Source organism: Solenopsis invicta, chromosome 12 (genome assembly GCF_016802725.1).
Source record: "Solenopsis invicta isolate M01_SB chromosome 12, UNIL_Sinv_3.0, whole genome shotgun sequence".
In the NCBI taxonomy this organism is placed as follows: Eukaryota; Metazoa; Arthropoda; class Insecta; order Hymenoptera; family Formicidae; genus Solenopsis; species Solenopsis invicta.
The window spans coordinates 4,818,516-4,882,648 of record NC_052675.1 but is presented as its reverse complement, the minus strand read 5'-3'; the positions used below and the strand labels follow the sequence as shown (position 1 = coordinate 4,882,648).

The 64,133-nt window shown below is 31.3% G+C and overlaps 1 protein-coding gene, 1 long non-coding RNA gene and 1 pseudogene across 7 annotated transcripts in view; all 3 read right to left on the bottom strand.

Moving 5' to 3' along the window:
* The window catches only part of LOC120359184, a 61,749-nt pseudogene extending 49,353 nt beyond the window's left edge, over positions 1 to 12,396 (bottom strand). The window contains exon 1 of the transcript XR_005576022.1: positions 12,283 to 12,396. The product of XR_005576022.1 is annotated as an ATP-binding cassette sub-family G member 4-like (transcript). The remainder of the gene's footprint in view (positions 1 to 12,282) is intronic.
* Positions 12,397 to 24,753: 12,357 nt separating this feature from the next.
* On the bottom strand, positions 24,754 to 32,026 carry LOC120359183. 5 transcript variants are annotated; one of them, XM_039455891.1, is made up of 5 exons: positions 31,765 to 32,020; positions 31,275 to 31,374; positions 28,623 to 28,982; positions 28,174 to 28,304; positions 27,088 to 27,828 (listed from the first exon to the last, which is right to left on the bottom strand). In XM_039455891.1, exons 2-4 carry the CDS (start codon positions 31,366 to 31,368, stop codon positions 28,213 to 28,215), a joined length of 546 nt encoding a protein of 181 aa, XP_039311825.1. In that variant the 5' UTR covers positions 31,369 to 31,374; positions 31,765 to 32,020; the 3' UTR covers positions 27,088 to 27,828; positions 28,174 to 28,212. The 5 variants fall into 5 exon arrangements, 4 of the variants coding, with proteins under 4 accessions (XP_039311823.1, XP_039311822.1, XP_039311825.1 ...); XM_039455890.1 differs by having other exon boundaries at positions 31,563 to 32,018; XR_005576021.1 differs by lacking the exons at positions 27,088 to 27,828; positions 28,174 to 28,304 and adding exons at positions 29,130 to 29,368; positions 29,907 to 30,148 and having other exon boundaries at positions 28,857 to 28,982; positions 31,563 to 32,026.
* Positions 32,027 to 34,049: 2,023 nt separating this feature from the next.
* Positions 34,050 to 49,980, bottom strand: LOC120359182. Its single transcript, XR_005576020.1, has 6 exons — positions 49,772 to 49,980; positions 49,416 to 49,505; positions 44,031 to 44,195; positions 43,003 to 43,223; positions 42,453 to 42,678; positions 34,050 to 34,298 (listed from the first exon to the last, which is right to left on the bottom strand). It is a non-coding gene; the product is annotated as an uncharacterized LOC120359182 (long non-coding RNA).
* Positions 49,981 to 64,133: the final 14,153 nt, after the last annotated feature.

Here is a 64,133-nt window from a genome sequence, read left to right as displayed (position 1 = left end):
TTAGAAACCCAGACAAAAGAAAAAACATTACGATAAAGAGTTGAAATAATAAGACGAGAACAAGATCTTATGAGGCGAGAATTAGAAATTTTACGTCGAGAAAGAGGAAATACCGAAAACACGCGACTCATAGCGTCGCCATCAACGATCGTGTGTCAAGGCTCGACGATCCGTCCGCAGCTGCAGCCTCTAAGCGAGCTTTTAAGCAAATTTTCAGATTCAGGGGATACATTTCCCGTTTGGAAAAGACAATTTGATTTGATCCGAGCGACGTATTAACTTGATGACGGAACGGTGCAAATTCTCATCGGAATGCATCTAACAGAAAAGGCCATGCGATGTTTCACTTGAAACCGGAGCACTTGAAGATACCGATGAATGAGTTGATCAATAAAATACAGAATTTGTTCGACTATCGTCCCACAAAGATGGAATTACGAAAACGTTTTAAGAAAAGGGTCTCGGTGCTACGACCTTCAGCGATTATTTTTACGAGAAAACGATTTTAGCTAATAAAATCCCTGTCAATGAGGACAAGCTCAGCGACTATAACATAATTGATGGCATCCTGGACAAGGTAACGCGTAACCAAGCGCGTATTCAAGGATTTAAGAAGAAGAAAGATTTACTTAAGGCATTCGAGAAAGTCATAAATCGAGCGACGCATAAAAGTTATGCACGGGACATCAGTAACAATTCTATGAATAAAAATGAGAGCAGGCACAAAACGAAGCCACTAACATCGACACTGGAAGTAGCAAGAAGCAGTATGGAAGGCAAGTACTTCAACTGCAATCAAACAGGGCACATTGCTAAAAATTGTGAAAAGCCAAAGAAGGAAAGAGGATCTTGGTACGAGTGCGGAACGACTGACCACAACAAGCTACGAGACTGTCCGCAGAGGAAAAAGACGACGGCAGGGTCAAAGACACCAGTACAGGCGGAAGTGACATCGCAAATCTCCAACTTTGAGGAACAAAAGCGAAGCGACAACGAATTCGTCAATGTCATCTAATTTAAGATAAGTTAAAACAAGTCGGAGTACATAATGGGTATAATGTAATTTTGTTAAAACTTATTCCGTTAGATTTAATTACGAATATTACGAACGGCCAATATGAGGGAATTAACGGGTCGGCGTTAGAGATTTTGGGACAGATCGAAACAAATATTGTCGGAGAAAAATTTCACGCGAGTAAAATGTTGTTACGAGTTGTTCTGGATCGAGTGATGAAATGCGACATAATACTCAGCAAAAACACTATTAAATTGTTGGGCCTTACGTTGGTCCAACGGGAAGAAAAACACAAAAATGCTATTTCTAAAATACTAAATATTAACGAAAGCAACTGGGTACCCGGGAAAAAAAGTTTATATATAATCATATATAATTATATAAAACTATGAAATTTTATTATATTATATATGAAATTTGGTCATTTATACATAATCATACATGACATCATGTATAATTATACATGATCATATGCACCTATATACAATAACATTATATATGATCTATATGATTATACTGATTATACATAATGTGACGTGACGCTCCGCGGCGCTGTCTCGGAAAGCGATAAGGCCGTGGAGGGTACCATGGGCTGCGCCTCTCTCTCCCCCCGAGAGGGAGAAGGGGACGCGAATGCCCCATTTTATTACCGCGTCTTACCGCTCTGTAATTCTAATTATCCGTGTATTTTGTTGGTGCAATGTAAAATGGACTTTATTGAGAGCGCTAGGACGTAGCAGAACCAGCGAGACCAGAGCGGACGGCAATGTTAGTTGTGTGTGCTCGAAGAGGATCCAAACGGAGGCGTCGACGAGGAAGCCGAAGAAAAGGTGGAAGTCGCACCACCGCCAAACCCGCGCCGGAAAGCTAAGTTGCGGTTCCGCCTATTTATTACTACCGCCTATCTTCCCAAACACCGCCTGTGTTAACGCCATCCTTTATTGTAGCGAATCTTGCCGGAGGAGCCTCCAAATAAAACCAGCGGACTGCAGGCCGCTGAGCCATCATCCCGGGAGAATGCCGTCAAAGGCCTGGCCAGCCCGACGACCGCAGCAAGGAATAGAATTCGAACTTGGAGCGTCAACGCCGGGAAAGATTTCGGAACATCCCGTCCGTCCCGCCGACCGCTGAGTTGAAGAGCGGCAATCGCCACACAACGTGACAACGCCGCGGAGTAACGAGGGAGAGCGAGAGGGCAAAATCGCGAGTACCGGAGCAAGGGAGAAGGACGCACTACCGACCGCTCAAGAAAGAATACCGCCAGGAGCGAGAAGAATGCGCGTGGGAACGCGGACCAATCATCGGCGAAAATCGGCGAAGAGGGACGTTGTGACGTCACGAGAAAATTCGGCCGAGCCCGACGAGCCGGAAAGCGCGGATCGGCTCATCACTGTCGTGTGTGCTACAGCGACAAGAGGTACAGTCCAGGAGCCGCCGATCATCGCCTACCGATCTATCATTGTAAGTCGCCGCTCCGGTAATCGTAAGTCAAGTCCTTGAGTGAGGGTCGATCTCCGTGCATTTCCCGTAATCATACCGTATACCGCACTTATGAAAGCGGAGCATCCCGCGGGTAATTAACTGAGCCGGAGTGGCGACACTTCGAGAGAGATCGACCGCAGCTCAAGAATCGTTAAGTCCCTCTCGGGGTGCGGACACCGACAGTCGCGCGTATCGTCTAGTTTTTAAGTTAACGTCACACGTCGTTTCGTATTACGTCGAGTAATTGTGAATTGTCGTCTCGTATCGAGCCGTATTATTAGGGATTATCGTACCGTATCGAACCGTACCGGGGTGATATCGGAGCAGTGTTGCACTCTTACCGAACCCGTCGTAAAGATTTTCGCGATAGTCGGATCGCTCGGTGGGTGGAATTCGCGCGGCCCGATCTCGGCGAGACTCGATTCTGGTCGGTCTCCGCAAGATTTGCGACGCCGTGGAATTGCCGCCGGAAGCACCGGCTTTCGAGATTCTGAGAGGTGATACCGAAATTAGTGACCGCGAGTAAGTCCTACCGCCAGGGGCGTGACGCCCGTTCGGATTTTTTTTACGTGCGAGAATAGTGCTATCCGTACCGTGCGAGTCCACGTGATGGTCATTGTCGTACCGCGTGTCTTTGTATCGTAATGGTTATCGTACCGCGCCGTTTGTAATTCGTTCCGTCCTGCCGTGATCTTCGATGTAGTAATTTCTCGAATCGTTTGAAACTTTTCCGAGTAACGAGAGTACGCCTCCGTTAGTTGTGCATACCAATAGCGTTAATCTGTCCCCCCCGTGAAGTTGCTATCTTTCAGATTATTCCAACATTACTTACTGCCGCTTGTAATCGCGTACCGTTTGTAAACTCCTTGTATTCGTCATACCGTGTCTCCGATTACTCTCAAATATATTGTCTTTTATTTTTTAAATTGTCTCTAGAGTTGTGATTGCGTTTCCCTCCCCTTTTCCCGCTACACCTAAGAACTACGCCCCTCTGCCAAAATTCGGAGCAAGCCACGGGCAGAGATATAAGCCTTTTCGTGTTGCGCATTTCCCGATCTTTTTGAAGCGGCGCGAGAGATTGCGCCTGGCGCCCAAACACTAATTAAGCTTGAAGAATTCCCGCTTCCGCCCCCCTACCCCTTTTTATATTGGGCATGCTCTCCTGCGCCTGGCGAGTGCAGGAAAAGTACGTTGCAATAAATATATATAGTTATATATAATTATACATGTCATCATATACGATCGTATATATAAATGGCCAAATTCCATATATAATTATATATATTTTTATATAATTTTATATGATTATATATAAACATTTTTTTTTGAGTAGGCGATGAGCTTGACAAATTAGATGTAAATCCCGGAATAACGAGCAAGACGCGAAATAGATTTATGTAGAATATTTGTGAGGCATATGTATTATACAGACGGAAAGAATGACCGAACCAAAGCTCAAAGCTAAAATTAAATTGTATTTAAAGGAGAAACAATGTTTCCATTTTACCGCTAAATTGCCATATGCAGAGAAAAGTAGGTTACGCGGAATATTAAACGATTTGTTAGTGCAGAAAGTCATACATACGGGAAGTTCGGAATACGCATCCAGGATAGTGTTGGCTAAAAAGAAAAATGGAAAACGCGATTATGTGTCAACTATCGGACTTTAAATAAAATGGGTGAGAGACAATTACACCGCTTCCGGTGATTGAGAACTAAATTAACGTGTTGCGTGGTAAACGATTCTTCACGTCGTTAGATCTTAAGAGGATACTATAGTGACCAAAGAACTTCCCCGACGTCGGCATTGCAGATTATTTTTCGAGGGAGACCAGGCTATCGCTCTTTGTCCAACGCATAGATCTGTCTTTGTTTTTCGATTATTTCGCCATCTCCAAAAAGACGTATCAACTACAGTCACTATTCTGCTTGCCATTGTTTACGTGCGCTAAGCAAAATTTGTACACGTACAGCTGTTTACACGTTAAACTTTTTTGTTAGACTTTTGACTGGAATGACACACAGTCAGTGTAGTTCATTAGAGTTTTCTAAAGTGCGGCCTGGTCTCATTTCATACATACGAGCTACAGAACGTTAGCAAATGACAAAAGTTAACCTCGGTTGACAGATCCACGAGCCAAAAATAAATAAATTTTTAACTTTTTGTTCGATTTTCTCGTAAAATTTACCAGCCCGCACTTTGTTTTGGTGCGTACTTTTATTCTGTAAAAGGATTTTGTGATCTGTAGAGCCAATTCAAAAATTAATGAACACTGTAATGTGTCGGTAATTCCCGTCACTATAGCATCCTCTTAAGGACGGTTTCTATCATGTTTATGTAGCCGAAGACAGTATTAAGTACACCGCGTTCATAACGCCGTTATAAATATGAATATTTAAAAATACTATTTGGGTTGATAAATGCGCCTGCGAGATTTCAGCGTTACGTCAACAAAATTTTGAGCGATTTGATAAAGAACGAGAACGTAGTTGTATACATGGATCATTTTCTGATAGTGACGAATATTTTGGAAAAATATGTCGAGGTCCTTAATGAAGTTTTTCGAACACTAATCCAAAACTGTCTTGAATTGCGTTTAGAAAAATGTCGGTTTTGTTACAAACAAGTAAAATTTTTGGGTTACATCATTTCGAAAGAACGTGTATGACCGAGCGAAAGAGGAATCGGTGAAGTGCAAAATTTTCCGATGCCCAAAAACGTACACGACATGCAGGTTTCTCGGATTAAGCTCGTATTTTAGAAAATTTATCGAAAATTACGCGTCGATATCCAAAGTTTTGTATAAGCTTCTGAAGAAGAGTGTGACATTCGAGTTTGGTTAACGATAGATTGATGCGTTTAAAGCGCTCAAAAGAAAATTAATTAAAGCTCCGATTTTGTCAATTTATAGTCCCGATGATTCGACTGAGTTACATTGCGATGCGAGCTCACAAGAATTTGGCGCGGTGTTTTTACAACAAAAGGCGGACAATCGTTTTCATTCAACCTTTTATTTTTCTAAAAAAACGACCGAAGTAGAGGCGCGTTATCATAGTTATGAGTTTGAGACTCTAACGATCATTTACGTGTTAAAGCGATTTAGAATCTATCTGCAAACCATACTCTTTAAGATAGTCATAGATTGTAACGCTGTTGGAATGACTTTAAATAAAAATGACATAAACCCACGAATTGCGAGGTGGGCGTTTAGAATTATAGAATTTCGATTACAATAGCGAACACAGGCCTAGAAAGAAAATGACACATGTTGATGCGTTCAGCCGAACAAATAGCGTTTTAGTAGTCGAAGATAACACTTTCGAATTTAATTTATCGGTATGTCAAGCGCAAGACCCAAAGATTAAGGAGTTAAGAACACGACTTGAAAGGGAGCAAGATGGTCTATTTAAAATGCGAAACGGAATCTATCAAACAGAATTTATCGAAAAGAAAAAAAACAAGCTTTTGTTTTACGTGTCTCACTCGATGGAGCAGGAATTATTACAAAAGTATCATAACGAGTTAGGTTATTTCGGTGTAAATAAGACGTACGCGATACTTTAGGAAAGTTACTAGTTTCCCGAGATGAAAGCAAATATTTGAGAGCACATTCAGAATTGTATAAAATGTATTTCGAAAAATTTGGGTAAAGTAAAGGGGTTTATTCCAAAGGAAAATATGCCATTTGAAACGATTCATGTAGACCATTTTGGCCCCGTTAACCAAACCGATACGACGAAGAAATATATACTGTTAATTGTTGACGCATTTACAAAATATGTAAAAATTACAATAAAAGACACCGAAGTGTAATACTCTTAAACTGTCAAGTAATCATCTATTAATAGACTAATAAGAGTAACCGCAGTTGTTAGTGCGTATAATTAACAATGTTCAGGCATGATCAAATTTATCAATTGTGGGAATCGATAAGTCGAGTCATATCGCCGTCTCGAAGCGGCGCCAACCCCTCGACACGCGACTAAAACTGCGATCGAGATCGATACTCGACCACCGTAGTGCTACCTGCTTCGAAAAGGAGAGCAGATTCGTAAGACACGCCAAAACGACAAGCCGCTAGACTATTCGCTCTCGCATTCTCAAAATCGTAATAGTGCTCCGGCATTTTTGCTATCACCGTTTTCTCGTTCAATCTCGCTCGACACGCTTCTCTCCTGTGCACGGATCATCAGGACCAAAATCTCCCCTGTTTAACGCGCACGCCAGGACGCAATTCAAAGGCCTGAGCAGCGGCATCGGCGAAAATTACTCCGAGCAGTCACGTGCTCTTTACATCCGACGAGGTGGACATCGACGGAGCGATAACGACTCCGGTTACACGCTTGCACTATAAAGACATTTGCAGTGCCCTGTCATTTGTAAAGTGATCGCCAAAATTAATAAAAACGATTTGTGTAATTTATTTGATACGAGAAATGATACATTTCTATTCCCACACTCTCAAACGTTTTCTGACACTAGGCATTCCGATCGGAATGCGAGCCAGCCGTATTTAAGGTTGAATAACAAACAAACAATTTTAATTTAAAAACGGACGTTTCGACTTAGCTTCGAGTCGTCTTCAGCTACAATTTCTTCTCTCTTGAGCGCAGTACATACGTTTGCTTTTGTGAGATGCTCTCCGACTGAGCAATTCACCGGTTAAGATTCACGAACAATTTTCATGGGGAGATTAATTTCCGATCACTGTATAGAACATTAACTTACAAACCTACGGAGGTGTCACTTACCGATTTTAATGAAACTTTGCATACGTGTAGGATTTTGAAAAATATTTGAGACGTATTTTTTTTATTGGCAATGGTCTACTTTGAAGGGTGAAAACTACCTCTTAAAGGTAAGAGATAGATTTAGCATATTAGATGTATTAAGTTGAAAATTTTAAAAAGTAAAATGTGTTAGGAGGTTTTTAGGGTCGCTGAAACTAAATCTCATGTCAAAAGTATGAAATTCAAAATGACCGATTCAATATGGCGTCCAGATACTTATTTCGTAGCACTCCAAAAGGTGAGAAACAAGGGGACTCCCTGTAAAAAAGCACCCCGAAAGGTGAGAATCTTGTATCAACACATATTTTGCAAAAATTATAAATTTTAACATGTATAGCTGTTATATTGAAACCGCCATTTTGAATTTTATATCTTTAACACCATATTTAAAATCATTGACTCAAAAATTGGAAATTTTAATTTTGTAATGACAAGAATTTTTAAAATTTACTCATTCTGACAAAAAATAATAAAAATTTTAATGTATCTGGACGCCATATTGGATCGGCCATTTTGAATTTCATACTTTTGACATAAGATTTAGTTGCTGCGACCCCAAAAACCTCCTAACACATTTTACTTTTTAAAATTTTCAACTTAATACACCTAATACATTAAATCTATCCTTTACCTTTAAACGTTAGTTTTCATTCAGAGTTGGCCATTACTAATAACAAAAATATGTGTCAAATATTTTTCTAAGTTCTACACACATGCAAAGTTTCAAAATTGATGAGTGACACCTCCGTGGGTTTACTTGTTAAACTTTTAGTCTTTTGTTAAAAAATTTTTTTGAAATCAATCTTTTTACGCTCGTATCAATAAATAATGAATAATATAAGGCCGACAACGAGCTATTCTTTGGGTTTTCAGATTACAATTTATTTTAATCTTTACAACCAAGATACAGTTAGTAGAACGTTTCGAACGTAATTATCCTTCTTCAGCCGCATTAATTTACATTTCTAACGTCGAATTACTATACTTAAGTATAAATTTCTACGTGAGCGCATAACTATTTGTCATGTCGTCTACATATTTTTTCATTCAACAACACAATTTACAAGCAAACACATGGCACACCCATGGGATCGTCACTATCCCCGATCATTGCAGACATTGTCATACAAGATTTAGAATCCTATGCAATGAATATGTTAAAACTAGATATACCATTCTGTAATAAATATGTAGACGACATAATTATGGCAGCACCACAAGATCGAGTGAGGGATATTCTTAACATATTCAACAAATATCATTTTCGGTTGCAATTTACTATTGAGTATGAGAATAACAATTGTCTCAACTTTTGGGATATAAAATTGATAAGAATTAAAAACTTTTTAATTCTTAACTAGTATCCAAATGGGTAGAACAGCAATGGCCCAACTGACTAAAGTATGGAAAAATCCTAGCATCACAAGACACACCAAAGTCAATCTAGTCAGGGCCCTAGTATTCTCGGTATTTCTGTATGCTTCCGAAACATGGACGCTGCGAGCGGCTGATAGGAAACGCGTGGAGGCCTTCGAGATGTGGTGCTGGCGAAGGATGCTGCGAATTCCTTGGACAGCGAGAAGAACAAATGCGTCCATTTTGGCAGAGATAAATCCACCACAAAGACTGTCGAGTGTGGTGTACAGCCAAATCCTCAAGTTTTTTGGGCATGTAAATCGCAGTAACAACATCGAACGCCTGATAGTTCAGGGAAAGCCAGAAGGAAAGAGGCGAAGGGGCCGCTCACCAACACGCTGGACTGATACAGTTACGCAACTGCTTGATACCACCATGGAAAAGGCGGTGAGAGCCACCACTAGTAGAGACGGGTGGCGCACCACCATCAAGAGAGTCATTAGAACCATGGAAGCACAAGCATAGTCACCACGCATCTGCCAAGATGTAAAGGACTTAGATGATGATGATCACACTTTCCAATCCCATATTTCAACAAAAAAATACAATTAGTCATACAGTTGCTAAAAGAAAATGGTTACCTACTGAATTTAATTTTCAACAAAATCAACCTCAGATAAAAAAAACTCATTAATACAAAACTTACAAACAAAAAAAAAACAATACTCAGGATGATTGCGAGCCGGAAAATGATAAAAAATACATAACAATCCTATACATAAGAGACATGTCCAAAGTAGTAACATCAGTTATAGACAAGAACAAATTGACGATAGGTTACAGATGTTTAAACCGACTGAACAAGATTGTCAAAGCATAAAAAGATAGAGACATCATTACTGCCACAAATAACGTGGTATACAAAATAAAATGTAATGACTACGATGCCTCCTACGTAGGCCAGACTAAAAGAAAATTGAATACTAGAATAAAAGAACACACCAATAACATCAAATTAGATTCGTCAAAGCACTCTGTCATCTCAAAACATATCACATGCTACAATATCTCAATAGATTGAAACAACACATTAATTTTAGATACAGAACCAAAATATGACAAAAGATATATATTTAAAATGATACACATAAAAGAGCAGAACAACGAACTCAATTTTCAGAAAGACACAAAGCTTTTAAACGAATCTTATTTTGATTTGCTCGACAGATTGACCGATAGAGATTAGAAGCATAATATAATATACAAAGACAATAAATAGTTTATCCGCTCCACGTTCTTTTTGATTAGCGTTTTACACTCACAAAGAACACTAGGCAACCCGAAAATTCAAAAAAATCTGAAACTTTGGGTACAAATAGAGGAGTTCATCCATAACACAAAAATATTTTTTGCCGTGCCCAATCTCACTTTTAGGGGCTGAGACGCTTCAATGAAGAAAATTGGTTTTTTTCTTTCGAAGCGTATATTGTCGAAACTATTGGAGATAGAAAAAAATATTTTTATTAAAAGTTAAATGTCTTGAGGAGTACTTTATAACAATGATAAAAAACATTAAAAAAATTTTTATACTTTTCTCTTCTATTTACCTGTTGTTTTTAATTTTTATTTTTGTTATAAGCAAAATCAATTAGAACATATTTTTCTGTCTCTTAAAATTTTGACGCTATATGCTTCGATAAAGAAAACTGATTTTCTTCAAAAAGATGTTACACCCCCTAAAATTGAAATTAAGCACGTATAAAAAAAAATACGTGTATCCCTGATTTTAATCAGTACTACAACATATTAAAGGTTCGTCAAAGTCGGAGAGGAATACTTTCGTAGCGCATGGACGAGTGCACGAACCAGCCTATAAAAACGTTTTTAATTATATTTTGAAAATGTTGGAACAAAACTTTATCCATACATCGTTGAATTTGTAATAAAATAAGCTTTATTTTGCTAATAAAAAGAAATAAAAAGTTTGAAAAAACAGGTAAGTGGTAGAAAAAAGTATAAAAAATTTTTTTTATTATTTTTATGAAATACTCTTTAAGCTATTTAACTTTTAATCAAGAATATTTTTTTCTATCTCTTATAGTTTCGACAATATACGCTTTAAAAGAAAAAAACCGATTTTCTTAAAAGGGATGTTACATCCCCTAAAAGTGGGATTGGACACGTATAAAAAAATACGTGTCTTTTATTTTGATCTGTACTACAACGTATTAAATGCTAGTCAAAGTCGAAGGTAGACACTTGTATAGTACACGGACGGGTGCACGTACCATAAGATATGAAGTGGTTTTTAATTACTTTTGGAAAATGGAAATGTCGCAATATAACTTTGTCATATACCATTAAATTTGTTATAAAATAAGCTTTATTTTGCTTATAAAAGAAAATAAAAATTTTGAAAAAAAAATAGGTTGGTTGTGGGAAAATGTATTAAAAATTTTTTTTAATTTTTTATCACTGTTATAATGTCTTGCAGCTATTCAACTTTTATTCAGAACATTTTTTTCTATCTCTTATAATTTCGACGATATACGCTTCGAAAGAAAAAAACCGATTTTTTTCAAAGGGATGTTTTATCCCCTAAAAATTCAAATAAGCACATGTAGAAAAAAAACGTGTTCCTTATTTTTATCCGTACTATAACATATTAGAAGCTCGTTTTAATCTGAGGCGGACACTTCCGTCCCTTTCCTTTTAAGTATAATAATTCGACATTAGAAATGTAAATTAATGCGGCTGAAGAAAAACAAGTACGTCCGCAACGTTCCGCTAATTGTATCTTGGTTGTTAAGATTAAAATAAATTATAATCCGAAAACCTAAAGAATAGCTCGTTCTCGGCCTTATATTATTCATTATTTTTTTAAAAATCGTGTCCACCGCTCCCTCACCGTAGGATTACCCACCAGAGAAGCCCGCAAATTGACAAAACTAGTCACATTCATTTCACTTGAATTATACAAATTATTGAGCTTGTAACGAAAAAGTAGTAATACAAGTTATATTGTGAAAGATTTTTATGCTTATTTTACGATAAAGATATGCGATATTATAATAAGGAATATGCGATTAAACTTACGCGTAGTTGTATTCATAAAATATAACATAAGCGTCCATCACAGCGGTTTTTAATGTAAATAACAATTTTTAAATTTTACAATCCTAATAACTAGATCACTAATAACTAAAAAAATATTTATAAGACTTAAAAGTTGCAATATCAGCGACATTATCATTACCCAAGACGTCGCGTTACGAAGAAATTGTACAATCGGATTTACATTGCCTGTATGTGTCTGTGTATATACTGTATTATGGCAATTGCACGCGCGCGTGCGTGCAATTATAAATAATAGACAATAATATGGATAAATAAATAATGCGAATAATAAACAATTTCTCACAATTTCGGTACGATAAATTTTTCACAATTTTGGTACGATACACGTGACTGTCGATGCCCGCGTTTCCCGATAGGGACTCACGATCATGTCCGGGCTACGGTTGATCTCTCGGTAAGAGTCATTATATCGGTTCTGCTTCTCAATCGCGGTATAACTCCCAGATATAATTATGGTAACGCGGAATTATTTGATGGAATCAGAAGAGATCGACTCTCACCCGAATGCTTGATACTAAGGTTACTAGAGCAGCGGTTTATAGAGATCAGTAGGCGGCAATCGTCGGCTCCCGGTTTGGACCTTCCTCTGAGATAGCACACACAACAGTGATGAGCCGATCCGTTCGCCGGGTTCCGCCGAATATCCGCGCGCCCTCGTGATATCGCAGACTTTCTCCGGTGATAAGCTCGGTATTCGGTTAGGTGCGTCTTTCTTTCTCGTCGCTATTTGCAGTAATTTATCTTTCCGCGAGACTCCGCGCCGTTGCCACGTTGCCGGTAGCAGCTTCGCCCGTCTCACAGCGGGTAGGCTTGCAAAAACAAGTTTGTCAAAATTATTCTGGTGATAAGTATCCGATCTCAAGTGGCATCCGCGCAGAAGGTCGTCGGACTGACCAGGCTTCAACGAATCTTGATCGTGGTTGTAGTTCCGCGGCTTGCAGTCCGCTGGCTCGATCGTAGATGCTCCTTTAACGCGATGGCACTTTCTGAAATAGAAACGGTGGTAGCACTTAAAGCGTTCAAGAAGGGAAATAGACAAGCGGAATAGGCAGAACCGTGACTTAACTTTCTGGCGCGTTGTCGACGTCGGTACGGCTCCTCTGGCTGTTCTTTCGATGTCTTGTCTCCGGATGGTCACCTTTGATACATAATTACCGGTACTGACCGCTCGGACTAAATCAGGACTTCCACCCTTCCACTCTCTCGATAGATTTACATAAGATACGTAGAACGGTAATATAAAATAATTATTTTTAAGAGATGATTAAGATCAGGTATACCCGTCTTCCATCTCTCTCCAGGGGAGAGGGAGGCGCAACCCAGGGTACTCTCCTCGGCCTTATCGCTCTTCGGCCTTATCGCTCTCTGTAACGGCGCTTATGAAAGCGTCACGTTATAACTTATATAATATGAATAACATAAATATAAAGATTAGATCAGAGAAACGAGCTAAATGATTTGGATGCCAATTAAAAACATATATTATATTAATACGCGAATTGCAATAAATAAGGAACGTTTCGGTTATACTTAGCCTTCATCAGCCGAAAAAAATAATTTGAATAAAGAAGTTACAGGTTTTTTTTTTCCAACGAAAGACAAAAGAAAAAACGAAGAAAACAAGTTACAGACGCTCATTTCGCAGTTCTATGTTTGTTACGTTGCAGCTCACAAGTGCTATTATAGATGGAAAGTCGGTGACAGCTCCAGACGAAGCTTTCCATAATGTACAAAATTCACCAGTTCGGTCACTTCATTAATTGGCGATGTAAGAATGACATCGAGATCCGAGATCGTCAAATGATTACATGATGAAACGCCGTAACGGACACAAATTCATATGTAATACCCGATGATAATAATTGACGAAAATTATCTGCGCGATAAAGGAACATAAAATTATAAATGGAATAATATGATTTGCTACCGCACAAGAATTCAAAACTCACTGTGATGTACATTTTGAACGAATATAAACGGCTAACGATTCTTGTTTAGATTTCTATGTTACGTGAACGGTCGAATATTTTTCTATTTTATTTATTGTGTTGGTTCTATTTTCTGCGTCGATAAAAATTTTTCTTTCCCCCTTGGACGTCTTCACGATTGTTTCAGATAAGTTTTATTAATTGTTTTTATTTATGGTTGTAATAATTATCATTATAAAAAATTAATATTCCCTGTACAACTTAATTCGTTCCGTTTTCTTTTTTTGCTTGAAAAACGCATTTATTTGAACGATAAAATGAATTAATACCTTATTTAAAGTATTGTCCATCGCTAGTCACTACTTTTTCCCATCTTTCTGGCAATTTATGACAATATATTCCGTCGCGAAAGAAGCGTTCATCTTTTGAAGTCAAAAATGAATCGAGCTAATTTTTGATACCTTATTCTGAAGTGAAGCGTGTTCCAGTCAAAGCGTTCTGTATCAATCGAAACAAATGGTAGTCGGAAGGGACAAGGTCTGGGCTATAAGGCGAGTGAGCCAGAATTTCCCATCCGCTATTTTCCAAATAATTTTTAACCGGAACAGCAATATGAGGCCGAGCGTTGTCATGGTGAAAGATTATAGACTCGTGTCTGGTCGCATATTCTGGATGTTTTTCGACTATAACTCGCTTTAAACGGATCAATTGTTGCCTGTAGAAGTCTCCCGTGATGGTTTGACCAGGTTTTAGCAGCTTATAGTGGGTCACACCCTTCTAATCCCACCAAATACAGAGCATTATTATACCTTGGCACCATGGATATTCAGCTTCAGCGTTGATGTTCCTGGTTGGCCGGGCTTTACTACGATTTTTCACGTTTCAGGTTGTCGTAGTGAATCCATTTTTCGTCCCCGGTAATAATTCGATGCAGAAAAGACTTCTTTTTGTACCGTTCAAGCAACATTTTGGGCATGCAAAATCGTCGTCTGATATCTCTCGGTTTCAATTCGTATGGGACCAAATTTCCTTGCTTTTGGATGTATCCCGCGGCTTTGTGTCGTTTCGAAATAGCTTGTTGAGTAACTTCCAATGTTTTTGCGAGCTTTTCTTGCGTTTAACACGAATCTTGATCGAGTAATGTTTCTAATTCTTCATCTTCAAACTTTTTTGATTGACCCAAATGCTCTTTGTCTTCAACACTAAAATCATCACTTTTAAATTGTCGAAACCATTCTCTGCAAGATTTATCCGATGCTGCAGATTCACCATACACTTCCACAAGCATTCGATGCGCTTCAGCTGCACTTTTCTTCCAATTAAAACAGAAAATCAAAACTTCCCGCAAATGGAGCTTATTTGGAACAAAACTCGACATTTTCAACGCAGTAAAAATTAAATTTGTTGTGCAAAACTCAAAGGCTTGTAAACAATATTTGATTGACAGATGTTGACACTTCACGATACAGCAAAAATTAGCTGTCGCCGTCAGACATTTATAGCACTTAGAGTCTTTTGATAACGGACCGAACTAAGTTGTACACCCAATACTTTGTGTTCTAATTTATTTCCAATTTCGTTTAACATTATTATAATATTGTTATTAAAATGCTCTTTTGTATACAAACATGATTATTGTGGGATTGGATTAGATAAAGAATATAAGAATGAATTAACGATAGAAGGAAGGAGTAAGAAAGAGTCAAAATTCTCAATCAAAGAACAATAAATAATTAAAAAAAAACTCCCGACTGCTGCCAAAAGTTGGTTGAATAATAAGAATGAAAAAGTACAGAATAAAAATTAAAAAGTTAAAAACTTAAACAAATTGAAATAAAAAAAATAATAAAATGTAAAAAATTAAAAAAACAATACTTAAAAAAACAATACTTAGAAAAACAGAATTTAAATATATTATGAACAAAACTTAAACAAATTTAAAAAAAACACAAAAAATTATAAAACATTGCTTTGAAAAGTTTAAAATAAGAATTAAAAAATATAATAAAACAAGTAAGAAAAATAAAAATTATACGTAGCAATATTAAAAAACAAAACTTAACAAAAAGTTTGAAATAAAAGCTAAAAAATAATAATTAAAATTGAAAACTGCAGATTGCCTTAGAAATTTTAAAATAAAAAACAATTAACCAATATAAAATATAAATACAAAAGAATCGAAAAAGATAGTTTTTTAAAAAATTAAAGTAAAATAAAAAGGTCAAAAAGGAGCGACAATATATAGATGGTCTGTATAAAAATATATAATTAAGTAAATTATATCATTCATTCAATAAACATTTATTCCAACATGTACGAGCTCATTTGCTCTTTTTCAACATGTAATAAAATAGTTTACAATATGATTAAAAAATCTATGAAAGAGATAGCGCAATTAAAATACGAAAGAATTACAATCGGAATACAAAAAGGTCTGCTTGGGACGCATACAGACATTTCTTATAAAAGATATTGCGATTGTCCATCAAGCTGTAGAATGATATCGATGACAAAGATACTCGTCCTGCCGTCAGAGATGTGAATATTCTCCATGAAAACGTTACAGCGTTCTGTCTGTTTAGCGATCTAAAAAACATAGTGAGTCACAATAGTAGAGTTATCTTGAATAAATTATATGTGTCAGAAAACTATGTTTCAGAATAACAATAAATTTTAAAGAGTACAACACATAGGCAACACTAAGGTGAATGTCCCAATTAGTAACCATGTCCTAGTTAGTGACCAGGTACGTATATTTATTTGAATCGCAAGAAAATTCTGCAATACAAATCGCCAATATTAACTTATTAACGTCCTAATATCAAAATAGTACATGTTTATATACATGTTTATCAGTTTTCTCTTTTATTTTATTATTTTAATCAGATTAAAATTGGTGCGCGTTATTATTTCAAGCAGATGGTACGTGTATTGGCCATTGGCTTGTAAGATACATTAAATTCATGACGAACTTGTGTTAGTCAATGTATATATTTAATTCACATAATTGATAAGAAATAGTGATCACATTATATTATTTGGACATAGAAAAAATTAACAGTAAGTACAAAATATACAAATGTACTGCAAGGCTAATTGTAAATAAAATAATCGTGGGGTCACTAATATGTACCAAAAAACGTACGTGTCAAAATAGTGACCGACTAGATAAAATAACTAGAAATAATGTGGTTTTTTTATTTGCATTCACAAAATTATTTGTTCTTATCGAGAATTGCATTTTTTTCATATCTAGATCAATTTTTGCATAAAAGTTGCAAATTTATTCATTTTAACCTGTAAATACTTGACACTTCGCTTGAAGTTCACTAATCGAGACAAACATTCGTTAATAATTGAAACAAAGAAAAATCGTATGGTCACTAATAGATACATTTACATGTAGCAATATATTTGTTATTTACAGTCTGTTAAGAGCGTGGTCGACCTTATTCACAACTGGTAAAAGTATCGCTCTCAATTTTTTGTGAGCCGATAGAGGAAACTTCTGTCTTCGATGCACTTTGAATAAAGATTTAGTAGTTGTTGATCTTTTGTTAGAAAAATACAAATGCCATGAGTGCCAAATACGCGACGCGCTACGAGGCTGTGTTTCCGTGCAGCTATCCGTAAGGTCCGAAAATGTCTCGAGATATTATATGCTTGTTGAGATTGACCAAATTTGTTTGAAACTACTTTATGCTCGTATAGAACATTCGTAAAAATTACAATTCATTAAAGTCTCGATTGATGTTCTAGCTCGTGCGCACAAGCGAGTTACTTTTTCACATGTTTTTCACTTAACAGAAGTTTCTTTATTGTACTACGGCATTTCATGCCATGAGCATGGATATGAGTTCGAATAGTTATACATATATGATATATCTAAACCTTTTGGCTTCTATTTCGCTTGTTCTTGACGCCGTATTAGGCCAGGATTCCGCAAAAACAAATTTGCGATTATTTTATCGTTTTTTTTATTCAATTTTCCTATTGATCCACGTTCCGGCAAATCATCGACAATTTTTGTGATGATTATATCGCTGAACCCACTTCTGCACGAATTGTTTTGACTTTCCCATATATTTAATAATCGCTGATTGCGATATTTTCGGACCTTACGGATGGCTGTACAGAAACACAGCCTCGTGGCGTGTCGCGTATTTGGCACTCATGGCGCTTAATATGTTTTTCTTACAAAATATCAACAGCAACTGAATCTTTCTTCAAAGTGCATCGAAGACGTAGATTTCCTCTATAGGCTCACAAAAAATTGAGAGCGATACTTTTACCAGTTGTGAATAAGGCCGATCACGTTCTTACTTAACAGACTGTATTAAATATGTATAGCATTATAAAATTATTAGCGAAAGTTTCTGTTGATAAATAATCTAGCTTTCCAAGAATGAAAAGGATTTTAATTAAAAACAAAGTTTTATTTATTTAAATCTCATCCAAATTTAATAATCTTACTTGTTCATTAATTGGGACATTCACCTTATCAACTTAAAATATAACAAGAGCGTGAAATAGTTATAGTTAGAGCTTGTGTTTCTCGCATGGTACCATCAACTTGTTTCCGAGATAGGATTCAAAAGACTGACATTTCAAATAATTGTTTCGTTGTCTTATATTGAGTTGTGTTCATATTATTGACATTTGAGTTAATTTATATTTGAAGGTTTGTTATCACTATTTTGTAAACTTTTCGATGATATTAAGATATGATTTATCTAATAGCTCGGTGTCTTTTATAGGTTGATACTTCAATTTTGCTCGTTAATATAAATCATTTCGGAAACCAGCCGTTTGTGATAATTGGTCTAAGTGATGATTACATTTTCCCAATCGAAATTATGGTCACATTGAATGATGTGATCGGAAATAACTGAATGTTTATCGAGAGCTAATTTAATGTTATTGCAATGTTCTTTGATTCTCGTTTTTAGCCGTCTTTTTGATTGATCAACATATGAGGCATCACAATTTTTGCATGTCAATCTATAAACAGTATTATTATTTTCAAAATGTAGAATGCTATCCTTCTGTATTTTCACAATTCTATTTAATTTATTAAGACAACGATATCCCAAAGAGTAATTATAATCTAATTTTTTAGTTATGGTTTCTGTGACACCCTGTATGTGCGCCATTATCAAGCGAACAGACATGTTTCTTTCTTTAAAAATAAAGAGGTTGTTATGGATTAATTTTTTAAATCTACGATTGATTTCGGTGAATATAATGTCAAGGATATCCATTATTTCTAAGTCTTTTGATACACAATTCAATATTTTTTTTTTATATGTGGAGTGAGATAAAAGTAACGCGTAATCTATTAAGTTATAGATTATCCCCACTTTTTGACACCGGAAGTGGTTTGAGAGATAGGAAAGTGTGCGTCCCAAAAATGTCTCTTTCCGATACCAGTCAATTCTAATGTGATTATTATCAACTATTACTAACAGATCTAGGAAATTTAACGATCGGTTCCTTTCTTTTTCTATTTGTGAATTTTTTCCGTTCATGTTGAGAATTAAATCTCTCAAGGATTGTGTCAATTTTATTTTCCAGAGCTATAAGAAAAATGTCATCAACGTATCTAAAGTATGTCTTTATGTTAAAATCAAAGAAATTCAGTATATCATTCTCCAAGTTCTGCATAACAATGTCCACAATGACGGATGATAATGGTGCCCATCGGGATGCCAAATACTATAGTTGTTTATATGTGACTCCATCGAACGTGAAAAAAGTAGATGTGAGTGTGAATTTTATCGCATCTATGAGATCTTCTTTGAGAATTCTTGTATTCAACTTGATAAAATTCCATCTCTTATTAACCCCTTTGATGGCTGACTCAATAGGGATGTTCGTAAAAAGAGAACTGATATCTAATAAGAAGAGGACCTTCGAATTATTGATGTAATTTTCATTAATAATTTTGTATAAGTCGAATTGTTAATATGATTTCTAGTTTTATGGATGCTATTTATGATTATGTCTTGAAGGAAAAGAATGTAACGCTGTATTTACTGAAGAAACTATGATTTGAAAGAGATAATTTTCTTTGTGTATCTTTGGAAGTCCGTATGCTCTCGGTAGTGAGGTGTCATTTGTCCGTAATCCATAAAAAACACGTTTAGAAATAAATTCGTTCTCAGTCTACTTTATTAGTATCACATTGAGTTGTTTTTCTATCAATTTTGTTGGATTTTTTTTCACTATTGAGTATGTGTTAGGGTCACTTAGGAGCTCTTATATTTTAATACGATATGCGTTTTTATCTAAAACGACCATGACGTTGCCTTTGTCAGCTCTTGTGGTTGTATATAAGGTTTATAAATCAATTCTAATTCGTATAATGCAACGGATTTACCTCTGATAAATTCAAAATTTTTTAGTCAATGTTGACATGACTCTCGGTGATAAACTTATTAATATAGGTTGCGAAATTATTACTATTTTCATGAACCGTTACTGTGTAGTCTATGAGCGTGATATTATTAATCTAACCTGACTTCTTTTTGTTATATAGCCCATCAAATTTGTTTTGATAACGTTCAGACACTCGTTTTCTGAAATTATTAAAAGAGCTAGTGTGGCGCTTAAATAAAGCGTTCCAAATATAAGCTGATAATCCATTGGATAGTACGTAAGAAGTGTGTAATAATATTTTGTGAGAAGAGTTAATTTGTCTGTGGAGGTCAAAAATCTCTATGTTTAGAGTGTTAGCAATAAAATGTTGTGTATTACTTTCTAATTTGTTTTTAGATTTATAATAAAAAAGAAGATAATCCTTTTTAAGACATTTGAGATGGGCAGGAATCACGTAAAATCGTTTGCACAGTTTCAGAAATTGTAGTTTTGATTTCCCTCAAATTATTTTGTAATAAATATCTCGACGCCTGAGCCGTAGAAGGTGCTATAGTAAATCGAGAAAAACATGAAGAACGGTCTATGTCAGAAAAATAACGGTCTATTTTGCGCGAGGCGTGAAGACGGGTCTATGTAGGAATGCTTACGAAGTACGGTTTACGTCAAGAAAAGCGTGAAGAACGGTCTATGTCGCATGAATTTGCAGAAACGTCTATGTACCACAACATTTATTTCTCATAAATTTTGTAGTGGTATGGCTGACAATAAGTGAAGGAAATGAAGAAAATTATGAAGAAAATTTTCGTACTTGTGTAATTGAATCAAACAAATGTTCGAAGAAGAACTACCCTCTGAATAAATTGCACGAAGCAATTGAGAGTTGATTGAGAGTTTCGACTCATTCTTACTCCATCCGTTTTTTGCCCAGCGGAAAAACATTTTACGACCGACTGTTGCCAACCAAAGATTGGCAACAGTCGGTCGTAAAATGTTTCATGATCAAAGAACACGCCGGTCGTGCCATTTGATTGATAGTACACAGATATTCGACAGAAATTGAACTTTGTACTAAAACGAGACTCAAATATCGATTGGGAGATACGGGACAAATGCACATCAGTAGCGATTATCTCTTATCTGAAAAAATCCATGTTAAATCGATAGTCGCATCTCTTGAAGTATATTGTTGACGCTTTTCTGTAATACAGATTGGTTCTCCCGCTGTGCTTACTTCATGAGCTATTGTCATCGTGGAGATCGTGTTTTGATAGTTATCAAGAATTATGTTTGTATCGAGTAAATTTATAATTTATAATATCAAAAACTGTTGAGGCGTAGCGCGCGCCTGTTTTGCAAGTTACTACAAGAAACTGAAGATTAAGGTCAATATTGTTGAGAGTGATTTTTATAATTACGTCCGTTTCGAATATTTGTTTAAGATAACATCAACTTATCACAAAATCGCATTCTTATATCAACGCGATTGCTAACAGATCTGACAAATCGATTAAAAATATCGACCTAAGAGTTCTTAATTAATATTTAGTGCCTTTAAGTTTATATTAAATGATGCCAGAGATAACTATTGAACGTTTCTAAATCGTTTTTTTATAGAATTACATTTGTTATCATTAGGAGTGGGTACTATTATTAGATATTGTTACTAGATATAAATAGAATTATCAGTTCCAGAGGAATGTATTATAATTTTAAAGAAAGAAGAGAAATAAACTAAATACAAAGATCTTTTCTGTATAAAACGTGTTAAACCTGAATTAGTTCAAAATTCTAATCAATCGTTGTTGATATGCCATTTGACTCTGGCCTGTTGAAAATCTGTGATATCCTTCGGTTCTATGCAAACAAAAGCTGCGATCTTTGAATTCTGTGTACTTAGGAAAACGAAAGAAAGTGAAAGCATTAATTATGATTAAACACGATTATTTATTAATACGGTTTATAATTCTATCACGGTTAATTTATGTGAAAAGCACAATGTAAATTAAAAGAATAAAACTTAAATAATAGTAGCATTGTTATAATAGTTGTAATAATTGTTGAACAAATGCGATAAAAGTTTGCTGCAATGTAGAATCTAATGTAACAATAAATAATCTAGTGGGAAATGTTACAGTGGAATAAATCCATTTAAAAAATGGAGATTGTATTTTATTTCCTTAACTATATAATTTTAAGCAATATAAATTCTTTAAACTTTTTTTATATCGTATATTGTATCAATGCGAGTTACATAATTCGATAATACATCATAATGCAACCATTGAAAACATTAACCAGTTCAGATAATGCTACTCTTGAAATTTCAAGATTTTAATTGATAAGATTATATTCAAGGTTATTTAAACTTGGCACCGTTATTTATATATAATTTCGATAAAAGAGTTTATTGCAATAATAATTTTATTTTTATAATTTTATTTATAAAAAGCTTGTTTCAAGACGCTACTTTTATCTCCATCATATCAAAATAAATCCTCTCATAAGTTGGCAGGACCAAATCAGCAGAATCGAATGCGACCTATCAGAAAATTTAGTACTTATTTATTACAGAATAAAAGTAAATAAATAGCTAAATTAGAAAATATTCATAAGCTTACATTTACGTTAAAAAGTTTTGTGATATAAATAATAATTGTACCTATACAATGCTATTTGTGTTGAATTACTGTGCATAATTTTAATGCATCTTTAATGCTATAAATTACGAGTTACTCCACGCTATGATCTTTTCGTACCGCAAGTAGATAAAATGGTAAAGGGAGATAAAGTGGTAAATAAGAATTCAATTATTCCTAAATTTATATTAATTATTTAAAATGTCTGAAAGAACAGTTACAATTCTGTCAACTTATACTGGTTAATTTTTAACGTAATTACTTGACTTAACAGAATTCTCGCCTCCGACCGAAGAATGATGTTATGAAACAAATTTGTTATCTTTTGTACGAATTTGACTACTCTCGAAAACCCGGGCTACAGTTAGGTACACTGAGAAAAAAAATTACTTGAAAGAAAAAAATTTTATTTGCTTCAAGAAAAGTATTTCTTTGAGGGGTCCTAGGAACATAATTACTAATTTCAAGAAGCAGTATTTGCTTTCTGGAAGTAATTATTTTCGAGAATGAAGGAAACATTTACTTGCATCTATGCAGATATTTAATAGAGTTAACAAAATATTCGTTTAGACGCGCAGAATGGGTCTCGGCTCCAAAATAAATATTTTGTTCGAAAAGACATATTTAGTTGAAGCAAGAAAACATTAACTTGCATCAACGCAGATATTTAATAGGATTCACAAAATATTTATTTAGTTACGGACAATGAGGCTTCACCGAGAGAAAAATTATGATTAAAATTAAGAAATTTTTTCTTTAAACATATTTTTTCAAGTTGAAGTAAAAATACTTTTAAGAAAAATAAAAATTTATTTGATTTTAAGAAATGACGTTATTAGCTTTTACTAAAGTAAATAAATTATTTGTTCAAATTATTTATTTAATTTAAATAAATAACTTTTTAATTCAAAGAAATACTGATGGAATTATAAGAAATAATTTCTTTGTTTTTTATTTAAAAATATATTTCTTTCATTTAAAAAAGGATTTTCGTTGCCCAGCCAAATTATTTCTTTGATTCTAACGAAAAGAAATAACCAAGAAATTTCTTTACCTCAAAGAAACTTTTGCTTGACCGTATAGCAATGCACAAATTTGTTTTATACAAACAAATTTTCTTTGATTCAAAGAATCTTTTCTCTGGGTGTTAGGTGTAAAAGAAATATTATGTTGATAACCACAAATATTCAGTATTCAGTATTCATAAAAGGAAAAAAATTTATTTATATCAATGCAGATATTTATGAGAGTCAACAAAATGTTTATTTAAATGCGCATAAGTAGTATCCGCCACGGAAAAAATTTTTAGTTGAGAAAAAGACATATTTAGTTGAAGCAAGAAAACATTAACTTGCATCAACGCAGATATTTAGTAAAATTCACGAAATATTTATTTAGTTACGGACAATGAGTCTTCGATTTAAAAGAAATATTTTCTTGGAAACCAGAAATATTCAGTTAAAGCGAAAAAAAATTTATTTATATCAATGCAGATATTTAGGAAAGTCTACAAAATGTTTATTTAAATGCGCATAATTAGTATCAACTACGGAAAAAATTTTTAGTTGAGAAAAAGAAATATCTAGTAAAAGCAAGGAAACATTAATTCGAATAAACGCAGATATTTACTAGGATAAAAGAATTATTTTTTTGAATATGTAGAATGGGTTTTCGTTACTCAAGAAATATTTAATTGAGGAAAACAAACATTTCAAGGAAAAATGAAAGAAATATTTATTATAGAGCGCACATACATATATAAATATATTTACTATATTTATTATAAAACAATATTTTATGATTCGCCAAATAAAAATCTCAGCTAAAAAGTATCTACTACATATACAAAAAATGTTACATAAAAAGAAGAAATAAGTATCTTTTTTTACTGGAACCTAAAATGAAAAAATTATGTTCTTTATGCTGAAAATAAAACTCTGTTTGAAAATATCTGTCAAATAAAAATACATAATCAGATACCATTAAAAAACGTTTATAAACATTATTACATATATTATTAATATATGAATTAAGAGATCAATACTAGAATATAAATTAAATATTAGAAAATTTCTTATCACAGAATAAACCCTCACATTATTTTACTTACTCTATAAAACAATACATTAATACAGTCATATATCTTAAAAGTATACAGGCATATAATGTTTCCCATTCGACATAACTTTAATATAATAATCAGTACAATCTAAGAGATCTTTTCGAGAAACAAAACCCCATTTCTGTGTCTCATTTACTTCAAACGCACAAAAATGTCGATTGTAACAGACTGTAATCATTATAGTATATAAAAAGAAAACATGTTTTGACGGACTTATAATAATATATTTAATTTTTGCAAACGTAGATTCATTGTCGTTACTTCGTATACATATTACAGAATTTAAATCATATTTATTCCCATTTATTATTATCCATGTTATACAATCATAATCATTAAAACTGTCGTGGGGTAAAAGATTTTGTAAACGGCCATAGTTACTTATTAAATGCAATTTCGAAACGATAGTTCCAATAGAAATATCATCTGTAAGACCTTGATTGCAAAGAAATCTGTAGCATAGTTGGAGTTGATGTTTTACAGCTAGTGTAAACGAAGAATTTACTCGTGTTTTACATATCTTACTATTTTCTTTTATTTGCATATGCTTAGCTTCAAATCGTGTACATGTCATGCTCTTTAAAGGTCCATACGTGCGCATAATTCTTGGGTAATGCAATAAATTATGATGTTTATATTTTATTGCATTTGTAAATAATTTTATATGTAAAGAAAAATATTCAGAAATAAGTACTTCCAACAAATCAATAGTTTGTCTATTTATAGTGTGTAAGAAAACAATACTAACAATTTGTCTTAAAATTAAGTACAATTTCCAGATAGCATTATCAACTGGGATAAGATCTCCAATAATTAAACAAAGATTTAGAACGAGATATTTCATTTCGGAAGCTAATATAATCAAATATTCTTTTTTTATTAAATTTTGCTGTATTACAGGAATATTTTCACCAAATGAGGTATTCTTAAAATATCGAAGCCTTTCATTAAAAACTTGTAATGTTAATAGTTTATTTGTTATAATAAAATTTTTTAATATTTTCCCAATATCGTAACGACACACATCTTCTAAGAGATCGTGCATGGGATCAACAGAAAAATTTTCTGCGACATGAAAACTGGGAATATTATTAAAGATACACTCTTTGTCTGTTCCAAAAATCTTTTCCTTACAGTGATTTATGTAAGTGGTAATCGTTCGTATTAGATCCGTGTTTTCTCGTAATTGTTTCTGAATATCTTGTTTAGAAATGAAACAAATTCTGCAACAATATGATGAATTAAAACTTCTGGAAAATCCTAATATAGTATTCAATCCTAAATTATCTCCCGCAATAAAGCACAATTTGAAAAGTATTGTTTTCACTTCCCCGTTAATTTGAATCTGTATACCATTTACTTCCAAATCTGTTATAATTTCAATAACTTTTTTAAATATCGTCTTATTTCCCAAACGCTTTTGATCAACGGAATGATGGAGTTGAAATAGAAAAATATTTTCTAGTCTACTGGAATATTCTTCAGGAATACATGGAATTGTACAGTACATTGCACCAAGCTTATGTATACCCTTATGCGAACCTAAAGGATTATTAATTTCAATATCATCTGAAAATAAAATTAATGGTAATACAGTTGTACAGTCCAAATCTTTTACAGTAGACTTCCAAAACGCACTTTGAATTATTGAAGTAATTATATTGTTTTCATTTTTACATTTTTCAATGTATGCAGTTATTGTGGAGAAAACGTTTGGAATTTCCAGAAATTTTTCAAATACAATTTTTAAAAGTACAATACTAATCTTCGTATATGTTAATGACTTTTTCTTTTTGTTAAGTTGACTAAATATTATTGATGTATCTATTGTTATAGTTGAGGGCATTATTAAACTACCAATATTCTGTAAATATTGAAAAGTAGAATGTTCAGTTTTAAAATTATTAAACGCGTTTTCTATCACCTGCAATATGTCTTCCAAACCATCAATATTGTTATATTTAATTCTCAGTATTGATAAGCAAATGCTATTATAAAATAATGAAATAGTTTTAATGATATCGTTAACAACTTTACGGCTTAACGTTCCATAAGCATATAATTTTGCTACAATAAGAGTAGCAGCTTTACTAATTTTTTCTTGTACTTGTAATATATTCATGTCATTGCTTTCGTTACAAGTACTTGATATAATGTCAATAATACTACTACTCTCTTGCACCAAATAATCATTAATCGAGTGTATAGTGAATTGTAAAATAGATTTTTTTTTTTTTCGTGTACTTTTAACCGTACTAACGTATTGCACATGCTTCGAATTATTGATATGATTAGACAGAATATGCCTTTTTAAGAAGTATATGTTGTTATAAATTTGTGAACAATTTTCAAAATTGCATTTTACTGCATTGCACATAAGTGGCTTATGTCTTAATTTTATATGGCACATTAAATAATCTATGGATAATAATGAATGGGAACAAAAGAAACAACGCAACATCTTACATATAATGAAATAAGTGGAAAATGCAACAAAATTTTAAAATTTTACTACTTGCAAACTCAAAATAATTGGAACAATAATAATTAGAAATAAAATTGCATTCAAGTGGAATAACTAGTGTAGTACTCGAAAGGTGTAATATGCATGACGGAATCTACTGTCTACATTAATTGTTTCTTATAACTCATTGTCGTTATTTAACATCTTTATAATGTGTTCAGTACTAGGTATTATTGTATCTCACTTGATTGTTAACTTATAAATACATTTTTGTATAACTAACCATAAGTGTTCACTTGCCGTGGGATACTGTAACTGAAGCACGTGGAACGTCTTGAAGCAAGCGTCGACAGCTTCCACAGTTGAAGGTGTACTGTACAACACGTCGTTAATGCATAAATAAGAAGTGCTGATTTCGTGCAATGTGTGTCCAACAACGATAATGTACGGTTGAATAGTTTCAATTCCTTACACTTCTTGACGTAATCTTCTCTAAGTTTAGTAACATCACCAGGAATCTAAAGTACGATTTATAACTTGTATTAAAGTTTTCAAAATAATTTGTAATTACAAATATTAGTAATATTAGATAAAAAGGAACGGATGCAAAAACACGGATGGAGCAATATGTATCCCATTTGACAATGACTGCAAAACATATTCTTATATTGGATATTACAAGGATTGAGAAATGCATTGAGAAATATATTAGTGTTAATATTTAAATAAATGTAGATTGTTTTTGTTATTATCTGACCGTGCGATACCCGAGACAATACAAACGCGAAACGAAGCATGCTAATTTCTTCCAACCAGGATATATGTCTACACAACTTAATACTATTAATGTTTTAAATACTAACCACTGCATGTTTAATAATACTATCTTTTGCATCATAAATTTATGGTTTCCAAAATTTGTTGTTACATCGAGTCATTTTCTTTGGAGGCAGCAAATGAAGCAATATCATCATTTGTAAAGCGACCTTGAAATCTAAGACAATGAAAACATTACAATACGTACATCTTCTTGGGAAAATGTGGAAAAATTTGTACTGAAATCTATATATATATATATATATTGACCACTTCTTTTATGAAAAGTAGAAATAAATTATTGAAATTGTTTAAACAAGAAATAAAAATAACTGAAAATTTTATTGTTGAAAACATTATTGAAATTCGAAACAAAATTATTGAAAATCATAGAAAAGCAATGAAAAGTACTAAAAAGGCAAAAAAGAGAAATATGCATGACAACTATTGAAAAAAATTTTTTAAAAGAAGGTACAATATATTCAAAAAAGTTTACCTTCGTTAATGTTCGTATCTTGCAATGTTTCCATCAGAAATTGTAACTGATCATCTTTCTGGTTTGGTTTTACACAGTTTGTAAGACGATGGAAAAATGTATTCCATTTATCTATTGTTAATGTTTCTTCATTTAAAGCCATACGTTTAAAGTCATCAATTATTAATGAATAACCATGTGGATGTTTTAAAATGGACCATGTAGTAAAAATATCATATAACGTGTTTTCTTTCGACTGTTCAATATTTACTTGACGAATGTTAAACGTATTATGCCAATGTTGGAGCACAAGTTCCCACGGCATTTGGTTATTTTGCAACCAAAGTATGCTATCTTGTGCCTCGGGATCCTCTATCATATCTATGAAAGAATAATTTACACACGCAAGAAACAAAATATAAACAAATTGAAGAATAAATTGTATCAATATATGTACAAATATTTTAATAATATATGTACATAATACATGTATAAAATATGAATACACAACATTTTGAGTTATCTTACTATTTTCATCAGAATTACTTGTTGAATGTGTTAAATTCATTGTATTTTCTAATTTTTTTGTGGCCAATCTGCGATTTCTCCACAAGTTTAATATTTTACCACGTGCTGGTATTGATTTTTTTTAAAAGCTTTAAAAGGAATCCTTTTTAATAGGCGGTACATAATAAGTACTTGATACTTCCGTTGGAAAATCAGCAACGATTAGATTCGCTATCTTATCAGCACTTTCATTACTTAGGCTAAATAAATAAAAATAGACTATATATATAAATTTAATAAGAGACAAATTATAGGCTCATAATTTTAAAAATTATAAATTGATGGAACATGAAAACCAAAACAAGGTCTTTGCGTTAATTTGTATATATATACATTTTAATAATCAATTCTAAATAATAACAGTGTCAACCGTAAGATCAAACCTTGAGAACCAAGAACAAAAACCTCACATCACATACCGTATTACAATATTTGCAATAATTATTGAAAATTATAAATATTATAACAATTGTTGAAATCAATATAATTATAAGAAATTAATATAATTGTAAGAATTATTGAAATTAATTGTAACTATACTATTTATATTGTAATATAAGCTCGAACAGCAATATAAGGTTTCTTCTTGGCAGATGCTTTGATCCGAATATATCATTAATTATATCTCAATAATTGTAATAAATATCGAAAAACAGTACAAGATAGTTTTTCATCTCAGATTTACATCTGCAGCGGGTGCCGGTAAAATGTAAAAAGATATTTAAGTAAATTTTGTACCGTCCAAGACGATTCTCTACGTCTGTGACAACCATGTCACAAATCTTATTTCTTGTTTTTTTGGATAATTCTTTTTGTCTTGCGTACGCTTTCATTATTCGCTGGCCTGCAACGCATTCTTGTAAAATATCTTTCACTGGTCGTAAACGAAATTCATTTGATATCAAATTTGCATATGCATTTTCTTCAACAAGTTCATTTGCAAGTACATGATCATCACTTTCTTCATTATCATTTATTTTCTATAAATATACAGAAACGATTTTTTTTCACATATAATGAATATTTTAAATATGAATATTTTAAATGAATAGGAAAAATCAGTGTTATCTGTCTAAGGAAACAGGCATTGCAAAATACATAAAAATAGCAATAAATAATAAATAGTCGCCTGATGAGCCCAATGCTGTTCTTATAATGATCAATAATATATATTCAATAATAATATGCAATCAATAATACAAGTATATGCAATCAATAATATTCAAGTTAAGCACAAAAAATAAAAATATATAAAACAACAAATAAACATTTCGTTGAAATACTTCTCTTTAACATATTTAATTAAATATAAATTTAATTGATTTAAACAAAGTAATTTTGTGAATTATAAAAGCAAATGTCGAAATAAAAAATTCATAGCTTTGAATTTAAGGTGTCTAACATAATAAGTGTAGGAAATAGTTAAAGTAAATTAGTTTAGAGAGAGATATTCAAGGAAAATTTGATATCCAAGATAGAGAGAGATATCCAAGGAAAATTTGATTGTGGTTTGAACACATAATCATCATTAAAAAATACACAAATATAATAAAAATATTATAAACAAATATTAACTTAAGGTTTTTTTTTGTTTTGGTACATCGTCATTATCTACGGGATGCAACGGATTTTTTTTAAAAGTTTTTCGCCAGTAAGACAAAAAAATTGCCCTTGGCCCAATAAGTGGAATTAGTTCCGCAATCATTTCTTCCGACAATGCTTGTAAAATATTTGTTGTGATTTTTTGTTCTGTTAAATAAACGTGTATATGTATGTACTGTTTATATAAATATCAACTTCACCTTACAGGCTGCTTGGTTTAATTGTTTATATTATTAAAGATTCCAAACGTATTTTACGAAAAATCTTTTCTTATAAATATGTACACATATGTGCATACATATACGTACGTGCAGATGTGTGAACATAAATAGCACTCATAAATAAGCTGTACAATGCTTTTTGCTTACATTAGTTTATTACTTACTATAATAGATATATATATCATAAAAAATCATTAAAAAATTGCAAGAAAACTTTATGTTTTACAAGAACATTGTCAAAATACTTTTGAGTGCTATTGTATACGCATCATTGAATACTTACTTTCAAAGACGGGAATCAATTCTTGTAATTGTAGACTATGTAATATCTCATTCATGTTCTCATCTGGCATGGTGTTTGGCAAAGTATCTAGCATAGATATCTAAAATTTTAATCTTATAAGTTGCACAATATTCTCAGAAACTGTGCGTAGATGCGTATATTTGTGTGTGTGTGTGTGTAGGAACGTGCGATATGAACATTGAGATTCTTATACGAAAAAAATATAATAGAAACAAAGAAGTATTATAAAAAGAATCTTAGCATTATGTAATATTGCACATTACATACCTTTGAGTTTGGTAAATGCAATAATTGTTTAATACAAATTGCAATAATTGTTCTGCACACCGTATACACTAACACGTATATATATTTATATAAGAGAGTAACACTGACTTTTTCGCAAGAGTACGTTGCGACTCACTGAAGATATAACGCAATGTGACAACTGCGGATCGCGACTAGCAACAGAGATAATCAGCAATCTCACCTGACTCGAGCGCCTTCGTGTATCATTTGTTATTCGTGCCTAGTAACAAAGACGTTTGGAATCAGAGAGCCTTCATGTATTATATACATTTTTTGATCACAGTATATGTCTGCTTTGATCCTAGTAAATGTGGTCTTAATCTTTGCACATATTTCATTCTCTCAACGAAATATTTCCACTGAGCGCGTTCACGCGTCGCGTCAGTCCGAATTAACCAATCAAAGCATTTAATTTATCCCATCTTATTGCCGTACAATAAAATGGGATGCTTTGATTGGTTAATGCGATTGATGCAACGCGATGCGCTCAGTGGAAATTTGCCATTAGAAATCGGCCAAAGATCTCGAAGAGAGACAGAATTGACAATCACATTAGTCAGTCGGCCGAATTCTCATCGCAGATACTAATGCTTTGACATTGAGCGTTGATTGAGAAATAGATAGTGGATAGCAATGATGCTATTTATTCTATCACATTTATTATTGCAAACAAATTATTTCTTTTGTTCAACAAAATATTTCTGTATTTCCGAAAGTTTCTCACTGCAAATACATGATTTCTTACGTTCAACAAAAAATTTATATATGATAGCATTGTATTCTAAATCAATAGATTTCATATTGCAAATAAATAACTAATTTCATTCAATAAAATATTAAATAGTTAAAAGAATTGATACATTCCAAGAAATCAAGTTTCTTTTTAAAAATAAATAATTTCCTTTGTTCTACAAAATATGTTTTTAAGTATAAGTATTTAAAAATACATTCAAGAATATCAGGTCTCTTATTGTAAGTGAATGATTTTTGGCGATCAACTGAAAAATTAGAAAGGTTTCTCACTGCAAATAAATAATTTTTTATGTTAAATAAAATATTTATTTAATAGTATGTATTCTAGCATACAAAATTTTACACTGCAAGTTAATGATTCATTTCGTTCAATAAAATATTTAAATGAAAATATTTATTTATTTCAAAAATTTGAGATTTTAGTATAAGTAAATGACTTATTTCGTTCAACAAAATGATTATTTGAACATATTTATTTATTACAAAACATAAAATTTCTTATTGCAAAATAAATATTTTTTTCATGATACAAAATATTTATTTAAAAGTACTTTAATTCATTCAAGAACATCTGGTTTTTTATTGCAAGAAAATTGTTTCTTTTGTTTAATGAAATATTTGTTACAATGTGATGCTATTTATTTAGAAACTCTGATTTCTTATTGTAATAAAATCATTTACTTTATTTTAGTGAAGATATTATTTATGTCCTAGAATCATTACTTACAAGAACGAAATCGAAAAGTATAAAATAAATTACTTAAAAAAATGAAATATTGATTTACAAGTGTACATAATTTGTTTTTGTGAAAGAAATATGTACTTATATCTAAGAAATTTCTTTCAAGAAAATGCGTTTTCTTGTTTCAAGAATATTTTTTCTCAGTGTACTGTCGCATATGCTCTTGCGTATTAGTATGTACGATATTACGGCAAAAATTCTGTTATTAAATCATGCGGTAAGAACTTTTCAAAACACTATAAATAAGTTTATTTTCGTTAAATATTTTGTTTTTATTTTTAGTAGTTTTACGTGAAAAGTACGTGCTTGGGCGGGGGAGAGATTCGGCCCCTCTCCCGCACCCTTTCCGTATTTTTTCTGACCTAACCCATCCGTCTCAGTCGGGCCATTAACGACGGGTCCATTAACGATGGATCCGGAAGAGGATGGGTCATAATTTCAAATCTAATATCGCAACATGGTCAATTGGATACCTTTGGCAATTACAACTAAAATAGGGTTGGGTTGGATTAGAAAAAATAAACTCGTGGAAATGCATCATTTACAAAAGTTTGGAATTCGAAGTTATCCGACTGATTATCTGACATACACTAAACCGTAAATGAAATCAAAACAACGCATATTTTCCTATTTATAGACTTTTCACGCTTGTACTAAATGGTCACACAGAGCAAGGTCTATCCCCCCCCCCGCTCTCTCCCATGCCTCGGGAGCGAAATAAGTACACACACACTTGACAGCCCACACTCTTCCGCACTCATCCCATCATTAGTGAACAGACTGAAACGAGGTGGGTTAGGTTAAAAAAAATTCGGGGAGAGAGTGCGGGGGAGGGGCGGAGCCCCTCGATTTTGAAAACTTCAAAACACTATAAATAAGTTTATTTTTGTTAAATTTTTTCTGAGTAATAATGCTTGAAAGTTACAGTTCACTGTAGCTTTCAAACCTCACAACTCGGAAAGTACTCAATGAAAATAAACTTTCTTATAGAGTTTTGGAAAGCTCTTGACACCAGCTATTAGAGTTTGGAATCAAAAACAGTATGTTCCATTTAAAAAAATTGATGTGACTTTGACCTGAGCTTGACGACGCCATTCGAGCTCAAACTAATAGTACTGTCTTATGTCCCCCTTGAAACAATACAACTGTTGTCTGAAATATTTTCTTTGAAAATCACTTCCTTCGAAATTATTCGAGGTGCCCTCTTAAAATAAGACACCCTGTAAAATAATAATTTTATTACTATTTTTTGTCATTTATATTTTTTTAATTATTTACTCTCATAACATCCCAGATAACATTTCTTGCTGGCAAGTTTTGCGCGCGATGTGTATGCAAACTTTGTAACAGATTTGCATGCGTTTTGTTCGTAGAACGTGTTACATCGTGTATATTGCTTACAAGTGGCTAGCTCATGTATTGTCCCATGTACTGGCAAATTACATGCAGATGGCTAACATATTGCTAGCCGTTTGCTCCCCAGATAACATTTTTTGCGCGCAAACTTTGCGCGTTTTATGCATGTGAACTGTGCACGCGGTTTGCGTGAGTTTTGCCCGCAAATTAGTTAAGCTCATGTATTGTCCGATACACCAGCATATCACATGCAAATGGATTTTGCATGTGATTTACTGGTGTATTGGATAATTATATTTGCTCGTAAGTTGCTTGCACCCAGATAACATTTTTTGCGCGCAAAGTTTGCGCGTCTTATGCATGTAAACTGTGTACGCGGTTTGCGTGAGTTTTGCCAGCAAGATGAAATTCTGTAATTTCAGATTGAAATGGGTTTAACAAGTGAGTGCTAACGCCAGGCGGCCACGCCGCAGATTTTCTCTTGAATTGAGTGCGGCTACAGGTGTTATTTCTAGGCACCACCGCCGCCAACTCGTCAGCTCATACTTTAGTGATACTTTTAGGAGCTGCTTTTTGTAACCTCGAGACAAATATTCGCTCTCATTCTTTTCAAACATAGCGTGTGTGTGAAACGCTGTTCCACATAAAATTTTATATTTTTACATGTAAATAACAATTTGTATTGTTATTTAATCTTGTACATAAATTAAATGTTTAATTCAAATTTTTTCTTTTTTTAAATCTTTTTTAACGAAAAGAATACAAGAAATATTTTTTTTGTAAACTAAACATTTATTACGTTTACATTAATGTATTCTGTTTTAATAAATCTATCTGGGTTTGGATCTTATTTTTCAATCAGTCTTAATACCGTATTTTCGTTGCAGAAATTTCGATCAATTCAAATTAACTTTTTTTAAATCGATTTTAATAGCACATTTTCGGCAGGGTATAGCTTATTGAGATCGCGCGCAAAGTGTGCTAGCGTTTTGCGTGCATATCGTTTATTGAAATTGCGCACAAAGTATGCTAGTGTTTTGCTAGCGCTATGATGACGCAGTTGAATAAGGTTTTGCTTGCGTTGTAGGAATCCCTTTTGCGCGTGATTTGCTGGACGTTTACCCGCAAAATGTTTTCTGGGATATTAATATTTTATAGATTATACATGTATATGGGTCGAAAGTTGAAAAATCAAAACTAGCAGAGTTTAACCAAAAAATGTTATCGTACAAATTGACAATTGACAATTAACAAATACATAGTAAACAGTCTTGGGTCTTTCAATATCAAAACAAAAATAAATAAGATATAACCTCAAATTGTTACTTTCTTGTAAATCCCAGATTACTTAAATTCATTCATTACTAAGTATTAATGCAATATTTAAGAAAACTTGTTTTGAAAATTATAAAGAAAAGAGAAGGGAGAATATCGTAAAATAATTAAATAAATACAGGACGTGACATAATTTATAATTTGCCGCAGAGGAAAAAAAGTAGCATTCGTGAGATAGAAATCAAAGTATATAAACAACAAATATCATAAAAGCCCCTAAATGATAAAAGAATCACAAATTAATAGTATTTTGTAGACCTTACACATTAATAAATGCAACAAGATTTGATAAACATTTAACAAAGTTTATTTAAAAAAAAAAAGATTTTTCTAAATAATTTCTTTAGTTTAAAAAATAACGTTGTAATATAGTTTCTTTGCTGCTAGTAAATTTTATATAAAGAAAGCTCACAAAGCTTGCAACATTCGTAATACAATTAGCTCACAATTATTTCCCGTACATAACTTAATTTATACATATAGTGAATTTATACACATTACATTACATACTAAGTTCAATTACATTATTTAAAAGCAATTACATTCCAGGCTTTCATAAGCTAAACTAAAATTAAAAAATTAATATCTAACATATACATTAGGCAACATAATTATCGCAACACTTATTTATACCAAAATTTTGCAACTTTAAATTATCATAACTTCGTTAAAATCTATCGTACTTGAAAGTTTTTTTTTCCCCCATTTTAAAGCTCAAAGTCTTTACTTTAAAGTGCATTTGGTTAATTTTGAATACTAGCAAAATAGGCGCGCGGTACGCGCGCGATACAACTTTTGATATTATAAATTTACTCGATACACACATAAATCTTGATAACTGTCAAAACGTGATCTTCACAATAACAATAGCTCACGAAGTAAGCACAGCGTGAGAGCCAATCATGATTACGGTAAAGAGTCAACAATAAACTTTGAGGAATGCGACTATCGATTTAACATGGACTTTTTCAGATAGGATCGACTTTCTTCCTTCCGCCGTTTTTTTAAAAATAAGGACTTGTTTTGTTTCCAAACATTTACATAGTTTAACGCACTCCACGGGGAAGGATACATTTTTTTCGCAAATGTCACGGTAGCCGTTGTAAAATTTGGAGTTTTCCCTGCACATTAAAAAAAAATCAAGTTTGTACGATTTTTGTTTCGAGGAGTTAGAATGTATCAAAGTTATGTATGCATTTCTGTCAGTTAACGCCGGTACAACGCCTGGATTTTGATTCGTCTTATTAATGATGAGGCGATCTTCTCTAACTGACTTTATTCGTCTTTGACCTTGTCCTCTTCTTCGAATCCAAATCCACCTGTTTCTTGATAACGAGCCCAAACTCGAGAGATAGAGGATCGATGAACACTTATTCTTCTTGCAACATAACTTTGATTCAATGCTTTCAAAGAGTAATGATTTGCGTACATTGAATTTTGTTCAAACTAAGCATTGTTACAACTCTATCGTTTGCTTCTTAAGTGATACAGTAAAGAATAAGTTTACGCTTATAGAGTTTTGGTTTTTACAGTTTCTATGAGAATCAATATAAATTGCTACATTTCACAGCGTTTCTTTGAATTATGCAAAAATGTTATCAAGAAACAGGCGGATTTCGTTTAAGAAAAGGACAAGGTCAAAGACAAATAACGTCAGCTAAAGAAGATCGTCTCATCATCAATGAGACGAATCGAAATCCGGGTAATGCTGGCGATAACTGACAAAAATGCATACATAACTTTAATACATCCTAACTCCTTGAAAAAAAAATTGTACATACTTAACCTTTTTTTTAATTTACAGAGAAAACTCCAAATTTTACGACGACTGTCGTGACATTTGCGAAAGAATTCATCCTCTCCCGTGGAGTGCATCAAACTATGCAAATGTTTGGAAACAAAACACGTCCTTACTTTTAAAGAAAAGGCGGAAGAAAGAAAGTAGATATTTAAAATTGACCAAATGCACCTTAAAGTAGAGACTTTAAGCTTCATACGACGGATTTGTCAAACCGTTGGCGACTTGGATGCTTCCCGTTTTCCATGACTGATGACGGCTTCTATTTCTATTGTCTGTACTATTTTTTGTTGCGCTGAAGATGACTCCTAAGCGAGTTGAAACAGTCGTTTTGTAATTTTGAATTGAATAAATGATTCAATATCAATACTTGCGATTGCGCTCTTTGACCCATGCTGATTAGACTATTTTCCATTCATTAATTGTACTTAAATTTAGAGAGTCCAAAATTAATTAATTGTTTAATTTTTAACAAAGTTATGATTATTTGAAGTTGTGCAAAATTTTGATATAAATGAGTGTTGCGATAATTTTGTTGCCTAGTGTATTTCAAAATTACATATAAATCTATAAAATAAATCTTAACTATCTGCTGATATTCAGCTTCTATAAAAAGGTAATAAAAACTAATAACATATGACCTCCTGCAATGTCTAAATACACTATAACAAAGTAATTTTAACAATTGTTCTTAGAATTCAAAACGAGTTATATGAAAATTTATATCTCATTCATATTATTTCACAATCTTTTCACTTTTATTATTAATTAAATAATATTATATTATAATTTAAATATTATTAACTTGGACTTCTGTACACGAAACGCTTGTCACGTGACAAAAGTTAACGCAGTAACCAATTAATTTATTATTCTTTTATTAAAGTGAAAGAATGATTTGTTATTGCATCAATTTTCTTTGCACCACAAACCGCATCCTTTATGCAAGAGCCATATAAGACTCCTATTTAGGCTGTGTTCCACTGTTCACTACGAGTATTGAAAATCTGTAGAATTTATAGGGTGTTTCAAAAATACCTAACACTAAATACGCTATGAGATTTCTACATAAAAATAAGTAATAAAAGTTCTTAGAAGAAAAATCAATACATCAATAGTTTTTGAATGGTGAGCTGTTGAAGTTGATCAATTACGGAGCGTAATCGTCCGGCACTCAGGTACGGCGCACTCGAACAGTCTTATGTCTTTTATGTCTTAACTTTTAAGTATTAACTAAACTAAAAAAATAAAGATATTAAACATTTCGTTGAGTTATTACTTATAATTTAAGAAATAATGGTTCGAGTCTGCTTTATGTCTTTAACCATTTGTTTATTGGCTATTTTTAGGAATAATTTATGTCATATGCGATATTGATAAAACTAACAAATTGAAGGGATTTCGAGTTTTTTGGATAGAGAAAACGTACTGCTGCAGCTCGTAGAATTCGAAGACCGCGGGCGCGTTTGTTCGAGTGCGCCGGATGGTTACGCTCCGTAATTGGTAAACTGCTGCTCACGATGCAAAAACTATTGATGTCTCGACTTTTCTTCTAAGAACTTTTATTACTGATTTTTATGTAAGGAATCTCGTAGCGTATTCAATGTTATGCATTCTTGAAACACTCTGTATAACAAAAATTATATATTTTCAATGTTCACTGTAAACAATAATACACAACTATAGTCACAATTATATCATAACGTTAGATGGAAAATAACACGTTAAAATTTTTTTTAGTTTATGTTGCGTCGTGTGCAAATTGTGAAAGTTTGCAACTTGTAATCACATCGTGCATACTAATCAATACGTATAATTGCTGGTGTCGCTGTCAGTGAATATATCTCATTGTTAGTCACATAACCAATTCGCAAAGTAAAGAGAAATAAAGTCGATTTACTTTATGACATAGAAGCGGCTATTTTTATAATAAAAATGAAAAATTTTAAGGAAAACGCTCTATTAAACGAAGAAAAAATAAAATTGACTGAAATTACAGGACATGCCATGTTAACAATAGGAAAAGTCTATGCGACCATTATCCTAAAATAAAAGATCGTGAAGTAACACACCCGTATTATGTAACACGAGATGACTTATCGTACAAATACGACATTTTAGGAGCCAATTTTATTTAAATATATAGTACGTAGATGCATGCGATTATCGCTGTAAACAAACTAAGATCGAGAATACTTATTTTAAACTGCATCTGTAAATAAAAATAATTTTGCAACCAAAAAGCGAAACAATTGTGCAAGGTCACTGTCGAACGAAACATAGGTGTGATGCAATCCGAAGAACCGTCACGCGGTGTCGTTATCGGGAGCTGTCTTGTAAAGTCCCGTGAATTTCAATGCCCTGTGAGCATACTAAATACGACAGAAAGTGAAATATAAATCAACTTTCTACATATAGAAATTGAAAAGCTAAGAAAACTCATAAGGATACCTATAAACGCGCTAACAAAAGATGACAAAATTAAAGTCTGTCATCAAGAGAAAATTCGAAACGTTTTACGAGTTAACTCATCTCAATTACGAAGAAGAAAAAGCTTTAATTTCTTTATGCGAAGAATATAGCGATATATTCCATCTCGACGGAGAACCACTATCATACATTAATGGAATAGCACATGAGATAACGATACGCAAACTGATACCTCAAGTATAAACGTGTGCCCGTATCAACTCCCCAAGGAACTTAAACAAGAAGTAAATAAACAAATTAGCGAGATTTTAAAACAAAAAATTATACGTCCAAACATCAGTCAATGGAATACACCCCTATTGGTGATACCTAAAAAAGCAGACGTATCCAGTAGATCAAAATTTTGAATTGTCGTGGATTTTAAATAATTAAATGATCGAACGATAGGAGACTCGTTTTCTATCCCAAATATAACAGATATACTAGATCAACTAAGAAATGCAAAATATTTTACTACGTTAGACTTTACATCCGGTTATCACCAGATAGCAATAGCCGAGAAAGATAAACATAAAACTGCTTTCTCTAGATCTTACGCAGATACGAGTTTAACCGTATGCTGTTTGGACCTAAAAACGCGCCAGCAACGTTTCAATGATTAATGAATACGATATTAACCGGAATGCAAGGTTTAGTATATTTGGATGATATCGTAATTTACGCATCCAGTTTAGAAAAACATAATAAAAGATTTAAAAAAATATTCAATAAATTACACAAAATAAATTAAAACTACAATCCAAAAAATGCGAGTTCTTACGCAAAAAAGTAATGTTTTAGGGCATATTATTAACAAAAATAGAATTTTACTCAAACCAACAAAATTAAACATTGTGGACAAATTTTCTGTGCCAAAAATATTAAAGACATACAATCTTTTATAGGTTTAGTCGGATATTACCCAAAATTTATTAACGACTTTCTAAAGATTGCAGGACCCCTAACAAAATAAGTAGAAAAGGAAGAAAAATTTACATGGACAAATGAACAACAAAACGCGTTCGATACATTAAAAGCTAAATTAACTACGGCGCCCGTTTTGAAATATCCCGATTTCGAGCAGAAATTCATAGTGACGATAACGCCATTGAAGCAGTGTTATCAAGCGTCCGGTAGATCAAGAGCGCCCGATCGCGTACGCAAGCTGCGTACTATTACGCGCTGATAAAAATCACAGTGATAATTCAAGCAAGAATTGGTATAATAAGAAATATATATTATAGTACTAAATATTTATTGTGAAACGCGAAAATCTTTAGAAAACCGCTGTGTTTCCAAGTGTTTCAACAATGTTTAAAATACGTTCAGTAATCTTCTTTGACTTCAAGAAAGAAAACTGTGAATACAGTTACCAGTTAAATGCTTTGAGGCCATAATGGAACTTTTAAAAGACGTAACAAAGAATTAATACTTTTATATACAGAATAACTAGAAGAATTATTGATTTTATGATTGTATAAAATAATTATATAATTTTATTTAAAGTAATGGTCTTTAAGGAACTTGAAAAATCAATTTTTCCAAGAATTAATTTATCATTATTTGTCTCTTTTTAAACTATACAATTTTTGTTTAAGACATTCTTTCTTCTGCTTTTCTTAATTTCGATATTTGTCGTTATAGGCTTCCTTCTATGTATTAAGATATTTTAGCGGAAAGTCATATCAAAGACATATTTGAATCATTCTGAATCATTTATAATTCATTTATGAAGTTAACCGATGTATTAAATTTATTTTTTCAGGATTAATTCAACTTTTGGGATTTAATTAATTTGAACTGCACCGAAAGACATTAGCAGGTTTCTTCCATCATATGATCACCAGTTTCATTATCGTCGTCACCAATGGTAAAGTAAATTGCAAGTTGTCTATCGTTGCTATCATGTCACCCCAAGTTCTCAGCGAATGCAATACTGGAATCATACCAACGAAGACGAGCAGAAACAGTGAAAACATCGCACACAAGTTTGATAAGAATCTGTTAGAGGCACTTTCGTGAATATTCGGCTATAAGCCGGTGTAACAACGCAAAATTCGTATCGCGTACGAACACGCTGATGCAATGCATGCATCATAAAGAATAGGCGATGGTCGGACGGCACGATACAATAAGACGCAAAACAGGGAGAATAAAAAACGGAAAAGAAAAATTTTCGGACATTAAGAAGACCTCGAGCATTTCCTGTTGACGCACGACATTATCCGACGACGAAACATCATTCGGACAATGCGGCGCCGATATTACAATTGTAAACACAATAAGCAGATTTATGAAGATTTCCAACATTTCTTAATTTTAATAGTGTTATATTTATATTAATATTTAAAACTTAATTGGTATCATTGATTAAAAATAGACAATTTTATGCAGATATAAATGGAAAATATCTTACCTTTTGATTCTGTAATACTATTTTCTGCATTAATCTCGTGCGTATGATATCTACTAATTCTGTTAGTCTACATTAGATCCTTGTTCATGACATACATTAGACGTAAAAAATTTTGAACTATTACTAGGTCCTTGTTCATGAAATATATTAGACGTAAGAAATTTTGAACTATTACATAGCGTCTGTTCGGAAACTTCAAAAGAATTTACATTGGAAGAATCTGTTTCTAGAAAAAAATTTGATAATGTTAAAATTAAATGGTTTCATAAAATAATATGGATGAAAAATATTAATATAGTTCAAAAAATTATTATAGAAAATTAATATTTACTTATTTTAACATTTATTATTACTTAAAAACATTTACATTTACAATTATAAAAAAAATTATACAAACATTTATAATTATATAAATAGTATAAATATGCTACAATTACTTGATAAATAATTTTTGTCATAATAAAAAGTAAAATATTAATATTACTGTAGTGAGATACACTCACGCGTGCGCAAATACACGCACACACAATCTTTTAAAACTATAATTTACCATTTCTAAAAATTGGAGTTTTTTCTTGAGGTTGAATCGAATTTAGAAATTTGGTTTTTAATTTTGATGGCCAAACATGGATCTCACCACTTTCTTTTTATTGCTTAAACTAATTTGACGAGGCACTCTTTTCCTTTTGAAAGTTTTATTGTCTTGATCTATTTGTAAATCAGATGTTTCTTCTAACAATTTACATTTTTGTCGAGCTTTTTGTAAATCATCTAAAATAATTTAGCAAATATATATCTATAGAACTTCAAATTAAAATGATGATATACATGAGGACAAATTATAAGTTTTCTTACAAAATATATATTATAAAAAAATATTTAATTTTAACAAAAGCGCTATTTTACATAAATTCCGTACTAAAACACTTAAAAGTTTATTAAATTTTTTCCAACATAAGCTTAGTAGGTCTATGTCAGTCACAGAAGTACTTAGTATTAAATAATAATTTTTACAGTTTCTAACTAATATGAATTGCGTGCCGCATTTTCATTGGACGTAAAATGCAGTTGTTAAATGTTACAAATTAAATTGCTAAGCAATTCAAGTTTTTGATGCTAAAAAGTATGTACAAGATTCTTCCTCTAAAAACTGTTAAGAATTTATTATAAAAAAACATTTTACTCAAGATTTGAACCTGGAATAAATTCTGTTATTCAGTACAAAGTACCATTGCCTGACATAGGCCTACTAAACTTATATTTAAATTTTCGTCAGTTCAAATTCTTGTATTACAAATTTTTTAACTTAATTTTGCAGTAATTTTATTTTTCATATTTCCAGCGTACAAAATAATTTAATAATTTTCTTAAAACTGATTTTTGAACAAAAATATAAAAAATTTTAGATTGTAGATTAATTTATTTTAATTCTTTGATTTTATTTTAATTTATATTTATGAAATTCAAAAACATATATAATATTTTGAAATGATTTAAATCATAATTTTTTCATTTTTTGCTCATGAAAAAATAAAACTTTATTTTTATATAATAATTATAAATATATTTTATACTTACCAGTTTCATATAAGCATCGTACTACTGAATAAAGTTTCCAATTTTGATCCGCAACGTCAGTATTTTATAAAATTTTATCAAATTTCTTTCGATCCTTTATAGGTGGCCAAAACACTTCTTTTTTTCAAGGTGTTAACCAAGTACTTCTAACGATTGCAACACCACCTCCATCATCAAATTCAATTATCACATAAGACATAATTATTACTAATTACTCGTATTTAATTGTAGTTAAAAAGTTTGGAAATTCTACACAAAAATCTTTATAAAAAATTATAAAATACATATACAAATATAAAATTAATTTTTAATTAGATCATGATACGTTTTAAATATTTTAATAAAAACATTAAGATTAAAAAGATATAATATACTTAATCTTATTTATTTTTTGTTTCAATTTATAAAATTATTTAATTCTATATGTGCAAAGTTATACATAAATAATATATATTTATCATTATTATTCTATTAATATTATTTAGTAATATTACAATATTTTACTCTATTTTAATTACAAAATAGTTTAATTTAGAATAGAAAATATATTCACATAAATATCTAAAACTAATATTTTTAACATACATATATTTATGAGATTTTATAAAACCTACAATTCTCATTATAACTTCACATGTGATCAGAATTTTTATTAAACAAAAAATAAATTAGTGCTTAGTCAGCTAAATCAATGTTTTTAAATAAAGTTTTATATAGATAACATTGTAGTCCACTTCAATATTCAAAAACATTGCGTCTGAGTGTTTCCATGTATCCTTGTTTAACTTCGGTGAGTAACAAAGAATAAAATAAAATAATGCATGAAAATACTTGAATGGTGTTTCCATACCATAGCCTTAATGTTTCTGATGCTTTAGGCTCTTTTTCATGCATATGAAAAAATGCTTTTCAATAAAAAATAAAAAGCTTTATTTCAGAGCACTAAATGGACTACATTTATCTTTTCTAACCTAATCTATTTTTGCACATTTTTATTTTAAGAAAATTGATTAAATAAAGGTAAATTATAGTTTAAACAAAACTACTTTCAACTACCGTATTATATATCTCTTTTTGTCGTTGAGAATTCTGTCTCTAATAGCTAATCTGTATATAAACTGAATCTCATTTTCATTCCGCATTTCAAAATCCAACGAATAAATGTCGAATCCATAAACTTCCTGTATGAATATATATATATATATATAATTAGATTATTATATTATATTATATTATATTATTAGATATTATTAGATATTATTATATATATTATATTATTAGACTTTTCTGCTCAGTTTTACTTGATCTATTAATCCACGAAACCACGGATGGTAGTTACCTGACACCCTGTATATACGAGTATATATAATATGTATACAGGGTGTCCCAAAAACGTTGGGACACCTAAATATCTCGGGAAAGATAAGTTTTACAGAAAAATGTTTCAGACAAAAGTTGCATGGTTTCAAGGGAGACATAAGATGATGTCATTAATTTGACCTTGAATAGTTGCTTAAAGGTCACGTAAAACACACCTTTAATTTTTTTAATGGGACTGCAAACGTTTTATTACATATTCTTGTAACTTATCTCGAGACCTTTCTAAAACACTACAAGAAAGTTTATTTTCGTTAAGTACTTTCCGAGTTGTGACGCTTGAAAGTTACAGTACACTGTAGCTTTCAAGCCTTACAACTCGGAAAGTACTCAACGAAAATAAACTCTTTTGTAGTGTTTTGGAAAGGTCTCGAGATAAACTCAAGACAAGAATATGTAATAAAAAGTTGGCAATCCCATTTGAAAACTTGAAAGTGTCCTTCACGTAATATTCAAGCAACTATTTAAGAGGATACTATAGTGACCAAAGAACTTCCTCGACGTCGGCATTGCAGATTATTTTTCGAGGGAGACCAGGCTATCGCTTTTTGTCCAACGCATAGATCTGTCTTTGTTTTTCGATTATTTCGCCATCTCCAAAAAGACCTATCAACTACAGTCACTATTCTGCTTGCCATCCCTGCCGAAAATATGCGATTAAAACCGATTTAAGAAAAAGTAATCCAAATCGATCGGGATTTCTGCACCGAAAATACGGTATTAAGACCGATTAAAAATTAGATCGGAATTAGTATAATTCGGACAGATTAATATTGGGATAAATCCATTTCAATCCGAAATTACATGATTTCATAAATTATAATTAAATCGAATTTTAATGCGATATGACACGCTGAGACGCTAACAAATCTTGTGTGCCATTTTTAAATAAAGAGATATTTTGATGATAACACTATAAATCACGTTAAAAAATTTGTAAAATTGTCCAAAAACTATGATTTTTTGGCAGTTCATAAACCGTCAAGAAAAAAATAGTTTTAGAACAATTTTACAAATTTGTTAAAATAATTTACAATGTTATTTTATCAAAATAGCTTTTTATTTGAAAATAGCACGCAAGAATTCTCAGCGTCTCAGCGCATCATTTCTCGCTACTAGTGTCAGGATTCCTAAATGTGATGGTCACTGAGAGTATTTAGGAGTCTTGATGCAACTACATTAAAATTTGTAAAAATTTTTATATTATGCATTACACTTAAACAATTTATAAAATTAAAAACAGAAATATATATAGAATAGGTGTCGTATTTCACAGTCAGAAATATCGTAAAGCACAAAAGACGAGCGATACAATGGTTCAGTTGCATTCAGGTGAATATGAACAAATATTACACATCACTCTCTTAAATAATAAATGTCACATTCAAATATCAAAAATTACAATCAGTTCCAACAAACCGTTCGTACATGTATCGTACATGGATAAGATAGAATCAGAAGATTATGTACATAGCTCAATAGTTCCAATAAGTGATGTAAAAAGCAAGATTATTCATGTAGATGTAGGATATTCTAGATATTTATGCAAACCTCCGAATGTATATGAGATTCAATAATATGGTAATAAATACAATGCTGTTTATAAAAAAATGTTATTGTACATTTTATTTAAAAAAATGTTAATGCAAATGTTATGCAAACCTCAATATAGTTAAAATTATTAATAAGAAATATTATTGTAATAAACAACTCTTTTTATATTTAAAAAATCTACAATTTATGTCCAGGTATACTAACGTGGTTGAAATTTAATTGTTGGTTAATTTACAGAATGACAATGTCAAAATTTCTAATATAATTATTGCATATAATATAGTAGAAATGCTTAAATTTCGGAGTTGCCAGCATCCTAAAAGTTAACCAATGATTAAATTTAAACCTTTGATGGGCATTAAGCGGATTATTTTGGATTATATATCCATTCGATTATTCAAATTTATTTGGATTGATAACAGTATGGATTAGAATGTAATTATTTCGGATTAGAAATAATTCACGAAAGCGATATTAAAATCAATTACGGTTTGTATAGAATTAAAACCGATTATTTTTTAATCCGCTCGTGGATTGAATCGATTAAAACATGCTTAAAACCGATTAAAAAAGATTCCGTTTTAATCGGTTTTAATCGCACATTTTCGGCAGGGATTGTTTACGTGCGCTAAGCAAAATTTGTACACGTACAGCTGTTTACACGTTAAACTTTTTTGTTAGACTTTTGACTGGAATGACACACAGTCAGTGTTGTTCATTAGAGTTTTCTAAAGTGCGGCCTGGTCTCATTTCATACATACGAGCTACAGAACGTTAGCAAATGACAAAAGTTAACCTCGGTTGACAGATCCACGAGCCAAAAATAAATAAATTTTTAACTTTTTGTTCGATTTTCTCGTAAAATTTACCAGCCCGCACTTTGTTTTGGTGCGTACTTTTATTCTGTAAAAGGATTTTGTGATCTGTAGAGCCAATTCAAAAATTAATGAACACTTACTATTACAGTGTTCATTAATTTTTGAATTGGCTTTACAGATCACAAAATCCTTTTGCAAAATAAAAGTACGCACCAAAACAAAGTCTGCTCTGGTAAATTTTATGAGAAAATCGATCAAAAAGTTAAAAATTCATTTATTTTCGACTCGTGGATCTGTCAACCAAGGTTAATTTTTGTTATTTACTGACGTTCTGCAGCTCGTATGTATAAAATGAGACCAGGGCGAACTTCAGAAAACTCTAACACACAACACTGACTGTGTATCGTTTCAGTCAACAACCTAACAAAAAAGTTTAATAGGTGAACAGCTGTACGTGTCCAAATTTCGCTTAGCGCACGTAAACGATGGCAAGAAGAGCAGTGGCTGTAGTTGATAGGTCTTTTCGCAGATGGCGAAATAATCGAAAAACAAAGACAGATCTATGCGTTGGACAAAGAGCGATAGCCTGGTCTCCCTCGAAAAATAATCTGCAATGCCGACGTCGAGGAAGTTCTTCGGTCACTATAGCATCCTCTTAAGATCAAATTAAGAGGATGCTATAGTGACGGAAATTACCGACACATTACAGTGTTCATTAATTTTCGAATTGGCTCTACAGATCACAAAATCCTTTTACAGAATAAAAGTACGCACCAAAACAAAGTGCGGGCTGGTAAATTTTACGAGAAAATCGAACAAAAAGTTAAAAATTTATTATTTTTGGCTCGTGGTGTGGCATAACTGTAACGCGTGAGCGCGACTCGTCCGCCTTCCACACGTGCCACCGAAAAGATTGCTGTCGGGAGCGATGTGGAAGAGGTAAATGCTTATCCACCTCAGTTTGTACTTATGTATTTACTAAACTCATTACCGGTACAATGCTCACAGAGTCGCACAGAACAGATCGCACGATTTGTCGTCTCCGCTCGGCAGGGGCTCACACCATTCTATCTTTCATTACATATACATTACATATACAATATATATATATATATATATTTTTTTTTTTATGTGTGTATATATATACATATTTTTAGGGCAATAGATATAGATCTGAGTACGTGTAAAAGGATTCAAGAGTGTATTATTTTTGGCAATCAACATTTCATTGAAGTTTTAAATATACAAATTTTTAAAAACGTGAATTGAAAAGAATAATATATATTATATACAAAAATTAAAATATTTACAAAGTATGAAAAACGAGTTTGATAATTTTACAAGTATTATATCATTTCATCGTTATAGTTAACATTACAATAAACTGTATTACGAAATTAAATTCTTTTTTCACACTCGATTCATATGAATAATAAAAGTCAATGTAAAATTAATAAAAAAAATTAACGAATAGAAATGGCTTCATCGATTTTATTACAATTGCTTTAAATAGTCTTGTAATACAGGGTGGGCTTTAAGTCAGTTGTCAAAACTAAGGATTAAGGATTGCTAGTGACAACTCTGACTTATGGCCCACACTGTATTATTGAAAACATAAATATTTTTAATTATTTACCTTTATATACTATATGACCTTTATGTACTGTTGCCGTTCAACCATTATACAAAAATTCTAATTTTCCAATGATGTTCTACGTTAACTTTCCTAGAAACAAAGAAAATTAATTAGCTCTTACAAAAATTTAATGAAGTTTACTAATAATAGTAGTAATAATAATAATAAAAAGTAAAAAATTCGTAATAATAAAAAATTAGTATTTATAAACTATTTTGAGAAGAAAGCGTTTAAAAGTTATTGAAATAGAAATGCAAATAGAATAGTTAGGTTATGTAAAATATATACACTTATATCGAGTAATAAATATACTACACATGAAAGCAAATTCAAAAACTCAGATTTTAATGAATTACCTGCAGTTTCTTTCATCCGCCGAGATGATTCGATATGAGGCAAACTACTGATTCAATTTAATATTAAAATTAGAATACGAGGCACTTGCAAGGCACTATACTGTTACGATGATGACCGGTTCGGCGACAACGAAGAACATATACCGTCGAAGTGCATGCGCAGAATCTCTTTGCTGCGATTTGCTGGCGGAAATCGCGCGACTTTATTGACAATTTAAAATTAATGAATGCAAATAAAAATAAAAAAATATCAGAAAAAAGTCATAATATCTCAGATAACATGTCATATTTACTCAATTTATTTCCTCACATTTTTATATTCGCTTACAAAAAGAGATTAGATTTTTTCATCCAGTTCTGTGATTTCACGGTTTTTAAGACTTGCAGATCTTAAAAATCTCGTAAAATTACGATAAGTTACAAATAAAAATTAAAAAAAATATAATTTGGAAAATTAAAATGAGAAAACCAAAAAACATGGTATAAATTTTTTTTTTGTATATTTATTTTCCAAACTATTTTTTTTTTTTGTTTCCATCTATAATTTATCGTAATTTTACAAGATTTTGAATTTTCAAACCTTATAATCAAATTACAGAGCTAGATAAAATATTAGTGTTTTTTAAATAAAATAAAAAAATTCGAGGATTGTGAAATAAATTGTATGAGATATTTTAATTAAACAAATTATAAGACATTTTTTAAAAAATTATGAAAAAATTTTTTATCAGAGTTACGCTTGTACATACGCGTGCCCCCATCACATCGTGAGGGCAGTGTGATATGTTCTTGTGCGCACGGCGGGACTATCACGTTACCCTCACGCCGTGAGGGTAACATGAATCTCATATTGTCACGTGTGATTGCACTATGCGGCCTTTTACGCGTACACGCGTGCACCCATCACATTGTGAGGGCACTGTGATGCAATGTTGCACGCACAGCGTGATTATCACGCCGTGAGAAAAACGTGAACTCACGAATTGTTATACTTTGTCTCTCTACATATCGGCAAGTCTGTTCAAAACAGAGCTGTAATAATCGTCTAGAAGTTTTAGTTTTTTGATTTAGCCCGTTTTTCTGTTTATTAATATGTATTTTTTCGGAAATCAATCGTTTATGGTAATTGGGCTCAAAGGATCTTAACATTATCCCAATTAAAAGAATGATTTTGTTGTGATCTATGTTCACTAACGACGGAAATTTGGATGATTTAAGTTTTATGTTATTCATGTGTTCTTTAATTCTTGTTTTTAATTTCCTTTTTGTTTGTCCTACATATGAAGCATTACAGTCATTACAATTTAATTTATAAACAACATTGTTACACTCTGTTTTGTGGCTCCAGTTTTTGTGAACTTTGACACGTACATACATCTGGACTTGGTTTGTTTCGCAGATTGGGAATGACGAAGCAATTAACGAAATTGGCTCATGAACTTTGGCCTAGTTTACACCGAGTACTTGATACACGTACTAACTAGTAATTTTCTATTAAATTATCTTAATTTCGGCAATAAATTTAAAGAATAATATACTAAGCTGGTACAATATAAATCGAGATAATTAAATATATGTATCATGTATACATGCATCGTCGAAAGTAAGATAATTTAATAGAAAGTTACGAGTTAGTACGCGTATCAAGTGCTCGGTGTAAACTAGGTCTTTAACTACTGTATCATATTCGAACTCTAAGCCGCGTTGAAAAAAGTTGTTAGCATTGTAATGTAAAAGTCATATACACATTGAAGAAGACTCCGTAGAGTCGAAACGTCTGTGACAAAAACTTGTTATTAAATACAAACTACACTTTATACGAACATACTGAATTTTTGCTCGTTTATTGGCCTCTATCATTATTGTTAAGATTTATTTTTTTTTTAATAATTTTTGTCACAAGTAAATATATATTAGATCCGTTTTTTTCGAACGACACACACGCGCGCGCGCACACACACACACACACACACACACACACGCACGCACGCACGCACGCACGCACGCACGCACGCCCCCCATAATATGTGCATTGCATACGAAATGTACAAAATATTCAAAATATTCATTTATTATTTCTTTCAGTATTACAATAATTTCCGTTGCTGATATAAACTTTTTTATCTTGTCAAATATAAAAAAAAAGTTTACTTGTGATCGTCATCTATGTAGGCACAAAATTTTTTCGTGTGAGGCTTTATTGAATTTGTAGTTTTCACATTATTTCAAATTGAATATATTGAAAGTAATGGCATAAATTTTAAACAGAAAAAGTTACGAGTTTATATTAAAATTGCAGGACTCTGCATGACAGTGGTATAAAAAATAAAATTTTTAGCGATAAAGAAAATGTTAATGTCAAAAAAAAGGAATAATGGAAAAAAAACATCAACGATACAGTAGAAAAATCTTTTGTTAAAAACTGTAACTCTCTACTACCGGAAAATAACATAACAAGAAAAACGAGTAAAAAAAATAAGTTTGATGTGGAGTGCAAGTATGATGAAGAACATGTTTGTACACTAATCTGAATTAATTTCAATTCTTCTTTAAATATATATACCCACATAGCAAATTTCCCTCATGTTGCTATCAATTTGATAAAAATGCGTTGCTAAGTTGTAATCTTTTTTGAGGAAAGTGGCTTCCGATTCTGCTTAAAATATTGCTGGCAACGCGTGCCGCGTATGCGACTTTATAACAAGTTATGAGAACTTTTATAATAATAAATTATATTACACGTCTTGTTCTCGATGATGAAAAAATGTAGTAATGCTTGCCATGACTTATATTGATTGGCTTTCATCCATATCCAGAGGAAACTGCATGTATCCTAGTATTGACTTTTTCCAAGTAGCACAAATTATGAATAACAAATTCGAAAACTTCCATGGCAATTTTTTTGATCGAGAAAGTAACATTTTTGATAGATTAACAGATATTGTTTGCAGGAAATTAAATAATAACTTTCCTAGGAAAGTGATTGCATCTCTTGTGCGTACTCGTACATATATTAGATTGAGAAAAATGAACAAAAATATTACTGAAAACAACTATTTAAAGAAAAAATCCAAAAAATTGCACAAAATTTGTAATATAAAGATAAAGTAGTCCACAATGCCAAAAATCCGAGATCTTGATTTAATTTTTTTGATGACTAGCGTTATAATAGAATTTACTAAAACTTAAGAAATACCAATATCTCAGTTTTAATTTTTTTAGTCATAATGTGAGTTATATAATTTTTTAATTTTTTAAATTGTATTACGTTTAATTTTTATTGCGTTGATGTTTAGTTTTTATTTGTTTTGAATTTAAAGAGGAATAATAGTTTCTGTTAGATTAAATTATTTGCAAAAATTTTTAACAAATAAAGATTTAGAAATAAAAATATGTGGTTTTATATCCCGTTTTCTATTCTGCTTAATTTACCTACATAAATTATATAATTTTATCTATATAAATTTATGTATATAAATTTATGTATATAAATTTATCTATATAAATATTTTTATTTGTATATATTATAATTTAATCATCTTTATCTTGTCTAAGATTCATATGTAATTTATTTTAGCTTTATCTACATTATTTTAAGTTTTCTAAACGCTATATATAAATAAAGACATTTTTGCATTTTGTATTATTTCAAGTATTTTTACATTTTTATATTTATTTTTCTTAACAATATCTACATTTTAAGTACATACGTGTGACCACATATGATTGTTTCGTATTCAAATTGCGCGGATATATTTGGATTCAAATTTCATTGGCTCACCACATCGAGCCACGCCTCTTACCTAGAGTCCTATATAAAGAGAGAAGCGACATCGAACCCCCACCACAATCTTCAGTATCCAATTGAGTCCTCCACCGCCATTTTGGGACCGCTCTAACGTCATCAAACACCTTTCGTATCATTCTGTAAACAGCTGTGTTCACAATATGGCTGCTCGCTTAGCCAATCAAGTATTAATCAGATTACCAATCAAAGCTTTGGACATCAATGTCGCTTCTCTCTTTATATAGGACTCTACTCTTACCACGCATCGAGCTGCCGACGATGCGCGTTGTTTCACCTTGGGTGTTTACGATAACTAATCGGATCTCGGATTGGATTGAACAATGGTACTCAACGTAAGTATAGAAAATTTTCTTAGGCTAATCGGATTAACGATCTCTGTCTCAAATGTGATCCGATTGATGACGAAAGCGTGGAGACGCAGAAGCATGCTTGAAATGTAAGTTTCTTTATTTTTTTAAATAATAAAACAAAAAATCAAAAATGAAATTAAAAAGAATGATTTGAATTTAGATTTATTGTAATATTTTTTGTCTAAACACTGGATTTCGTTTAAATTTCTGTTTGTAAAAATTAATTAATCTATTCTAAAGTTTGTGGTTATATCGGAAATAAATCAAAATTAATAAAACAATTATTAATTGTTAGGTACATATTAAAGCATATAAAATTTCAAGCATATCATCTAGAATTCCTGTTTATTATAAACTTAGTAAAAATAACTTTGAAATCATTCAACTACATTATACATTAATCAATATTAATTTGGATATTAAAAATCAATAATGTCTTTGAAAATGTTCTTTTTATTCTTTTTCAGATCGTAAATAAACTTCAACACCAAGAACAAATAAAAATTACTGGAAAATGAATTTACATGAAAAGGGCATTATTGAACAACATCAATTTGTGCTAACTTAAAGTTTGTAAAATCTGCTATTTTTTGTTAGTTGTTCATTAGAGAGTAATAATATAAGAACGAAATATACATAAATAAAATTCAAATAATTGTATGCATACATGACTTTTATTAAGTAATAAAATATAGTAATAAAATGTACATATCTGTCATCCATAGCAAAAATAAAAATTTTTTCGTGATAAAATCACACAAACAAGCACGAAGATCTAGCTACGACTGTTGAAGACATTTTTGTTCAATTTGTATTGATACAGTAACGGTCAAAATATCTCTCTATTACTTAAAAAATATTTTGTAAATTTTAACATAATCTTTGGATTTTAATGTGACATGAATCGTAATATGCAACAAATTATACTACTTTATAATAATAAAGTTTCGATCAGCAAAAACTAGAAAAAAATTTCTTATATGGCAACTCAGGCAGCACAGAGAATTCAAAAAGAATTTTTAAAGAATTAAAGTCTATGTCATCAATTCTGAGTTTATTTTAAGATTAAAAAAAAATTTATTTTTTAAAAAGTCAGAGAAAGAATTCTTTTTACTTCCCAAAATAAATTCAGAATTGATGACATAAATCTGAATTTTTTTAAATTTTGTGTTTTATAATAAAATCAATTTATTAACAGCAAAAACTAAAAAATATTTATTTATATGACTTAGATCTGATGCAGAGAAATACAAAAAAATTTTCCAAAAATTCATGTTTATGTCATCAATTCTGAGTTTATTATAAGTTTAGCATATTACGATTCATGATAAAATCCAAAGATTATGTTAAAATTTACAAAAAATTTTTATTTTTGTTATGAATGACTGATATGTACCTTTGATTACAATAAAAGTCATATATGCATACAATTATTTAAATTTTATTTATATATATTCCGTTTTTATATTATTACTCTCTAATAAACAACTAACAAAAAAAGCAGATTTTACAAATTTTAAGTTAGCACAAATTGATATTGTTCAATAATGCCTTCTTCGTATAAATACATTTTTCAGTAATTTTTATTTAATCATGGAATTGAGGTTTATTTACGATCTGCAAAAGAATAAAAAGAACATTTTCAGAAACATTGATTTTTAACATATAAATTAATATTGATTAATGTGTAGTTGAATTAATATTAATTAATGTAGTTGAATGATTTCAAAGTTATTTTTACTAAGTTTACCTTTACGAAAAAGACGCACGGGTTAGAAATTGTAATCTCTGTGATTATTGTAATATTTTCCTGTGATCCATTTATAGACCCGTGTGAAGTTAGCACCCCAAAGTAAAAAAAATAATATTTTTTTTTAGAGTGCCAGCTTCTTTGCTAATAGTTCTATAGTGTTTGATAATTTTTAGAAATAGTTCTAGCGATTAAACCCTAAAAAAACAAGTTTTAAAAATAAGGTGCCAACTTCACGTTGGCACCCCATTTTCAAAAAAATTATATTTTTTTTAGAGTTTCCAGTAGTTTTTGAATAGTTCTATAGTTTTCTATACTTTTTTTCAATAGTTCCGTTTTATTTTCAAAATTATGGAACTTAGAAAATTCATAACTCGGCTTCTACAAAGTACGTAAAACTTTTGTAATTTTTACTTTACAGAAAAAAATTATTTAACTTTTTCGAGCAATCAGGGAGTGCTATTCAGCACACTCAAGAAAAAAACCAAAACTCCAAATTTTTAATTTTTTGGTACTTTGAAATTTTTTGTGGCGGACTTTTTAAGAGCACTTAGGGAGTACTTTAATTGAAGAAGTAATAACGTTAATGTAAATGTGATAACTTAACACTACACTGAGATAGAATTTGATTGTTATTTGCTACTAAAAATTTTAACTTAGATTTCTAATTTTTTTTTTTAGTTCTATTTAGTCCTCCTTGAGTGCTCTTAAAAAGTTAAATAACTTTTATCTGTCAAGTAAAAATTACAAAAGTTTTACGTACTTAGTAGAGTTCACCGCAAAAAAAAATAAAAAATACAGAGTTTCGGTTTTTTTCTTGAGTGTGCTGACTAGCACTCCCTAAGTGCTCAAAAAAGTTAAATAACTTTTTTCTGTAAAGCAAAAATTACAAAAGTTTTACGTACTTTGTAGGAGCCGAGTTAGGAATTTCTAAAGTTCCATAATTTTGAAAATAAAACGGAACTATTAAAAAAAAGTATAGGAAATTATAGAATTATTCAAAAACTACTGGGAACTCTAAGAAAAATATAATTTTTTTGAAAATGGGATGCCAACGTGAAGTTGGCACCCCATTTTTAAAACTTGTTTTTTTGGGATTTAATCGCTGGAATTAAAAATTATCAAGCATTATAGAAAAGCACTATAAGAAAAGAAGCCGGCACTCTAAAAAAAAATATTATTTTTTTTACTTCTTGTGCTAACTTCACACGGGTCATTTATAGTACAAAAAAACTACACAAGTTTATTGTAATATTTACACGTTATTGTAATATTTGTGTGTGGTTATTGTAGTATTTTTTTGTAGTTATTGTAATATAAGATTACAATTTCCAGCCCGTGCGTCTTTCGTAAGAGTAAACAGGAATTCCATCCCTGCTAAAAATTCCAGGCATGTCCAGATATAAAATTATATACGGTCGTATTAGGACATACCTGGACAAATCAAATCTCTACTGGTACAAAATCCATCCGAGTAAAAATTAAATCTGATTATGTACGCAATTCCAAGTTCATAATATTTAGTTGACATTCCATATATTATCTGTTTATACCCATAATTCCAAGTGTATTTAAACATGTAGGAAATTTACGACGATTTAAAGTTTACCAGTTTTTACATGGAAAATCGGTAATCTGGTTTATGTAAGGATTTCTGTATTTAAATAGTATAAAAATTTAGTATAAGTTTTCTGATGAAAGATTGGTCTGTAATTGCATGTATATTTGTATTCAATTGAACATGAACAACATATGGAATTCCAAAGAGCGTTATACGTATACGCTTTTATACGCAAAACCAGTGCCGATAGAGATTGGATGCAATATGCAATTCCGTACAATACTTCTACGCAGTTGTATTTGGAAATGCTCTCTGGTAGGTAATCCAGTATACCTTTTCCAAATTATGCGAAAGTGATTGAAATTGGAAATTCACTTATGTTAAAAACGGTTTTAAAACGGATTTCCATAGTGGGTTATATTTAGAAATCTAAAATTTGTTTGCTGCTGGACGGCAACTAAACATCCAATTTTGTTTTTCGAAATTATATGTACATAGTGAAAGTCGGAAATCCGTGACTTGTGTAATGAAAAGCTTTAATGTTTAAAAGCTACACGGTTATATTGGAATATCTAAGACTTTCTCTTATTCAATATTAAGTGGAAACTGTCAATCCAAACTTTCAATCCATTTTACCGTTTAAAATTTCTTGATATATGTACAAGGTGTTTCTTAAAAAGGGTTCACCAATTATATAGTGTTATTCCTTGTTAAAGACTGAGTTGAAAAGTCCTAAACCATTTTTTTCTGTAAATGCTTAATAAAGCAGTAATTACTGAATAAAGCTAATGCAATCAACGCTATCCTTTAAACAGACATATGTCGGTAAACCACGCGCCTAGGGCCCTATTCTTGAAAACATACTAATTAATAACTTGCTAGTTGCCTCTACAATTTCGCGCGGTTCACCGACGTATGTCTGATTGAATTAGCTTTATTTAATACTTATTGCTCTTATTAAGCATTTTAGGAAAAAATGGCTTAGGATTTTTTGATTCAGTTTTTATTTGAAACATCCTGTATATGTCAAAAAACAACAAAAGAAGGAAGGAAGCGTCGATCTCAGCTATTCTACCGGTAATTTTAGACAGAACCTACGCAAATCGCAGGAATTTTCCGAGCTATCATTTCATTGTTTCTCTGTGAACAATAAATTAAATCCGTTTTTATTTATTCTCTGTCTCGCTCTATCGAGACAGCGCACACGACTGAGGGAGTTCGAGCTAGCTTTTGCGAGCCCGCGACAGGCCTCTAGCACATTCGAGCTACACACGAGTATATTTCCGCTAAACATAGTTAACACAATTATTCTCAAATATACAATTAATTTTTGCGCTGTTTTTGCGAATTGATTATTTGCATTGCCGCGATTGTGATTTTATACATATACGCCGCGTTTAACACGAGTAATTGTAACATGTTTGTGTGTCTCAAATTAATCAGTGGAGAAAAAACGATAGTTTCTTCGAAAGACATTTATAATTTTGATGAAAAAAAAATAATAAAGACAAAACTATACCGAATTAAGTCCGCGCAAGGTGAAAAAATATCCAAGCAGGGCTCTGTGGTGGCTTATCATGGTAAGTTTTTTGTCTTATTTACAACATATTTCTTACATTTAATTTTAGAGATAGTTGAAGAGATGTATTTTGGTTAATCGGATTTAAAAATCGTTATTAAATCTATCTACATATCTCAGTAAGCAAAAAAATCACAAAAGCACGCTCGACTACGTCGGTAGCGGTATAATGAATGTCTTAATGCGCTTTTATATTATTACAGAAAATTGAAATATTTTAAAGAAACAGATTCTCAGAAAGCGTCTTGCAGCTGTTCCAACTGTTTATTTGGCTTCCGCCTCTGATCCAGAAATCCAAACTTGAAAAGTAAGTTTTTTATTTACTTACAAAAATTCAAAACTTATAAAAATCCAATTAAAAAAAAATATTTTCTGTAATATACAATCTCTTAATAATCTTTTACAAATGTTATAGTGGAATAAAATAATTCAATTATTAATATTTAAAAAAATGTAATTTTATTAAATTGTGCTAAATATAAGTATGTAGGATTCTACGCCAAATAACACATTATATCTGACCCACAGTCCTATTTTTCTTCTTTTATAGCGATTTTAATTTGTCGACATTGACTGCAATTTTTGGACGTTGATCGAATAAGGTAAGTGCACCTATTATCGTGGCGTTTTATGAAAATCCCAACTTCAATGCATCTTAAAAAAAAATAAATAAATGAAAAGTTTAAACTTTTTTTCTTAACGTTTATAAAAAAACTAAAAGAATATATAAATCCATCTTTTATTAACAAAATGCAATTTTAGTAATATTAAAATTAATAAAAACGGAATGCGCTTGTCACCGTGGTCATGTACAAATTAACATAATTTAAACGTGTATATATATATATATATATATATATATATATAACCTTTTCAAAAAAAGGTAAAAAAAGCGCCTATGTGTGTTGCGCGCAACTTATATTGAAATTGTGTAATCTAATAAAAATGATAGACGTTTATTAAAAAAAATGTGTGAAATCTTTTAAAGTGCGCTTATTATAAAGTAAATATACTTTTTCTACAAAATTAAAGTAGTAGTATTTGTATTTTTTTTTAAAAACTTCTATTCTAACCCAACTGGTAGTATCTTCAACTTTTATATAAATCTCACGTGGTACTATCTCTGTATTGTCATTGAAAAATTTTTGTATTTTAAAAATTCAAGTGATAGCATTTTTAATTCTCATGAAAAAATTTATTCCAAGTAGTATTTCCTTAAATATTATGTAATTTAATTCAACCTAAACGCATTTTTCCAAAAAATCTTTTAAACAATCAAAGTGTACTATTTTTGTATTTCCATTGAAAAATCTTTCAATTTTAACCCAAGTGGTTGTATTTAATTTTAATAAGTTTCAATGGAATATATAACATTTAATTTAAAAGATTAAAGAGAAAACGGTACAAAATAAGAAAATTTTATTGAAATAAAAAATTTTTGATGTACAAAAACATGGCGCTGCTAGATATAAAAAGCAATGAGAAGAATTGAATAATTTCTGTACAAAACCTAATTGCTACTATCTCTGTATTGTCATTGAAAATCTTCCAAACCAAGTGGTATTTAATTGAAAATAAATAATATATTAAAATTTTGTAATCTAATTTAATCTAAATAATTTATATTTTAAGAATCTTTATTTTTTTAAATAAAATTTAAGTGGCATCTTAAGTTTAACTTACGATTAGAATTACTTAAAAGTTAAAAAAACTAAAACTTATTTCGCAAATTTCTTTTATAACGCATATCTTATAAGTGTTACATTTATTGCATTTTTTCTTATGTCTTTTCTGCTTTTTCTATCTAGCAGCGCTATGTTTTTGTACATCAAAAATTTTTTATTTCAATAAAATTTTCTTATTTTGTACCGTTTTCTCTTTAATCTTTTAAATTAAATGTTATATATTCCATTAAAACTTATTAAAATTAAATACAACCACTTGGGTTAAAATTGAAAGATTTTTCAATGGAAATACAAAAATAGTTCACTTTGATTGTTTAAAAAATTTTTTGGAAAAATGCGTTTAGGTTGAATTAAATTACATAATATTTAAGGAAATATTACTTGGGTTAGAATAAAATTTTTCAATGAGAATTAAAAATGCTATTACTTGAATTTTTAAAATACAAAGATTTTTCAATGACAATACAGAGATAGTACCACGTGGGATTTATATAAAAGTTGAAGATACTACCAGTTGGGTTAGAATAGAAGTTTTTCAAAGAAAATACAAATACTACTACTTTAATTTTGTAGAAAAAGTATATTCTCTTTATAATAAGCACACTTTAAAGGATTTCACACATTTTTTTTTAATAAACGTATATCATTTTTATTAGATTACACAATTTCAATATAAGTTGCGCGCAACACACATAGGCGCTTTTTTTTACCTTTTCTTTGAAAAGGTAATATATATATATATATTATATATATACTACTGTGTCCAAAAAGTAAGGTGACATTGCATTTATTTCGAAAATTCTTTATTTATTCTTGCAAATCAATTTCGTCCCCTTCAAAGTAATCCTCCCTGATATAATACACTTATTCCAACGGATTTTCCAATCTTCGAAACAGTTGTAATAATCGATTTCAGGAATGGCCTTTAGCTCCTTCTTCGCAGCAGCTTGAATCTCTTCTATCGACTTGCTTGAGTTTGCTGAATAGCCAGAAGTCGCATGGAGCCAAATCAGGTGAATACGGTGGTTGTGGAACGATATTAGTCGAGTTTTTGGTTAAAAAATCACGAATCACCGTTTCGAGTCGATAGAAGAGATTCAAGCCGCTGCGAAGAAGGAGCTAAAGGCCATTCCTGAAATCGATTATTACAACTGTTTCGAAGATTGGAAAATCCGTTGGAATAAGTGTATTATATCAGGGGGGGATTACTTTGAAGGGGACGAAATTGATTTGCAAGAATAAATAAAGAATTTTCGAAATAAATGCAATGTCACCTTACTTTTTGGACACAGTAGTATATATATATATATATATATATATATATATATATATATATATATACACGTTTAAATGATCAAGAGGCGCGGTCGCGTCTCGTGCCAATTCAAAAAAAAAAGCTAGAAAGACCGAAGCCTCTTTTACGCGAGTCAGCGAGTTCAAGCATAACGAGATTATTAGATCTCAGCAACGGCTGAACCGATCAAGTTCAAAGTCGTCTCATTCGATAGCTTGGGAAAAATTGCATATATAAAAGTGTTTTTATTTTTTCTCTCCGTGCCGTACAAGCGGAGATATCGCGATGCAAATTCTAATCTCTACATTTTTCTGTAAGATACGTCTCCTTGGTCGTCGCCTTCAGGAATTCTCCCTTTCACATTTTCGACACAGTGTGGCGCTCGCTACTACACTATCAGCATCTATGCGGTCACGTGATGCACCATGTGATGTGCATCACGTGACCGCGATCATGATTACGCGTATGACAGGTTTCCTAACCTGTAACCTGTAATCTGAATCGTCAATAATATCTCGGTTTGCGGGGCAAACGACACATTTTTCTGCCGAATTCTTTCGCGTGGTGCAAAAATGCGTTGAATAAGCCTATTATTAATGAATATGTGCAGTTAAAAATATATATTTTGCATTAACTACAGTCAATATTGTTATATATTATACTCCTACGAGTGCTACGTATAAAATTTTTCGAGTGTCATAAGAAGATACGATTTACAAAGTGCACATGAATATGGTAATGAAACGAGGTTAATTAGATCGGATGCACCTTATTAAATCTATTTTTATCTTGCTATCTTTCTCCAATGCATATTTACCTTTCTCAGCAAAAATGTAGTTTGCTTTCTCGGGTCTGCCTCTAAGTCATGCTTTTTTAATTCTAGCCTTAATGTAAATGTATATTTTTAATGAATTGACGTTTGAAACAAGTATCAAATAATTGAATAAAGATATAAAAATGATTCCAATGCCTGGTGTACGTGTAATTTTACAAGTTGAGTCTTAGAGGCCTTAACGCTGCGTGTACTTTCTGGTTTCAGAAATTTGTAATTGGATTAATTAATAAGTAAGGTAAGTACATTTTGAATCCTGTTTATTAAAAAAGTTAATAAAGTAAGTGTAACTTTTACAATGTATATAGAGTTTACTAAAAACTAGTTAAAATAATACATGATATTAAATATGCTCGCTGTGTTACAAAATGAATTATCTTTTATAAGAAAAAATATCTTTTATAAGACGCTCAGAAATATTATTAAATATCAGGTAACAGCGAGATTAACACATATTATTTATTTACAATTAACATTTATTTTGTAACACAGCGAGCATATTTAATATCATGTATTATTTTAACTAGTTTAGTGAACTCAATATATATATTGTAAGAGCTACACTTAACTTTATTAACTTTAATAAACAGGATTCAAAATGTACTTACCATACTTATTAATTAATCTAGTTACAAATTTCTAAAACCAGAGAGAATACGCAGCGTTAAGGCCTCTAAGACTCAACTTGTAAAATTACACATATTTTTATATCTTTATTCAATCATTTGACACTTGTTTCAAACATCAATTCATTCAAAATATACATTTACATTATGCTAGAGTTAAAAAAGTATGACTTAGAGGTAGACCTGAGAAAAAGCAAACCACATTTTTGGTGGAAAAAATATGCATTGGAGAAAGATAGAAAGATAAAAATAAATTTAATAAGGCTCATGCAATCTAATTAGCTATGTTTCATTATCATATTCATATGCACTTTGTCAATCATATCTTATGACACTTGAAAAATTTTATACGTAGCATTCGTAGGAGTATAATATAATATTGACTCTAGTTAATGCAAAATATATATTTTTAACTGCATATATTTATTAATAATATACTTATTCAACACGTTTTTGTACGAGACAAACGAATTTGGCTGAAAAAAGTGCATAATATATAATCTTGTCTATACAAGAGACATATTATTTATTGTGGATGGGAGTTGAGGTTAATTATATTCACGTAAGCAGTTTTTGATTTGCTTGGTGTGTGTATATATATATATATATATATATACAGGGTAGTCAAAAAGTATTGGACCCCCCCAATATTTCCGTTCCCTTGCATTTTACAAGAAAATGTTTCAGACAAAAGTTGTAGGGTTTAAAAAGATCTATTTACTGATCTTATCAGTTTGACCTTGGATGGCGTCGCCAAGGTCAGATCAAAATTACATTAACTTTTTTAAATGGAACACCTAACTTTTTATTGCACATTCTTGTAGCTTATCTCGAGACCTTTCCAAAACACTACAAGAAAGTTTATTTTCGTTGAGTA

Bases quoted from the DNA above. Each gene is read 5' to 3' on its own strand.
- LOC120359183 (XM_039455889.1), bottom strand. From the start codon at position 27,307: ATGTTGCGTTGTTTCTTTTGTTCCCATTCATTATTATCCATAGATTAT.